Source organism: Pollachius pollachius (genome assembly GCF_949987615.1).
Source record: "Pollachius pollachius genome assembly, chromosome: 13".
Lineage (NCBI taxonomy): Eukaryota > Metazoa > Chordata > Actinopteri > Gadiformes > Gadidae > Pollachius > Pollachius pollachius.
The window spans coordinates 18,695,262-18,756,209 of NC_136946.1; the positions used below are offsets into that span (position 1 = coordinate 18,695,262).

At 42.9% G+C, this 60,948-nt stretch overlaps 1 protein-coding gene and 1 long non-coding RNA gene across 5 annotated transcripts; both read left to right on the top strand.

Annotated features, from left to right (window-relative positions):
* The first annotated feature begins 16,751 nt into the window (after positions 1-16,751).
* Positions 16,752-32,762, top strand: LOC307084925 (CMP-N-acetylneuraminate-beta-galactosamide-alpha-2,3-sialyltransferase 2-like). 4 transcript variants are annotated; one of them, XM_079749447.1, is made up of 8 exons: positions 16,752-16,770; positions 16,933-17,025; positions 17,182-17,476; positions 18,050-18,243; positions 31,082-31,261; positions 31,499-31,544; positions 31,764-31,883; positions 32,178-32,762. In XM_079749447.1, the coding sequence occupies exons 3-8, from the start codon at positions 17,192-17,194 to the stop codon at positions 32,343-32,345; spliced, it is 993 nt and encodes a 330-aa protein (XP_079605573.1). In that variant the 5' UTR covers positions 16,752-16,770; positions 16,933-17,025; positions 17,182-17,191; the 3' UTR covers positions 32,346-32,762. The 4 variants fall into 4 exon arrangements, with proteins under 4 accessions (XP_079605573.1, XP_079605572.1, XP_079605571.1 ...); XM_079749446.1 differs by lacking the exon at positions 16,752-16,770 and adding an exon at positions 16,777-16,795; XM_079749445.1 differs by lacking the exon at positions 16,752-16,770 and adding an exon at positions 16,796-16,835.
* An 11,036-nt stretch (positions 32,763-43,798) lies between these two features.
* Positions 43,799-47,600, top strand: LOC307084927. Its single transcript, XR_013812333.1, has 3 exons — positions 43,799-46,092; positions 46,714-46,911; positions 47,021-47,600. It is a non-coding gene; the product is annotated as an uncharacterized lncRNA (long non-coding RNA).
* The last annotated feature ends 13,348 nt before the right edge of the window (positions 47,601-60,948 follow it).

Sequence of the window (60,948 nt, forward strand, 5' to 3'; positions counted from 1 at the left end):
GCGCGTGTATGAGGAAGTTGAGTTGCTGAGGAAGTTGAGTTGCTTTGGAAGTACCAGAGACGTCGGAGAACCCGACGCAGTCTATTCATAATATGATCCGGAGGCGCACACACCTTTGGCTGTGATATTATATCTTATATTATATATTATATTATATTATATTATTTTATATTATATTATTTGGATATAGAGCTCCGGGAGTCGCAAACGGCAAAAATCACTTTCTCCTCAATGCTGCGGTTACCAGGTGAAACTTTCTCTAAAGAAGGGAAATGTGTGAAGTGTTAGATCAACCAACGATCAACCAGTTTACTGAAATATCTCAAAGGTGCATCTCATGAACCATGAACTGGCAAGTATATATATAGCTGGAGCACAACACAATGTTACGTTGTCTGACAATGGATGGAAGAGGAACTGGACAGGGTCAACAGCCAGAGAGAAGAGGAAGAGGAAGAGGAGTGAGGCTGCGTGAGAATGAGAATTTGTGGCCCAACAGACAGGAACGTCAGGAGACTGCACTGTAATTCCTACAGCAATGCATTTACAGTTTACCCTAAGGAGATTGTCCTATGTTCACATTTCTAGCAATGACATGATCTGTCAACAAATTATAGTACAGTCAAAGTGTAAATGTGAATCTTGTCCAGTCTCTTGCAATCAATCCCCCACATACACTAAGGTGTAAGTTACAATTTACAATAATTGCCATACTCTGATGTAAACTTTAGCCATAGTTTACATCAGAACATCCCTCCAGAGTACACTGTTATATTGACAACATCCATACACATTGACACAAGGACTTATTAAAGGTCCCATGGCATGAAAATCTCACTTTATGAGGTTTTCTAACATGAAATATGTTAGAAAACCTAATATGATGTTATATATCTAATATGATTTCCCCTAGCCTGCCTATGGACCCCCAATGGCTGAAACTTGCGTTAGGTGTAAAATGAGCACTAGGTATCCTGCTCGCCTTTGATTTGGAATGTGGCCCCATATGTCGTCATAAGGGGCCAAGTTACCTCCCCTTTCTTTGCCTTGCCCGCCCAGAGAATTTGGCCCACCAATGAGACAATGAGCTACGACCGTGAGAGCGCCACGTGTCTGAGATTGCACACACTGTAAAGCAAGTGTTGTACACTTCTTTGTTATTTGGATAACCGTTCTGCTGTTGGTGTTATGGCGCCTGACACGTCAAACCCTCTAATCTCTCTGGTATTTCCACAACGAGACTCGTAGTGGGGGGTTATCTCAGCCATGGTTGAGAAGGAATTGGGGGGAAAGGAACTTTCAGGGAGGCTTTGACTCCCTGAAGTACATGAACCACATGGAGGAGAAAGGGATTGTTGCCCGCGATTGTCTCCCGCTGGAGCCCCGCTGCCCACGGCGGTGGTGCTGCCGAGGTGCTGGTGCCTAAGCGCTGCCCGCTGCTGAGGCGGTAAACCCTCGGCAGCAGACAGCGAGGCTCAGGCGGGAGACAATCGCGGTCAACAATCCCTTTCTCCTCCATGTCGTGGTTCATGTACTTCAGGGAGTCAAAGCCTCCCTGAAAGTTCCTTTCCCCCCAATCCCTTATCAACCATGGCTGAGATACCCCCCACTACGAGTCTCGTGGTCGTGGCGTGGTCACACGGAAGACCTAATGAGACAAGAGCAGATAGACAGACATGTTTTCCATTTTGTGCCATTTTCTTTTTTTTTTATCTCTACAATGGCTTGTCTTACCTTCACCGCAAAAACATTGCATGTGCATGATCGACCCCTTTCAGCTATTACCACTGACACAGAACATTAAGTGCTGATTGGGAGGCCCCGGTGGATCACTGGGTAGAGCACGTACCATTAAGTCCTTACCACAGCGACCCGGGTTTGATTCCTGCCCGTGTCCTCCCCACTCTCTCCCATACCTTCCTGTATATCCCCCTCTATCATAAAGGCAAGAATGAATCTTAAAAATTAAAGTGCTGATTGCCATTAGTGGGCTGTTAGCACAGAATAATTTGCTTGTGGCCGATGTGAATCAGCAATTTACAGCGCTGAACACCAAAATGCTATCAATGAAGAGACTGGCTGCTTTGGAGGTGTGGAGGAGATGAGGTGACAAGGAGACAGGCCCACAATCCCAAAATGGCAGCAAGATAAGGTTTGCAGTGATTAAATGGGCCTACCAACTATGCTTATTGATTATGTTGATTATGCTTTGATGTATTTGTTCACAGAAGAGACTTTTCTGTCTTGGTGTATTTTTTAGGAAACTGTGTGTCGTCTCACAACTCTGAGGCAAATCACAGTTTACACGACAGAGAAGGAAGAGGCTAAGCTTTATTACAGTACCATAAATAAGAGATGTATTGTCTGCTTAGCTCAGGAGGTAGAGCAGTTGTCTGTAACCGAAAGGTTGCTAGTTTGATCCCTAGTTCCTCCTAGCTGAGTGTTGATGTGTCCCTGAGCAAGACACTTAACCCTAACTGTTCCTGACGAGCTGGCTGTCGCCTTGCATGGTTGACTCTGCCATCGGTGTGTCAATGTGTGTATTAACCGATGTAAGTCGCTTTGGATAAAAGTGTCTGCTAAACTGTATCAACATAACATTTACAACATGGGGCCCTATCTTGCATCCAGCGCAATTGACTTTCTCACTGGCGCATGTCGTTGCTAGTTTGCAACTGGCGCAGAGCGTTCTTTTCCCTCCTGCTCAACGCGTCTTTAAATTAAGGAATGATCTTGCGCCCCAAGGGGCGGTTCGGCGAAAGGAGGAGGCGTGTTCTTGGGCAAACGTTCCCTGGTGCTTTTTTGCAGTTTCAGAAACCACTTGCTCCACAAACCAGGAAATACCTGGTTTAAAGTCAGTGGCGCGTTGTTAAGATGCTATTTTAAGGGCGCATGCATAATGTTGCTTGTGCACCTCGCGCATACACTTTGCTTCTCTTATTTACCTAGCCACACATTCTTGGTAAATTATTTGGGAAAGAACAGCTGATACACATAACTTTTAGGATTGATGAGTATTTGATCGTGAGAAAACATTGTTTTACCGCGAGTGTGTGTTAAAAAGAATGAATGAATGCGGAAGCGTGTGTGTATGTGTAAAATAATTAATGAATGCGGGCGCGCGTGTGTGCGTCCATCAGTTTAAACACACGTAAACTAAACACGTAACGCATAATACAGTCCATGGCAATGTATATTAACGGGGGGACACATGCATATTAGGAACACTATAATGTATTGCGTATATCATTAAATAGAACCACAGTTACCGCATATCATATGTGTGTTAAGTTTTCTTTGCCGAAATTTATTTGAGGACTCAGTATTTCTGAAGTTGTGGAAGAAAACCTTATTCCATGTGTGAATTAGGCCATATTATTTGGCCATAAACTGAGCCATTTGAAGTTTGACATTCATGTGCATCTGTCTCATCGGAGACTGCAGACTCGCTGTCAAAATATCAACTCGTCAGATTCAAATGCGCTCATGGCTCTTAAAGGGGATGGGAGCTGGCACTCTAATTGGTTTATTGCACGTTACGTCCAAACCACACCTACACTGTAAAAAAAATATTTTCACAGTAAATAGTTCACAGTAATTAGTGATATTTTCACCGTAATTTACAGTAGATAAATCACAGCAAATTACAATAAAAATACAACTGCATACTGTATCTTTAAAGTTGTCATACCCATTAAAATACTGTGATTTAGCAATATATAGCTGTGTTATTACAGTACCTTGTGGTACATACATTACACTAAATGGCTGTATTTTCACATTTTTACTGTGAAAGTAATGCAACTAGGTAGCCAGTAATTTACTGTAACTTCAAAGTTGTCTTTCCCATGGAATTACTGTGATATAGGGATATCCTGCATGCAATATACTGTAACTTCACAAACATGCATCCAAAGTAAAAGGAAAACAAAGAAAACATGCAATTTGTTCAATTCAACATTTAATTAAACAATGAATCAACATTAATACATTTAACTTGCCTGCACTTTTAACCCATAAGAACCCAAACCCATTTCTACTTATAGGAAAAATTAGGGATATAACACAGACTAAGGCCCTGTTTACACAAAAAAACGGTATAATTTACATGACAACAGAAAACGCAGGCTTGAAACCGTAAACTTTTGAAACCACCTCCCAGGGAGGAATCTTTGGAAAACACAACTGTTTTGGTATCTTGTACTGGTGATCTTAGATGGTGAAAACAGTTTCTCTGGTAACGCTGACATCACGGCACATTTCACTCTACATTGAAATCCATTTGAAGTCCAATATCTTCCTCAAGAGTGTGCTCACTTGTGGGTTCACCAACCCGTGCTTTTTCTTGGCTTTGGAGCTCCTCTCTGGATTGATGCTCAAGAAGCACCTGTAAATAAACCAAGAAAACAACTTTCAGTTTTACATAGATTTAAATATTGCATAATTTTCTCCAAGACAGATGCAGTATACCTTACACCAAAGAAGTCACAAACAGTGATATTATCAACTAGAGGCTGCTGTTCATCACAGAGATGAAAGACCATTTTTAAAGTAAATTTACATTTTTTGGTTCAACTGTAGCCTTAAAGGTGAAGTAAGCGATTTATTTATGTTAATATACGTGTTAAATCGCTCTATATTCATACAGTGATCACTTATATAGTGTGCGTGTTTCATAACTCCGATCTCTCAGTCACCCGCTCTGCAATATAATCGGCAAATAAACTTTTCGGGGATCCCACAACTGATATCCAATCAGAAGACAGAACGCTACAAACCGGCACGTCTCACTGACGGTGCACGCGCAGAGCGACAGATGGGTGAATGTTTATGCGACTACAATGGCGGAGCAGGTAAAAAACCTCCCAATGTCTGTTTTGATGTTTTTTATCATGTTTTATCACACTTATGGATCTGAGATGATGCTAGATAACTCGCTGCTTGAAGACCGCAGTACATTAATGTGGTATTAATGTGGTTTTAACCTTTCGGTTAAAACCATTATGTTTTCTCTACAGCCTTTTGCTGAACATTTGCACAATAAACGGTCGAACTCTTGACATGAAAAATTATCATTTAAATCCACAAACAGCATATGTGTAATCCATCGCTTCTCGGCCTTTTGGCTAAGACAGTGATCACCTCCCTTGGCTGTCTATATACTGCCTATTGGTGGCAATTATATAGCAGGTTCGGAGGATATTGCACCATCTTCTTGGTAAGTTGGGGTCAAATATCAGTTGCTGATACCCTCTACCAAGAAGTCCATTGTCCAGGTAAGGTAAGTGGATTTTATTGTTGCCTGTATTTATTTGTTTATTTATTATTTCTGTATTTCTAGTTTATTCAGTGTTTTATTGCTTTTAACCTCTTCGTATTTTAAGAGCGTGGTGTCTCCATCATGTCGGTTAACCCTACCGGCATGAGGAGGCACCACAGCGTACGTTTTAAACTGAAGTCAGTAAATGGAACCGTAATTCAGATCTCCCGGCTCGATTTTTCAAGGAAGCACATCCAAGGAATCCTGAAGTTTTCTGCAAACGATTTGAATTGTATTCTTACTCTGCCCTTTAACAAAGGATTCGATGTAAGCTTCGCAGCGGCAACAACCCTCAAAGAATTTTGGACACGCTACGACACGGTAAAAGACCAGTTTTCAGCATTTGAAGTGGAGAGACTAAATGATGATTCCATTAAAACCGTAATCGTCAGGATGTTCAATGAAACGGTAAATGCTGATGATATTTGTATATGGCTGGCAAGATACTGCACTGTGAGGGCCCAGGCCACCAAGGTGAGAGATGAGGATGGCATCTGGAATTGTTCATGGAGGGTCCCCATACAACAATGGCGGGACCCACATGGCTTCCAGGGCCTGAAACATCTCCCATCCATGATGGTTCTTGGAGAGAACAGGGGCTACATTCACTACCAGGGACAGCCCAAGCTCTGCCGCAAGTGTGGTGAGTAAGGGCACCTGGCGGAAGCGTGTACCAAGGTTGTTTGCGGCAAATGTAGAGAAATTGGACACTCTTTTGAAGAATGTACCAATGGCAGGAAGTGCAACCTCTGTGGAGACTCAAACCATCTCTTCAGAGATTGCCCGAAATCTTTTGCTAACAAAGTAAAACAAAATGCAAGGAAATTGGCAGACGGGGGTGCACAAACAATTGAAGACACCAGGCTGGAAGTATTAACTCTGATTGGGGGAGAGGGGGAGGGGCCTGAGGTTGCCCCACCTAGTGGTGAGTTGAAAGAGGGTGGTGGGGCCCAGGCAGCCGGTGGAGCTGAGATGAACTCCACTTCAGACTCTGAGGAATCCGTGAGTCTAGAAACAGTCAGCCAGGGAGAGGAGTCTGAAGTGGAGTCCAGTGAAGCCTCCCTCCCAGGAGCCCAGCCTGGTAAGAGAGCAGTGTCAGAGTTGTCCTCTGAGACTCAAGGAGCCTCAGAGAAAAGGGAAAGACCTGGCTCCTCAGACAATCCATCTTTAGAGGATGCCAGAGTCTTCCCAAACAACCCTCCCAACACTCTCTCTTTTTTAAATATTGCACTGCAATCAACCCCAAAAGACTCAATTTTTGACCAAAGTAGAGTCTGGGAGGGAAATGAAGCAGACAACCTTTACTCATCTCCCATTGAGATAAAGGCAGAGCTTCATTCACAAAGCATTGGATGACTTTTTTAGATGGTTTTAACCCATAGTTGTTTTTTTGTCTTTTAATGATTGGTTGTCATTTTAACAGCATAATCATGGTGCTCACCATTTCGACACTAAATGTAAGAAGTGTGAAATCAAAAGTTAGAGCACAAACGATTTTATCCTTTCTTAACAATTGTAAGTCAGATGTCTTTTTACTTCAAGAATGTGCACTACCATTTTTAAACCATTACAGGGAATGGGAGGAAAAGTGGCCACATAAATCCTTGTGGAGTGGTTCAAACGAAAACAAAAATGACGGGGTGGCCATTTTAATCAAAAATCCCTCAATCTTGGTGAAGGGCAGCACGGTGGTGAGAGACGGAAGAGCGCTTTTAGCACACTTGACTTTTATGGGAAGGGATTTTAATCTCTTAAACATTTATGGTTTTAACAACAAAAATGACAGACATGACCTTTTACAAGAATTGCAGCCCCACATGCTAGGCAGAGCGCCTTTAGTTTTAGCGGGAGATTTTAATTGTATTTTAACTAGGAGCGATAGGAGAAGGGCGGGGGAAGATTTTAAAGTAGACAAGACGTTGGTTTCATTGCAGGCACGGTGCAGGGATTTTAAACTGAAAGACTGTTTTAAAACCGTGCATCCCAGAGAGGAGGGCTTCACCTGGTTCAGTAGTGACGGTGCCAGAGCCTCTCGAATAGACTATATTTTTACCAGAGACTGCCCGCCAACCGATGCTAGATTAACCCCCGTTTTCTTCTCCGATCACGCTATGCTCTCCTGCACCCTTTCACTCCCGTCAGGTGTGACAAAAGGTGGTGGTCTGTGGAAACTGAATTGCTCCCTGATAAAAGATAAAGATTTAGCCAGCCAGTACAGGGAGCAATTCAGTCAATGGCAGACCCTCCAATACTTACACAAAACACGCGCACACTGGTGGGAAATGGTGAAGGAAAGGACAAAGACTTTTTTTAGAAAGGCAGGGATGAAACAAAAAAAAATGGAAAACAAATGCATGATGGGGCTGCAGAAAAGACTGCAACGTTATTTTAAATTAAGACAACAAGGGTTTGATTACACTCAGGAAATAAAAGAGGTAAAAGAACAAATGTCGGCTCTAGCAGAAATCAAGAGCAAAGGAATTATTATTAGAAGTAAAGAAAGAGACATAGAAGGGGAAAAATGTACCCGATATTTCTTCAAGAAAATTATAAACAGCGGGGAGGGTATTTCTAAATTAAAAAAGACAAATGGAGAATACACCAAAACACAAGAAGAAACAATGGACGAAATAGAGTGTTTCTATGGAGAGCTGTATAGCAAAAAATGTATTGAAGAAGAACCAAAAGAGAAGATATTGAATGCCTTGCAAAAGAAGATCAGTGAGAGTGCATTTTTAACCCATGATTTTAACCTTTTAGAACTTTCCAATTGTTTGTCGAGTTTGAGAGGGGGAAAATCACCAGGGGAAGATGGGCTTTCACTCAAATTTTATCAGACCTTCTGGGACATTTTAGCAACCGACTTGTTGACTGTTTTTACAGAATTCCAAGGACTAGGCCGACTACCAGACAGTTTTAGATCAGGGATAGTGAAACTACTACACAAGAAAGACGACAAGACTGACCTGAAGAAATTTAGACCTATTACCCTTTTAAACGTGGATTGTAAACTTTTTAGCAAACTTTTAGCCAACAGAATGTCTGTTGTTTTAGGGGAGGTAATCCACCCGGATCAAACCTGTGGCATACCGGGGAGAAAGATCACCGACAGCCTCGTACTGATTAGAGACACCATCTGTTATGCGAGAGACAGAAACATTAGACTAGTAGTCCTAAATTTAGATTTTGAAAAAGCTTTCGATCGGGTCTCGCACCAGTACCTATTTCAGGTACTGCCCAAAATGGGTTTTCCACAAAGGTATGTAGAGTGGGTGGGATTGCTGTATCGGGACATCACCAGCAAATTTCTTGTTAACGGGCAACTTACAAAAGCAGTAGACTTGCACTGCGGGGTCCGTCAGGGTTGTCCTTTATCTGCTCTCCTCTACGTGGCTTGCATAGAACCACTGGCACAGGTATTGAGAAAGGACAAATGGATTAAAGGGGTGGGCATACCGGGAAGTGGGGGACTTTTTAGCAAATGTGTTTTATATATGGACGACGTCAACATTTTATGTACCGACATCTGTTCATTACAGAAGGCACTGGACCTGACAGACTCCTACGGACTGGCCTCTGGGTCCAAACTCAATAGAGAGAAGACCCAAGCCCTTTTTTATGGACCATGGACGGTGACCGAGACGACTGGGCTCCCCCTGACCGTGAAACAGACCGACTTCAAAATACTGGGGGTCAAATTTGACAGGGAGGGGGAGGGTACCAAAAATTGGCAGGCCATGGTAGGGAAAGTGAGGCGGAGACTGGGATACTGGGGACTTAGAGGACTTACAATGGAAGGAAAGGTTTCAATCATTAAGTCATTGATTTTACTTTTGCTTTTATTGGTATGCTCTGTTTTTATTCCACCCCGCAGAGTTCTTTTAGATCTAGAACGGGCCATTTTTTACTTCCTGTGGGGGTCTAAGTGGGAGAGACTCAAGAGAAACGAAATGAAGAAAACTAAAGAAAAAGGGGGAAAAGGAGTCCCAGACCTGAATTTATATTTAGGAAGTCGATATGCAGCTCTACACATAAAAAAGGCAATGTCGTTATCCAGCCAAAAAAAAAAGCACAGCAATAACCCGGCTAACCCGGTTCTGGATGGGTTCCTATCTGAAAAAGTTCAATTTTTATGTATCTGACCATAGGACGCCAGTATCTTTTAACCTGCCCCAGTCATATGTTTTTATCAAGAAGTTTTTGAAAAAATACAACCTAGAAAACGAGGACTTACAAGTCTTAGAAAGTCATCGTTTAATGACTGAGCTGGTGCAGGAGCGGGAACCAGTAAGTCCAGTGCGCGGGCTAGCACTCGGCGACCCTGCAACAGTTTGGCGAAATGTTAACCATCCTGTCCTTCCCAACAGACTCCGGGACCTGTCATGGATGGTAGCTCACGAGATCCTCCCATTCAGAGCCGTCATGCACTCCCGGGGCATGGCCGCATCCGCAACATGCCCCCGACCAGGTTGTGGCGCGCCTGAGTCGGTGAGGCATCTTCTCTGGGAGTGCAGCGCTGCTGGAGACCAGTGGGCAACGGCCGGCTCCCTACTATTCCCGTACTTGCCAGCAGGGGAGGTCGTGACAGCCCAACTGGTGCTGTATGGGGTGAGTCACAATACTGCAGTTAACTTCCCCAGGCAGTGGTTTACCCTAGCCGCCATAAAAGACGCCTTTTGGACCTCCAGAAACCTGCTGGTAAGCAAGCACAAGCTGATTCCCCCCTTGGCTGTGATCCGGATGGCCGCAGCAACGGTAAAAGTAGCCGTTGCTGCAGGCGGCAGGCCTAGGACACAGCCAAAATGAAGACATCGCCTCTGTGCCCATTCGGAGAAGGGAGCCGGAGCCACACACAAAAAGGTCGAGGCAGCGGCGGCCTGGCTCTCCGGGAGAGGCAAGTGGGAAGGAGCAGAGAGGGGAGGAGATCCTCTGAGCGGCAGGTCCCGAGAGACCGACGCTGTTGGGAGGACAGGACGGGGTACACTATGTTTTTAAATTTCTTTTAACTAAGTGTGTTCCCGCTCCTGCACAGCAGCATTTTTTAGTGGTGGTTTTTAAGCAGCACAATGTTTTTACGAAACCACAAAGTCATGTATATTATTTTATTTATTTAAAACATAAGTTTTATTCTTGGTTTTATAGTTGGTTATATTTTTCAATTCCTTGTTGTAAAACAAAAGAAACAAAACATTGTGTATGTTTTAAAAAATTGAACGAAACTGCATAGATATGTGATGTGACAGATAGGATATGGCAACTTGTGTCAATAAATTTTTCGAAAAAAAAAAAAAAAGTGTAATCCAGGGCATATAAAGAAGGGGACCAGAAAATAATTACTTTCTCTCCATTGAAACCCATTCATATTTTTCGATCTCAGCGGTCCCATGAGGGGTATACCGGAAGGGGGGGACTTACGAGCTCTATAGAGTGGCGAAGTCACGCCCTTTCCGGTAGAGCCCATTGGACCTTCGCCACCTTGGAACAGCAGCGGACGCGATGACGTCACCACCTCAGCTCGTCTGTTAAATGTGCTACGGCCTCATGTAGGCATATACTACTGAACAATATAAACAAATTATATAAAACAAAACACAAGCCTCTTTCGTTTTAATATAGTATGTTAATATTTTGAATGAATACAAATGAAAAGATATGCGTATTCACACGGTATGTCAAATCGCGGACCCCAAACAATGTCGTTGCCTAGCAACTTGCTCGAAAATATTTCTTTTTCCTGTGCGGGTAGAATTGTCCCAGTGCGGCGGTTCTAGGTATAAATGCCTGTTTTTTTCAGTCTTACAGACTATCTGCAAATCACATTTAACTGCATGAATGAAAGCATAACTTGTCTTTTGCTAAGTTTAAGGGAAATATTGACGATATACTTCTTATCAGACAACACTGCTGGACGTTATCAAGCTAGCTAACCAATGGGACACTCTCATCCAATAACTTCTGCCCTACCACAAAAAGTCGAGCTAAAATAACCCAGTCATTAACAGACGAAATCAACCATATCAGGTCAACAATATTTGTAGTAATACCATATTTTAGGCTTTAGAAACTGTTATGTATTACTTCATAATCATAACGTAATAAGGATGTCTAGACCAGGAGTTGTAGTCAACATAGTTTTTACTGGATCTACATAACTGGGAACATAGATCAATGCGCACACATAGAACAGGCAACGCATACAACAAAAAGTAGTTCCTTCATTATGTGGGTATACCACATACATAACAATTCCTCCCTTCCAGCTTTGACCTAACCTGTAAACATCAGAAGGTAAGTACTGTGTTAGGTAACTATAACTATAACAGAAATAAGACACTTAATCAATCATCAAACAAACATCACTTGATTACAACAACAACAAAGGGGTGGTAGTCAGTCATGACTACAAATCAAGTCTCTGAGGTGCTCTGCGATTTCTCTCAGGGTAACGCCTGGGTGGAGAACCAGTGGAACTTGGTTGGCGTTCAGCAGCCCCTGTGGATTCAATGTCATCATCAAAGTCCTCTGGTGCTGTTGAAGCAACCTCCTCCGAGTCTTCACGTGTTATTGAATCCTTAGCCATGGTACTGCAAGCCGTTGCCTCCAGTAGCTGGTCAACATGCCTGCGCCAGACCATGTCAGGCCCTACACGCACGGTGTACGTCAGTGGTCCGGTCTGTGACAGAATCTCCCCCAGCTGCCATTTCTGTTTTTTACCTCTATAGTCTCTGGCAAGCACTTGGTGTCCCACACTGAAGGTTCTCAGTTGTTTTCGTGTTTGTCCACTTGTACACTGTTTTTCCAGTACATGTTTGCGAATGTCTGGCTTTAGCAAATCCAAACGCGATCTCAGGTTCCTGCCCATGAACAGCATCGCTGGTGTCTGTCCCGTTGTAGCGTGTGCTGTGTTTCGATAAGCCAGCAGGAAGTTTGCCACTTTTTGTGGTAACAACGTTCCCTCCTTCCCACTTGCTTTCATTGACTGTTTGAAAGACTGTACAAAACGCTCCGCTAATCCATTTGTTGCAGGATGGTGAGGAGCTGAGATAATGTGCTTGACACCATTCTTCCTGATGAACTTTCTGGAACTCCTCCCCAGTGAATACGCTTGCATTGTCACTCACCAGTTGTTGAGGCAAACCCGTGCGTGAGAAGAGTGTTCGCAGCATGTCCACAGTTTGAGCAGATGTGGCCTGTTTCACTGTGAATACTTTGGGCCACTTTGAGTGGGCATCCACCACAATGAGGAACATCCGATCCATAAAGGGTCCTGCATAGTCAATGTGAATACGTTGCCATGGAGTAGTGGGCCACTCCCATGAGTGGAGGGGTGCTGGCTGGGGCTGGCGCTGTATCTGCTGGCACCCACTGCAGGTCTTAGCGAGGTTTTCAATTTGGCTGTCTATGCCAGGCCACCAGACGTAGCTTCTAGCAAGGCTTTTCATCTTTACTACACCGAGATGCCCTTCGTGCAGTGACTCCAGCACTCTTGAACGCAGCTTGGGTGGCACAATGACACGTGAGCCCCACATGACACAGCCTTGACACACTGATAGCTGGTCACGACGGGTGGAGTACTCAGGTAGCAGGGGGTAGCCATGAGTTGGCCATCCATTCAACGTCAACTCATATACCTTGGATACTGAGGGATCTCTGTTGGTTTCCTTTTGTATCTGAGCTCTTGTGACCGGAAGTGATTCCAGTTGGGTCAAGTGGAACGCGTCAGCTGGATCAGTCATGTTCCCCACCGGGTGTGGCTCGTGTGGGAGGCGTGAGAGTCCATCCGCGTTTCTGTGCTCTTTTGTTCCTTTAAATTCAATGGTGTAGGTGTGAGCACCTAGAAACAGAGCCCATCGTTGCAAGCGTGCCGCTGCCATTGCTGGAACACACTTTCGAGGGTTAAATATCGACACAAGGGGTTGATGGTCCGTGATCAATGTGAAATGCTTTCCGTATAGATATTGGTTAAACTTCTTCGACCCCCATACTAAACTCAAGCCTTCTCTGTCAATTTGGGCATAGTTGCATTCTGCAGCGTTTAGAGATCTTGACGCAAAAGCGATGGGCCGCTCCGTCCCATCAGGCATTCTGTGTGAGAGCACAGCGCCGATACCATACGGGGAAGCATCGCAGGCAAGGCGCAGAGGGAGACTGGGGTCAAAGTGTGTCAAGACCTCCTCCGATGTGATGAGCTGTTTAGCAGTCTTAAACGCTCGTTCACAGTCTTTGGACCACTTCCATTTCTTGCCCAATTGTAGCAAACCGTGTAGAGGGTGCAACACAGTGGAGAGGTTTGGCAGAAATTTGTGGTAGTAATTGATGAGGCCCAAGAATGAGCGCATCTGGCTCACATTCTCCGGCTTTGGTGCTCTCAGAACAGCATCGATTTTGTCCTGAGATTTGTGGAGTCCATGTCTGTCAATGATGTGACCACAATACTCAATTGAGTCTTTGAAGAACTCACATTTGTCCTTGTTGGCCCTCAATCCATACTCCTCCAATCTCAACAGAACTCTTTGTAGGTTTGTCAAGTGTGTTTCTTCATCAACTCCCGTGACAATGATGTCATCCAGATAGCATTGGGTTCCCGATATCCCTTGGAGTACTTGGTCCATGGCACGTTGCCATATCGCTGGGGCACTAGATATACCAAAGACCAATCTGTTGTATTGGTAAAGGCCTTTTGTGGTATTTATCGTCAGATACTTTCGTGAAGACTCCTCCATTTCCATCTGTAAGTATGCCTGAGCAAGGTCTATCTTTGAGAAACGCTCTCCACCTGCCAGGGACGCAAATATATCATCAATGCGTGGGAGGGGATACTGGTCTGCATGCAGGACAGGATTCACTGTGACCTTGAAGTCACCGCAGATTCGTACAGCACCAGTCTTCTTGACCACGGGCACAATTGGTGTTGCCCATTCACACCAGTCGACTTTGGAAAGAATACCTTGATCCTCCAAGTGCTGTAGTTCCGCCTCCACCTTTGGGCGAATGGCGTAGGGCACAGGACGAGCCTTGTGGAATTTTGGTGTTGCATTTTCTTCGAGAACAACCTGTGCTTTCAGGTGCTTCAGGGTGCCTATTCCATCTTGGAAAACCTGTGCAGACTGTGTCAGTATCCGTTTTAGTCTTTCATCTGTAGTGCTTCTGTTTTCCTTTGAGGTGATCTGTATTGCCTTTATTGACTGCCAGTTGAGATGAATGCTTCTCATCCATTCACGTCCAAATAAAGGGACACCCTCACTCTGCAGCACATACAACTCCAACTTTTGCTTGTCCTTCCCATGTTTCACTTTAACTTTCAATTTTCCCATAGGAGAGATTTTCTCCCCTGTGTATGTTTTCAGCATTACTGAGGTTGGTTTCAGTTTCACCTTTGGAAATGTACTCACATAATCTTTGTGGGAGATGATTGAGAGGGCAGATCCTGTATCCAACTCCATCTTTAATTTCACTCCCTCTACCTCAGGTGTCACCCATATGATGTTACGATCTGTCTCTTTAAGAGAATGAATTTTCAGACATGACAAATCTGCATTTGAATCGCTTGAATCAGTTTCACTGACCTGATGTACATTTCTGTCCCTCTTTCCTATTTTCCTTTGGTATGATTTGTTATCACTTTGCTTCGACCTGCACATTTTCTGTATGTGTCCAGGTTTGTTGCACTGTCTACAGTCTTTATCTTAGAACCAGCACTCAGTTGGGTCATGTGAATTTTTCCCACACCGAAAACATGACTGTGTTCTGTCCTTTGGTTTAGTGTGAAATTTATTCACAGAGCATTCTCCCATATTTTTCGTTTGCAATTGAATTGCGTCTTTTGCAACAGTTTCCATTGAAACGGCGATGTCATATGCCATATCCAGTGTTAGATCTCTCTTCGTCAAAAGTCTTTTCTGTGTATTGTCATTGTCCAATCCGCATACGAGCCTGTCTCTGAGTGCATCCAAAAGTCCCGCCCCAAAGTCACAATGTTCAGCCAATCTCCGCCATATATTCAGCTATAGACTCCATCTTTAACTGATCTCTCTTATGGAATCGGAAACGTTCGGCTATGACTAGTGGCTTCGGATTCAAGTGGCATTGTAGCAAATCCACATTCTGTTGGAACGTTTTATCAGACGGCTTATCCGGTATTGTGAGGTTACGTAGCAAATTGTATGTCTTAGCTCCCATCAGACTCAAAAGCACCGCAACCTTCTTCTCCTCCTCCACGTCATTTGCCACACAGTATTGTTCAAGTCTTTCCACACAAGCCGACCAATCTTCTACAGTACTGTCAAAACAATCCATCCGTCCAATATTCATTTTCACTTGTTTCGTTGCTCTTCACTCACTGTGAAACTTTTATCCGGTCACTTCTTCCGTAGGATACTCCGTAGCGTTTCCATTAACGCAGCCGCCATGCGGGTGGGTAAACAACGTGAGCCTGACGGCCATCAAAGACACATTCAACCTGTCTTATGGAGCATTGCACCGCGGGGATACAACACGATTCTCGTCGCCAATTGTTATGTATTACTTCATAATTATAACGTAATAAGGATGTCTAGACCAGGAGTTGTAGTCAACATAGTTTTTACTGGATCTACATAACTGGGAACATAGATCAATGCGCACACATAGAACAGGCAACGCATACAACAAAAAGTAGTTCCTTCATTATGTGGGTATACCACATACATAACAGAAACATTTCAATGATCATATAAAATGTAAAAAATGTACACATTATATTTTCAGACTAATTGCCAACACATTTAACCGCCTGAATTTAAGATTAACCACTTATTAACGCTAAAACTGAGAGGGACTTACCTTATCAGTGATGCTTCTTCCTCCTCTATCTTGACTTGGCGGCAAATGGCAGAATATCTGCTGCTGGTTGACAGTTAAAAGTTGCGGGACCTCCCACAATGCAGTGCGTCAATGTAATTTTATGTGTTTTCACAGGGAATGGTCTGAATGCAGTATTTTCCTGTCGAAAAAGTACAGCAACATGTTGTGAAATCCTTGTAATGCAAATATCACAGAAAATAACAGTGAAATCTGAAATCACAGTATTATGATTGGCCTGAGTGCGGACACCTGCTCGCAATCAGGTCCAATCCCCCCAGGCCGATCCCATGCGCTCCCAACCTGCCCATACTCTCCCTGCAGGCCAGACGTCGCACGTCCCCCTCCCCCCACAATAATTAGAGAAAATACTTAAAATGACGATGATTTATTAGTGTTATTATGAAGGAAGGGTTTGCCCAGTCGTGGGCGAGGACCATGTGAACAGGCTGTAAACGTCCGGTAGAGTAGGAAGGTGTTTGCCTGAGAGAATATCCGGTTTTTCGTGCAGCGCAAGGTTCACTGATGCGATGAATAACATCCCTTGGCGTTGTTCCCAGTCAAAGGGAGGCGGCCTGCAGACAGTCATAGAGTCATGGAATAAAGGCAATGTGAGTCAAGTGCAGTGTGTTACATGTAAGAAATTAACAGAGGAGTGATTGTCTGCCACATCGATGTATGCTGAATGGGGAGTTGAAATATTTTTCCAATGACCTCATAGTGTTTGTGTTCATGTTAATGTTTGATCAAATCACATCTTTGTCTATTTACAGTGCAGAGAAGACCCTGGAGCCGTCGACCTCGAGGGAATCATCGCAGGGCTGAGAGACCACCCCCCTCCCCTCCCAGACAGAAGCCAGTTCACTGTACGTCGGGGCAGTTTTGATGCACTGCTGATTTTTACTCACTTTGGACAGTGCTTTAAGGAGATTCTGACTTTTTATGGAATACTGTTTTCATCCCCATTTTATTTTATTTTTTTTATAATCTTTTAATTGTTGCGAAATATTGTTTATCTACAGAACCACGACCATGCTCAGAAGGAGGTGTCTCGGGATCACGATCATTGTGCTGAGCGTCCTAGCGTTCACCACGCTGCTGTTCATCTACCCCTTCCCAGACACCAAGGCGCTCTTTAAGCAGGCCACCCGCCTGCAGGCAGGGCCCTCGCCCTCGGATCTGTGCGCGTGTCCGGCCCAATGTGTGGCTGATACGCAGGGCCACCACTGGTTCTCTGAGCACTTCAACAGATCTGTTTACCCTCTCCTGACCAAGGAGAACTACATGCTGCCTAAGGATGCCTTCAACTGGTGGATGGTGAGACATGGCTCAAGTAGTAATACATTTCTTTCTATTTATAGTGTATATAGATCTATTTGGTCTATAACCATATGTTATTTCTTTTATTCACAACATCTACTTCTGTTTCTTATTGTTAATGAAAACACTGACAATGAGCTCATTATATTGACCTTAAACTCAGAATGTAAAAAAAAAGAAGAGTAACTAAAAAGACTGTATAGTTGCCTGTGTCACCACTGCTCTCGACGAAGCTGGTGGAGGGATCCCCCTTACTACATAGCAGCAGCACCTTAGCCAGATGGGGTTTGGGGCCTGATGCAACAGGGCAAGAAGCTAAATGGAAATGGCAGATGAAGGGACTTTCAAGTCTTTCATTAAAATGGCTCACAAAACACTCTTTCCACAGAATGACTCAGTTGTTTTTTTAAAGGGTGTGTGTTGGTTACTAAAAAGTACCTTAAGGTGCGGTTCATCGAATCGTTTTGTGAATCGAATTTCATCGATTCACAAAACATAGACTGTTTTTCCACTGATTGGTATAGACATACTTTATCCTCTCGGTTATCCCTCTCCCAATACCGTCCTAAGAGGCTGCAGTCGTCGCGCAACGGCGCCAACTTCAGCCATGTGATGAAGGAAGTGTTCTCCATGTTCCCGGGCGAGTCTCTGTACCGGGACGCAGGCCCCGACCGCTGCCGCAGCTGTGCCGTGGTGGGCAACTCGGGGAACCTCAAGGGCTCTTATTACGGAAGGATGATCGACTCCAACAACCTGGTCATAAGGTAATAGTATTAATATAGCATGAAAGATGTCAATGCCTGAAAATACAGTAGGCCTATACAATAAAACATGGGCCTTATTCAATTGGCTGCCATATTGGTGAGTTGGAAACCTTTAGGGAAATCACATTTTGAGTGAGTCAATCCTTTAATCTATCTGAAAATTGAACAAAAAAGATAAAGTAAACCCCTAGGCAAACTGCTTAGGGTAAATTATACCCCTATTTTCCTGACATACCTTTATCTACAAAGAATGTAAGAGTGACATCAAGCTACTGTTATTGCTTGACATCAGACCCTTAGATAATCCCATACCGAGTAAAAATATGATTTCTAAATCATGAATATCGCTACAAGTAATATGGGAATGTTTGACACGGAAAAACAAAGATGAACTGGAACAGAGGGAGGGAACCACACCTTAATACACTAGGAGGGGACTGAGAGAGGTGAAACAAAAGGTGAGGTAACACAAGGACGGACACACGGAGGTGGTAATATATATTATATATAAATATTAAATTATTTAGTTATAATATTATAAGTAGACATGTGGCTTTTATTCAATTATCATTATAAAAAGATCTGTAGCCATCTGCACTTCCACCAATGTGTAGGCCCAAGTGTGGTTCAGGTATACCAGACAATATTAAAATATTCATAATATTAAAACGATGTAAAAAATAAGGTAATGGGCCGAATTCGGTTAAAATTCACAACTAGATCGTTACACGCTTTAATTTAATTATATTTAAATCATTATGACCATGGAGCCTTTTTTTTCTTGCCGTTATCATTACATCCTTTCTCGTTATATCGATATAAATTCTCGAAACACAGTGGAAAAGAGAGAGGGAGCCATAGAGAGGGACACTGATCGCTATCGTGTACATTTCGTTCTGTGTAGCTCGGAAAAATCGAAGATACGCTCCCATTCAGAATGCAATGGTTTACATTGTTCTGTGGAGCACGGTTATTTTTATTTATTAATTTATTTTCAGTTTTTGAGGAGGTCTTCTTCAAAAATTCAAAAATGGAAATATTGACATAACTACAGGGTGCACTGTACTATCTGCGCACACCCCTTCTGAAGCCTCTCTCGCTCTCGCTCGTTTCATTTTGTGGAGCATGGCAATTGTCTGGGAAACGCGCGTTATCGTTTCGTTTCAGTTATTGAGGAAGTCTGCTTTTGTTGCGTTCTTCTTCAAGGAAAGTAGTCTAATCAGGATCGCTTTGAACTCACTTTATTTACTTAAGAATTTCGGTATGGTAACTACGAAGCAGAAGGAGGGGAATTGTATTACGCACGTGCGGAGCGACAAACAGCAATCCTCTCTACCTATCTCTCTCTATGGCTTGCCGGATGTTTCTAAAATTCCTCGGGCTTCAATTCTTGCTTTTATACTGAGTATGCGTGGCCTATAAAACGCACCGGTTTCGCTATTCTCACCTTTCTAAAGGTGCTGTCCTCTATGGCTGAAATAGTTATTGCAGCTTATGTGTCCTGCCCCTTGTGGCTATGTATAGTAATTACAGCTTATGTGTTCTACCCCCTGTGGCTATGTATAGTAATTACAGCTTATGTGTTTAAAATACGTAACACTTTAAAAAATCGGAAATATTGACATATATATATTTAGAGGGTGCACTGTACTATCTGCGCACACCCCTTCTGAAGCCTCTCTCTCTCTCTCGATCCCATTCAAAATACATTGGTTTTGTTGAGTTGTGGTGCAGTAACTGTTGCAGCTAATGTTGCACTCGGAAGAAAAGAACTGAGCGATAAACTTCACTTTTAGCCGTTCTTGGCATATTTATTCCAATACTACTGACACATCATTCTTACGGTGAGTTACATGGACAGAGACTGAATATGACGCAGAGCGCCGTTTTATAGTCTGCACCATGCGCCACCATGTGGCAGAAATATGTACCTACAATATTAAAATACAGCATAGCATTTCACTGCATTATATTACATACAACTGAGGACATACATTAATAAACATATCTTAACACCCCCACTTGTACTCATGTTGCTATACTTTAAGCAAAATAAACAAAAACAGAATGAACGTGAACCTCTGTCATAAACATATCACTCCCCAAATAGAGCACCTGCAAACCTCTTCAGTTTCAACTTGTTTACATGTTTGGTCATTACATCAGCAACCATGTTATCGGTAGAACAATACATCAAAGTTACCCTTTCCTCAACAACAGTAGACCTGATAAAATGGTACTTTATGTCAAAGTGTTTACACCTCTGTCTGTTTACAGGGTTTTTGGCAAGAGCGATTGTTCCCTGATTATCCTCATGTACTACAGTTGGTGTGTACTTGTAGTTATTTATACCCCCCAATAACTGCTCCAAGTATAGACACTCCTGTATGGTTGAAGCCAATGCCATGTATTCCGCCTCGCAGGTGGATAGCGCGACGGTAGGTTGTTTTCTAGTCTTCCATGAGACTGGAGAGCTGTTCTGACTAAGGCTTACACAGTATCCAGTAGTGCTGCGTCTATCGTTGGTATCAGCCGCCCAGTCAGCCTCACTGTAGGCTTGAATACCTAGCTTCTCACTGTCGTTTCTCCTAAAGCATAACCCTTTCTTGGCAGTGCCTTTGAGATACCTTAAAACGTGCTTCACAGTGACCCACTGCTCCTCTGTAGGTTCTGCAAAGTATTGCGATAACCTGCTCAGTACAAAGCTTAAATCTGGTCTGGTACAGGTAGTTAGGTATATAAGACTACCTACAGCCTCCCTGTACATTCTGACATCTTCCATTTTTACTGCATCCTCAGAATATTCTAGCTTCTGCTCACAGGGTGTTTCTCTGGTCCTACAGTCTTGCATATTAAAACACTGTAGTATCTTGTTAGTGTACCTTTCTTGTGACATCATTATACATCCATCTGATTGACTGAAATCGATGCCCAGAAAATGTTTAAGTTTACCTAAATCTTTCATCTTAAACTTTACTGCGAGCATCTCTTTTACCTCTATCAGTCTCTCTTCATTGCTTGCTGCGATGATTAGGTCATCGACCCATGTGATTATGATGACCTTCCCTTCTTCTGATTCTCTGGCATAAACACAGTGGTCGGCTGGGTTTTGTGGTAACCCATCCTCAGTTAGGCTATTGTGCAAGACCTTATTCCAATTTCGGTCTGACTGTTTGAGACCATACAGTGATTTCTGCAGCTTATACACTATACCCTCTTTCTCTTCATAGCCTTCCGGTGGATTGATGTAGATCTCATAGTCAGTGCCGGCCCAGAGTAATTTGGTGCCCTAGGCAAGATTTTAGCTGGCGCCCCCTTGCATCTCAGCAGTCAATTTCACAATCAACTTTCATACAATCACATAGAAACTAAATGTGTGTATTCAAGATTTTATTTCTTTGAGTAAAAAATATCACACCAAATAAAAACTAAAGAAAGAAACAATGGATAAAATTAAAAATAGAAAATAAATAAGGCAAACATATTAAGCCGAACACTGCACAAGAAAACAAGTGACATAAAATGAATTAAAAATACAAAATAAATAAGGCAAACATATTAAGCCGAACACTGCAAATGAAAACAAGTGACATAAAATGAATTAAAAATACAATATAAATATGGTATTGCACAAAATAATAAATAATGAAACCAGTGCAGACATAACAACACACACTATTGCACACAGTAAAAGAAAGAAAAATGAGAGACCTCTTGATTCACCGCTATTTACATGATTCCAGCAGAGGGGGCTATCTGCATGTTGATTGTATTAAAGGCCTCAACAACACCTCAAGAAACTCACTTTACAGCCTTACTCTTCTTGACTTTCTTGATGCAAAGTCATCTATAATGTCATCATATGACAGCTGTTTTCCCTCAATATGGTTGATGCTTATAATGGAAAGCCCACTGAGACGTTCTTGTGCCATCGTTGATCTCAGGTTAGGTTTTAATAAGCTTGAGCTTAGAGAAGCTTCTTTCCGCAGAAGCCACTGTAACAGGAAGAGTTGCGGAGATCCTCAGAGCAACCCACATATTGGGATACACCTCTGTTAGCTTTTTCTCGTGCAGGAAAGTCAGGAGTTCCATGGCTGTCATGTTCTTTGCTGGCAAAGGTGGAAAGTTTTGCATTTCCACACAAAGTTCCCTGTCATTAATGTCTTGCTGCCCATCATGGGTCAGAGCAGTGCTCAGGGTCTGACATTGTTGTAGCAGCTCTTCTTTTGCTGAGTTGGGGAAGTTGAGGAGCACTCCAAACTTGTCCTTTACCTCTCCAAGGTTCTGAAATCTCTCATCGAGTGAAGAGACAACTGTATCCACGACCACATTAAAAAATGTGGTTTCCATTTTCTTAAGTGCGTCATTGATAGGCTCATTTGGAGACTCATATGCAAAGTGCTTTTTTGTGGTTCTTAACCGCTGTTGTTTCAGTACAGTCTCCACGTTCATCTCTTCACACATCTCCTTTGCAGTTGTCTGGGAAACGCGCGTTGTGCATCAGAAAACCCAGTGGTTCTGTAGCAGGCCATGGAATCTCTGGTTTTCTTCAGCAAGTCTACAGCCACATCTAGCTTCATGGAGGGTGACTGCAACAGTTTACTCACATGCTGGATTTGGTTGAGGATGTCATACCATATGGCTGTACAAATGGAAAATCTGTAAGATCCTATCTCCTCAGCCAAAGACTGGGCTTCAACTCTCACCACAGGGTCTGAAGTAGTTTCCCTCACCTCCAGAAGAGCCCCTCTGACTTGCCTAGCCTGGTACCTTACTGCCTCAATGCTTTTTATCCTGCTTTCCCATCTTGTCTCTGACCATGACTTCAAAGTGGTTTTAACATGATTAAGCAGGGTATCCCATCTTTGGGTGGAGGCTGAGAAGAGCTTGAATAGCTTTGTTAAATGTCCAAAGTAGCTGATGGCTTCTGTTGTGCTCTTTGCAGCATCAGCTATCACCAGATTTAAAGTGTGGGCACCGCATGCAACAAAAAAAAGCTCTTGGGTTCTGCTGAAGCAACCTTCATGTTGGCACCGTTGTCATAGGATTGTCCTCTGCAGTTCTCAAAGGGGATGTTCAGCTCCTCCAGCCTGTATAGGATGAGAGATGACAAACTTTCCCCTGTTGTCTCCTCTGCCACAAGAAAGCCCAGGAAATGTTCTTTAACTTGTGGTAAGTCTTCTAGTGATACTGTCCTGACAATGACAGAGAGCTGCTCCTTATGACTCAGATCAGGGGTGCAATCCAGAATAATAGAGAAATATTTCATTGTTTTGATCTCATCCACAATGCTTTCCAGTATTTCGGAGCTGATGGAGTCTATCAGTTCATTTTGGATTGTTTTACCCAGATAATGTGTGTGACTGCTAGCTCCACTTTCCACCCTCCCAACATGCTGCTTCATTACTGGATCAAATTTGGCCATGAGTTCCACCTCTTTCAGAAAGTTGCCATTGTCTGGTTTATTTAATGTATCTGTGGACCCCCTTAAAGCTATGTTTCTTTCAGCTAAGGACTGAATTATTGCCACCAATTGAGAGAGAACATCACGCCACCCTTTTCTCTCAGCCTCAGCGAGTGCCATCTCTTGCCTATCTATTGTTAACCCCTTTGCAAAACGGACATCCAACTCCTTCCATGTTGCCATGTGGGTATTATGCTCCCAGCTATCCTCATGAGCTTTCAGCAACTGGCTTGCATTTTTCCAGTCCTTCAATCCCTCTTTATTAAGTTTGTAATCTTTTGTAGAGAACATTTTGCAGCAGAAGCAATGCAAGCTATCATTCTTTTTGGAGTACATCAGCCAGCTCCTTTTGATTTTTTTCCCATTAACTAAGACTCTTTTAAAAAAAAGTTATGTTGACACCTTCTCCCATCGTTGTTTTGGGGAAATGTGTAACTGTTTTTTGTTTGAAATGGTCCTCTGTGAACTAACTCTCTTCTTACTTTGTCTGTAAGAAGTTAACACACGTCGACTCAGCTATTTATTGATTATTAAACAATGTTGCTATCGTCCGAAGTAAGCTAGCAAGCTAACACTCTGCTCCAACAACAGTAACTATGATGCATTAAACTATTAATTTCATGCACTTTATCACATTGACATTACTGTACCTCTATCTTTTTCACGTTTTTCCTCCTCTTCTTTCCTTCTTTTCCTTCCTTGGGCGCCGGATGGCTTCAGTCTTTTGGACATAATTCCGATACAGTGTCATTAATCTTTTTCTTCGTCTCGGGGTCACGGTCCGGTCAGATTCAGGCAGCTGGCCTCTTGACCCCGCCCCCCTCACAGAGGGCAGGTACAGATCAACGAGCCAGGCAGGCACCCAGAAAAAAGGCTTCTCCATTATTTAATAGTCTTTGCTATGACTTTATGTTGCTGTGGGCCTATATAATATTTCGAAATAATAGTAGTAATGGCACTGGTAAAAAAAAAAAGTAGTATATATATATATATATATATATATATATATATATATATATATATATATATATATATATATATATATATATTTTCTCTCCCCCCGTTTTCGGCGCCCCCCGCGGATGACGGCGCCCCTAGCATTTGCCTATACTGCCTATGCCCAGGGCCGGCTCTGCTCATAGTCTATGGGGGCGTGTAAGTACGCCATTTTTACGTCCATTTGGTGCAGGAGTAAATTCTCCTGTACAGCTTTCTGCAGAACTACCCTTACACTCGTCATGTCTGCCGTGGGTGAAAACGTCTCCCCATAGCCTATTCCCAACCTCTGGCTGTAACCCTTGGCCACAAACCTTGCTTTGTATTTGTCTCTTCCATCTACATCAGTCTTGATGGCGTAAACCCATCTACCCCCCACTGTTTCTTTGCCTACTGGCAGTGTTGTTGGGGTAAAAGTCTTGTTCTCATTTAAGGACTGGATTTCCTCATCCATGGCTTTAACCCATTCATTTGAGTTAGCTGACCCCATTGCCTCCCCAAATGTCTGTGGAATGCCACACACTGCTCTACAGCAGTAGTCTACTGCGATATGAACTGCATCATTAACAGGGTTTTCAGTTACGAAGTCCTCTTCCTTCTTTCTCTTTCCGGATACCTTCTACTCTCAACTTCACCACTTGTCACCCTCTGTTGTGTTTCATCATTGTCACTAGACTTTGCTTCTGTACCTGGACTATCACTGTGTGGACTTCTACTCTGTACACTTGCCTCTGGAGCCTTTTCTGTACCCCCACTGGCTCCCTGCGTGGTCCCACTAGTCCTGGTTTTCACATTTTCCTAGTCATCACTTGGCTCTGGCTCAACTGTCTGTGTCTGTTTTTCCACAGCTGTCTTGCTCACAAACTTCACTAGTCTGTGTTTTTGTACTTTGTTTGTATCTGGGTGATACAGCCAATGCGCCGGGCTGTTTTTATCGTAGCCCAAAAAATGCCCCTGATCACATCTGGAATCGAGTTTCCCTTGGTTCTGTTTGTATGTGTAACATACGGAACCAAACTTTTGCATTTTGGATACGTTGGGCTTTTTGTCTGTCAGCAGCTCATATGGAGTCTGCCCAGTACGCCTGCTAAAGCATCTGTTCCGTACCATTGCTGCTGTTTGTACTGCGTAGGGCTATATCTGTTTTGGTAGCTTACTTTCTACTATCATGCACCTACCCATCTCAAAAAGAGTACGCCAACCCCTCTCTGCTGTTCCGTTTTGTTGTGGAGAATACAGAGCTGACGTTTCATGTTTGATCTGGCTTTTCCTCAACAGAGCTTGGAAATCACTGCACGTAAACTCTGCTCCGTTGTCCGCTGACCTTCCCGGAAGGGGATACATCTGCTAGGAACTTTTCCGTAGCCTGTACTGTGTCACTTTTCTTCTTTAGAAAATAAACAAACACTGCGCTTGTGTAATCGTCAGTAAATAATTGTACATATTTGTAACCTTCTTTTGACTCAGGTGTTACAGGACCTGCAAGATCTGTGTGAACCATATGTAAGGGAGCCTTTGCTCTGGTATCAGGATCCCTATTTCTGGTTTGGGCAAACTTTCCCTGAATACACACCTCACACTCTTGTTCGGGCCTACCCATTTTGCCCTTGATCTTCATACCCACAACAGCATTCTGCAACTTAAGAACATTGTCATAGTTACAATGGCCCAATATCTCATGCCATGTCTGTATGTCATGACATGCATTACACTTATCAGATTCAGTTTCAGTATGCAAATAATACAATTTTTCATAAACATGAATATTAAACCTGGTACCGTCTCTGGCTATCAGGGCATCTTCACCTTCTTTAAAGACAACCGTAGCTCCACTCGCAGTAGCCGCCTTCACTGAGAAGATGCTCTGGGGATACGATGGTACGTACAAAGCGTCTCTTAACGTCGCCTTGCGTCGCTGTCCTCTGCTGTCGATGAGGGAAACCTCAGCGTTTCCCCTCCGCTGAGCAACCCCGCTGCACCAGGTGCCGTCTGCCAGCTCCACACTGTGCGTTTCTGGCCTGAACGCGCCGTTGAAACTCCTGAACAAGGTTATGTCAGTGATGACATGAGAGGTAGCCCCCGTGTCCACCATCAGACCCCTCTCCTGGATGTTGCGCGCCGGCTGCCGCTGGGTACCGGTCCCTCTGTCTCTCACAGTGAATGCGTAGTCCTCGTCGGCGTCTTCTGAGACTTTGCACACACCGTCCTGTCTGTCCACTTCTGCAGAGACTACACCATGTCTTCTGTCAACACGCTTTTGCTCGATGGCCTTTGGCGCCGCACTTGAAACACACCATTTCTGTGTCGTCTTTGTTCCATGCATGCGCGATCATTTTGGTGGGCCGCCTTCCCATTTTCCCTTGAGTTTTCATCACACTGTCGCTCGACTCAGCTGCATTTATCTTCTCTGTTTCTTTAAAACTGCGTAATTTAGTCTTGAATTTGGCAAACGTTATGTTATCGTCTGTATGTGCCACATGTATTGCAAATGGCTTAAAACTCTCAGGCAGTCCTTTTAAGACCATAGCCACTAGCAGTCCATCTCCTAGAGCAGGGGTATTCAGTTAAAATTGAAAGAGGTCCAGTTACTAAAATTTCCTCCCAGCAAAGGTCAGAATCTTATATATTGTCACTCGAAATAGTGTACCCTGATGTAAATAAAATCAACAACGTACGTACATTTCTATATAGTTTATTGTCAAACTTCAAGTGTTTTCAAAGTAATATACTTTTATCAATAACAGACAACAGAGACTGAATTTCTCCTGAATAAAATATAGTTCAAGTAAGCCTAAAAACATTCAGAATTTTTGAAAGTGCAAATACAGCTTTTGGCAGCCTGAACTTAGGGCCTTTATTTCAAGTAACGCAAAACATTCAGAATCTTTTGAAAGTGCAAACACAGCTTTGGGCAGCCTGAACTTAGGGCCAATATTTCAAGTAACGCAAAAAAATCAGAATCTTTTGAATAAAATAAAAGTGCATCTTTAAGAAAAAATATTAACAAAAGACCTTTGAGCTGCCCACCCCCTTTTTCTTTACATGTATTAACAACATTTCAAATAAAATAACACAGGACCTTAGGCTAAAGCCTACATTTGTGGTAAAATAAAACAGGGCAGAGTGAATAATAGAAAAGTGCAGAGCTTTGAGCAGCTCCCTTTCTCCTCTCTCCTTTCCTTCTCACCTTCCTTCCTTTCCTAGTGAGAGAAATGGGCATGTAACTGTCCTGCCAGCAGTTTGAATCTTGGCTTAAATGGGGTTAGTGCCATTCTCATGCTCATGTGGAGATGCTCATTGGTGAGCCTGGAACGGTACTTTGTTTTAATAATGTTCATCATAGAGAAAGCTGTCTCACAGCTGTAGGTTGATCCAAACATGGTGTGAAGTGCTATTTTGGTTAGACCAGGGAGCATCGTTTCAGGCACAATCTGCAACCAGAAAGTAGCAGAGTCAGTTGCTTCAAAATGCTCTCTCAGAGCAATATCTGCTTGCAGATCAGTGAGCTCTAACTGTAAAGATCCAGGATGTGCCCACTTGAAGGTCTGTTGAACCTCCTTTGAAAATCCTCTGATTTCTCTGATAAGGAATGGAATCTCGATTAGCAGGAGGAGCTGGTGTCCAAGTTTGAAGCTGTCAAATCGTTGACAAAAGTTTCCAATCAGCTTGTCTATGAAGCCGACGTAAGGAGAAATGTCTCCCTCACCCTGAATTTGTTCCCGCATTTTTTGTGGGAAGTGCTCACACACATCTCATACCATTGGGCTCATTAAGGTGTCCGGTGATGTCTACCAAAAAAGCCACCACATCCATCTTGTGCTTATCTTGCAAAAAGTTTGCAAACTGTGTTGCTTTTTGACTCTTGAGCTGCTGTAAGAAAGCAGCTATTTCCTTTCGGATGGACCAGAAGCGTCCCAGTGCATTCCCTTTGCTCAGCCATCTAACGTTGTTGTGGAGTAGTAGGTCATTTGCATCTGCCTCCGTTTCTTTCAGAAATTCTCTTAGCAGTCGATGCTGAACGGATGAGGATGCCCTGAGGAAGTTGATGAGTTTCATCATGGTATTCATTATTTCAGCAAACCCTTCAGACAGAATAGAACAGAGAACAGTATGATGGATGATACAGTGGTAGGCTATGAGATCAGGGTTGTCTTGTTTCATCCGTGCAACATCCCCCTTCTCTCTCCCAACCAAGGCAGGTGCACCATCTGTGGTGACTGAGACTACTTGCTTCAGATTAATCTTTCTTTTTGTGAGCATCTCCTTTATCACCTCGTATATATCCTCTCCTCTTGTGTATGTCTCAAGTGGCATTAAACCCAACAGGTCCTCACACATCTCTTTCTTCTCTTTGTGAAGAAATCTCACATACACTAAAAGCTGGGCATTATCCGTTACATCTGTGGACTCATCAATGGCTAAGGATATGCATACTGCGTTCTGAACAGCTGCATCAAGCTGTCCCAGTACATCCTCTGCTAATAGTTCAGATTTTCTGGTTGTTGTTGTAGCTGACAATGGTATTTGCTAGATTTTTCCACACATGTCGTCTTTTTGTTGACCGTCAAGTTAAGTCTCTGCTGCCGCATTTATGCAGTCCTTCACAACTGTCCCATCGCTGAATGCTTTCTTGTGTTGAGCCAAAATCCACGCAATCTTTAATGAACACTCATTTGCACGTTTCTGGCCTGTAAATGTATGCGTGAGGACACGGGTAGACCTGTCATACTGTGCTTTCAGTTCGATCATTTTACTTGCCCTCACTGCGGACTTCTGTGGGTACCTTTCCTCAAACGACCCATGTTTGGTCTCATAGTGATGCTTAACGTTGCCACTTTTTATTAACGCCATAGTTTCACAGCATATGAGACACAGCGGTTTAGAACTGGCTGCAGGCAGAACGAACATGTATTTGTCTGTCCATTCATCTTTAAAAGTTTGGTTTTCACCATCTACTTTTCTTACTTTTGAGCAAGCCATCTCTCATCTCCTCACTCTCACTCGAGTCTAGTGCGTGCGGGAACGCAAACAATCAATTTGATTGGTTTAGCTATTGACGCTCCTGTCGTATTAACTAGATTAGCTGCGCATGCACATTTTTTTATTTAATATTAGAATTGTAACGGGTCCGGGCAGAACCTTCACTGGGTCCGGACCCGGACCCCGGTCCGCCATTTGGTGATGCCTGTCCTAGAGTTTCTCCTGCGTTCCGCAGCGCTGTGATGGCGGTTTCTGCTCTGATAATATAGTCATTACATTTTCATGGTTTGCCTTCTGAAGCGATGTCAACATGGTGTACAAGGTAATTATACGGGGCTTTCCCCTCCCTGCACAATATTCTCTTAATATTTTCAGAGCTTTTCTTCCATCGTTGGGCGCATCCCTCATGTCTAACGAGAGGCTTTAATCATCCAACAGCAAAATTAGCTCTGCATATGCTAATGTTAGCTAAGTGCTAATATGCGTCAGCATTTAGCACTGCATCTGCTGCTATCTCACCTTCTGTCGTCGGTTCTTTCGACACCGTGTCCTTTAGCAATTTCAAATGGAAATATCCCAATATTTTGGTTTCCCATATCTCATACTTCTTTTCATCTCCGTCGAACGTCGGTTGAGGGTATTTGCTGCTCCGCCTTGGTTCCATCATGCTAGCTTCTTCTTCTTTGCTAGCAGTTAGCACGTGGTCCGTTGCGACTTTCTAACTTCAAATCTTCCGAACGACTCCTGGGCACATAACCTGTTGAGTTGTGGTGAAGTAACTGTTGCAGCTAATGTTGCACTCGGAAGAGAACTGAGAGATGAACTTCACTTTTAGCCGTTCTTGGCATATTTATTCCAATACTACTGACACATCATTCTCACGGTCAGAGTTACATGGACAGAGACTGAACATGACGCAGAGCGCCCTTTTATAGTCTGCACCATGCGCCACCATGTGGCACAAACATGTACCTACAATATTAAAGTACAGCATAGCATTTCACTGCATTATATTGCATATAACTGAGGACATACATTAATAAACATATCTTAACAGGTTTACATTTCGTTCTGTGCAGCACGAAAAAAGTCGGACAATCGTTCTCTGGGACACGATTCAATAGATTAACGTTTGTGCGCATGAGCACGAAATCGCGTGATACCGGGTTGAACAAGTTGGCCCATGTTGGGTAATAGTTGTCCAATAAAAGAACTAAAAATAAAAATTGAATTAGATTTTTAGGACTTCTAGTGTGATCTACAAAAATTGGACATTGGAGGGGTTGTTTGGTTTGTTTTTACATTGAATTTGTTTGCGCCATGATTTGTCCTGTGTAATCTTTATTCTAACTGTAAAGTGTATCGGAACCACACTGATGGAAATTGATGGACTTACAGAATGAACCAGGGTCCTACCCAGGGGTTTGAAGACGACGTCGGGGCCCGTACCACCCACCACCTTATGTATCCCGAGAGCGCCAAGAACTTAGACCCCAACACCAGTCTCGTGCTGATCCCATACAAGATCCTTGACCTGCAGTGGCTCATGAGTGCCTTCACCACTGGCCATATCAAACAGTGAGTTTATGCGCAGGGTCCTGAATCGATAGGATAAATGGATGGAACACTGAGTGGGGGGACGTGTGCGTCCCGTGGTCCACTGTTCCAATTACCAAATGTACTTGATGGTTGCACGTGTGTATTAAGCTAAATATACAAAACTGGGTGGAATATTGCTGTAACAATTTGTTTCAGACAGTTAAGATAATTCAAGGTCACAATTAAAGAGTATTTTTTCTCTGTGCATTATTGCAGAACATATCGACGTGTCCTGCCGACGATACAGGCAAATAGAGCGAAGGTACGTGGTGATGGTGTGGGGCTTTGTGTTCAGTATGAGTCTAGCAGGGCAGTTGGTATTGTATAGAGTTCCCTCCCCCCCAGGGTCCCCAACTAGTGAGCGATACCGCCACCCCATAGGACCTAGGTATCCTTAGTGATCCTCCCGTCTCTTCCCGTTTGCGGCGGATTAGGCTAGAATACTGATGTGACTAATGGGATAAACGTTGCTGTTTTGCAGGTGCAGATTTACAGTCCGGAGTTCATGAAGTACGCCTATGACAACTGGTTGGACAAACACGGACGCTATCCCTCCACCGGCTTCTTCAGCTTGATGTTTGCACTGCACATATGTGATGAGGTGAGATAAAATGTGTTATGTATACAAATGGTCTCATCCATGGGCTTAAGTTGCTCCTATTTGCTCGCTGTCCATTGAAGGGAACGATTAAACTTCTGCATGCAGTAAAGAATGCTGAGAATAGTATGCGCTTTATTATTTGACCCTTAGTAGGGTTGCACAATAAAAAAAAAGTATATGATATGAATATCGCATTATGAATGACAACACTGTTGTTATCTGCATACGTGCACCCTATTCCCATTATTGCCCTCTGAAGGTCAGCTGCCATTTTGTTTTCCCTGCTTGTTGCAGGTGAGCGTGTTCGGATACGGGGCGGACGCACGCGGGAACTGGGACCACTATTGGGAGAACAACGCCGGGGCCGGCCAGTACAGGTCCGTGCACGGCGGTGACTACGAGTACAACATCACGCGGCTTCTGGCCACCACAAACAAAATCAAAATGTATGTTGGCACCTGATGACATGTCAGGATAGGATAGCCCCCCCCCCCCCAAAAAAAAAGGGCTAAATAGGCCATATATTTATGACACGCTCCTGACCCTAGCCCCCCTGAGGACAAGAAAAAACTCCCTTAGCGAGCAAGCAAGAAAACTTGAGAAAGAACGAGAATGGGGGATCCCCACTTCCAGGGATGGTTAGGAGGGCAATGGGTGCCATAATTTGAGAAAAGTCTAGGAATCTAGGAGTTCAGTTGGGTTAGTTGGGGGCAGGCATGAAAACGGGTCAGGGGTGAAAAAGGTGAGAAGGATATTATCCCTCTAGTGGGGTCCGGGGTATCCTCCCCCAGAAGAAGATTTTGAATATTCCATATTTTTTATGGGCAAAAACGCACAATACACAACACAAACATTAAACACTTTTCAATACTCTCAGAACCAGATCTCATTTTTTCTTCTTTGACTGGACCACCAGCGTCTCCATGGCCCGCTTTTTTTGGCCCGCTGTTTTGCCACATATCTCAGTCTCGCCCTTTTCTCTTCTTCAGCAGTCTGTTTCTTGGCCTGCTGAGAACTGCCAGGTGCTTGGGAGCCATACTTGCTCTGTTGCTGCTTTTCTTCCTGATTCATCTTCTGCTGGCGTTGGTATATGGCTGCTGCAGAGTTGATGTTCTTGCATAGTGTTCTGTCCACCTCCCCGAACTTCACATCCTCCATTCTGTAGAGCTGCATGGCTGGCTTCCCCCTGGACTGCAGGGTGTACTTGACCGTCTGGATTGCATTAAATGTTGATACGTTCATGTTGCCACTCCTTTGGTCAATAACATCATTCATCCAACTAAAACAAGACTTAAGCCTTGGTCCGTGAAAGATGGAGAGGCAACATTTAACCATCGCACTCAGGGAGGGGTACTTATCTGGCTTGTCAAAGACATGACCCCACCACTCAACAATGCTCTCTCCCTCCTTGAAACTGGGGATGGTCAGGTCAACATTGAACCGCACAAGTTCTCTCTGGATGTCCTGGTCTGCTGGCAAGAGGTGCCGCAGCATACCACTCAGTCTGCCAAGAAATGGATGACAATTTGAAATCAGTTTAAGGACATGAGGAAACAAAAATCCCAAAGTACCTGGTAATATGGCAAAAGAAACTTTAAATGTTATTCTTACCTCTTCAACTGGATGGTTGCCTGTGAGTGGCCTCTCAGAAGAGGGTCCAGAGCAGACAGGGCTGTAAGACTCGGACTGGCCAAGGGGAGCTTCTTCTGGAGGAACACTGCAGTGGTGATGTAGGCTTTCCTGACATCTGCTAGGAATGGCACCAACAGCTGACACAAAACACCAAATACTGACCATTATTTTAAGTCTCAAAAACAATTGAGAAAAAACGTCATGCAGGTGATGCAGGGTACTTACAGCATGATTGGGATTCTGGCTCCTGAACATGTCAGCCTCCTGTCCCACATAGACCTCCTTGGAGGGCAGCAGCATATGATCCTCCAGGACCATCTCCCTCAGAGCCCTAGGAGACGTAAGGTACGTAAGGGAAGTAATTAATGGGAGTAATACCTTAAGTGCCTTTTAAAAGACCCCCGGTTGCTTAACAAAAAAGGAAACACTCAACTGATAGCACAGACAACAGTAAAAATAGGGATAAAATCAATAATATATACTAAAGTAGGCAGAGTGGGTGTGAGTAATGTGTTCGGCCTTCACGAAGCAAGCCATGAAGGCCAGGAACAGCTCAAGCTGCCGATCATGAAGTTTGTGAACCAATGTCTGGCTACTCTGCGTATGTAAAACTAATTCTTATGAAATTGAATAATTGCCAACATTGGATGTGCATGCATGTGCAGTCAAGTTGCAGTAACTCCAAGCACAACTAACACCCACCTGGAAAACCATGACATACTCCTTGAGAATAGCCAGCAAACCCATGTAGATGCTGAGCCGTAAGACTGTTGTCGTCTCCTCATGCCACAGCTTCTGACATACCCTCTTTTTCCTCTCACGGCCTTGTGGAGTCATGCCTGTGAAACACAATACATATTCGTCTTCATTAGTAACTTCAAAACAAGTATAAGTGCTAATTATTATAAGGGATTGGAACATCAAGTCTCATCCCCTTTCCTGTTGAGTGCCTCCTGAACCACCTTGATACGGGCTCTTGCCGACTGGTTGACGTGGTACTTGGTGTACATCAGTTCCAAAGGCTCCCTATACAGCTCCTTATCTGCAGTGGAGAGGTAGCCATAATAGAGGACTCTGTACGCAGGCATCATGGCATGGGATGCCATGCTGGCATCGTATGCAGACAGCCAGCGATGAGGAACAAAGCCCCTCTGTGGGCTGGACGCGGGGAGATTTAGGATCATAGCTATCTCCTTGAGGTACATCACCTGACAAAAGACAGAAAAAGATTTTGAAAGAGACACATACATAGACATTCTACACATTCCATAGTTTTACCACAGTACAGTACAGTAGGGCCAGCCGCCGTGGTCTAGACAAGAGCTGCATTTTGTTTACCTGGTCTGGACTCCACTGATGGTCAACCTGGAGATCACTGAACAGCTTCTCCAAGTAGCCGTCAAAGGGCTCTGAGAACTTCTTTGCCGCATTGTGTATATGATGACAGGAGTCCCCATCAACATCGAGCAGGTCGGGACAGTATTGGTGCATCCTGATCTCGAGGCCGGTCTTGCTGCCCCTCATCACAGCACACGAGTCCATCAGCATACTCACAAGGTTATTCCACGGGATGTGGTTTTTCTCAAAGAACTCACAGAGCACCTTCTCTAAAGAAGCAGCATTGACCTTCACGATCTCAAAGGACCCCAAATGCTCCACTATCACCTTCCTCAAGTCTGCATGGTAGTAGCAAACGAGCATAGAGAGGATCTTCAACATAAAAAGGTTTATTAGCCATGCAACATTTTACAGGGCATACACTGAAGCAAAAACAGAAGGACTTTGATGGCAATCGCTTAATGAGACCAACGTTTTTGTTGTTGTTGGAGGTACTCTCGTCTAAATTTAACGGAAAAGGGAAATATCTTCAGGTTGGAAAATGTCCTCTCAGAGTAGTTCCGCCCTACATTGTGAGATTTTGTCACATCACATGCATAATGTAATTGGTACAATATAAATCATACAACAGGTTATTCTGGCAACATAGCAGTATATATAGCAACATGGTAGTTTAAGGAGCATGTTTTATGTGTGCAGTTCAATAAAATGTAAATTAAAACACTGAAAAGGTAGGTAAGAAAGAAAATGTAAATACCTAGACCATGGATCATCTTATATGAAGCTGTCGTCCGCGACAGCTTCATTCCCTGCAAAGCTGGTTTATCCAAGGAAAGGGTCTGGGCAAGCTCAACAATTACAGGAGCCTTAGAAAACGAGATGGAATACTCCGCCAAGGTTCCAAGGACCATTGCCTAGAACACAAATTATGTAAATAATGTAAAGCTAGTGTATTCCATGTTTAGGTGATGATGCTGCCAGTGACGGGAGCTGATTGTGATACAATAAAAATAACAATCTCAAAGTGCTAGTGTACTCTGTATATGCTGCCTGTGCTGACTAACAGGTCTACACCACCTACCTCTGCATTTGCTATGCGGTTTATGACTGGTACGGGATCTTTCCCTGGCACTGCTGCCTGATTGTTTCTGACCCCTGGTTGGCTTGACTCTGGCTTGCTGGATTCACCCTAGCTGATGCTGGAAGGAAGCTGCTGGCAACACTATCAGTGGAAGCTATCATTTCCCCCTTCTTCTTGTGAACGTTCGTCTGGCAGTGAGCCTGCAGAGCATGGCTGCCTTTGTTAGCATAATTGATCTCTTTGTGGCAGAGAATGCATCTGGCGAATCCCTGCCTGTTGATTTTGATGAAAACATCTCCTAGATGGAAGGACACCTCTTGCTCTTTTACTGAGACCTTGCCTTGCAGTTTAAGCCACGACCAGTTCCAGCTGCATTTCAATCCAGCATCCAGCTGTTTAATAATGGCGGAATCCTTCTCTCTTAGCACACTCATTCTGCAAAAAATAATGTTTGTATTAGTGTTAGCACTAACTTCTAGTTTAGCCTTATTGATAGAAAGGTGGACCACTTGACCCTTCAACCTTGTCAGTCCCCTCACCTAAAATCATCCATACGCATTCAACAAAAATGAATGCGATCAAACCCAAGAACGAGTCCACAATCCTTTCTTTTTCTTCCTTTTAGTCTCTGTGCAGAGGACCGCCAGCATAATGCCTATAGTGCTAGGTACTCGGGATCCATTGTTGACTCTTTGTTGCTAGGCTACGTTGTTGCTGCGTGTACTTTGTATCGTTCATGCCACCTACTGTGAGGAGTTGCTGCATTGAACAGATATAAAAACTACTGGAACCTTTATGACAAAAATGTCATGTATGTCAGTTCTAAACCTTAGATTTTCTAAATATCTTAAACGTAAATCTTGTAGTGTAGCCAGTCTTCCGACAGTGCGACATGTTAAATCGTGGTGGAATATCTGAGAATCGTGTAGTCTGAAAGGTACGCACCGTTGGGTGACGAGTGGAAGACAGACTACGGAGACCCCTCGAACATTCAAAGTTCTCCGTCGGGATGTCGGATACGCAATGTAATTCGCCGCCCGACCGATCTTATATGTTGACAACAAATCATGTAAATAGTTTGGTAAATAAACTTCCAAAGCTTTACAAATCCTATTTGGTGTTTTATTGGTCCTTAATGTGCAAAGTAAACAACGTACAAAGTAAATAAGGTCCAAAGTCAAACCGAGTAGCATTTCCGGAAATGATTTTGTTAAGAGGACCAATCACAGCCCTTACCGTCTCTGTTGCGTCGACTGATAGTTTAAAAATATTGGATGCGCACGTAAGCTACGGAGAGGTTCTCGGACAGGCTCTCGTGTCTAAGTACAGCACTTTACGGAGGACTATAAACTGGCCGGCCTCTGAACCTACCCCCCCTCATAATATTTTTTCATCAAATCTACACGATTCACGTAGGTCACCTATTTTGCTTTCAAAACGGCGAATTTCGCCGAAAGGTGAGTGATTTTCATGCCTGGTTGGGTGTAACGCGTTACAAAGTAACGCTATTACTTTTTTGGGTAACGTAGTGAAGTAAAGTAATGCATTACATTTAAAATATCGGTAACTGCACTACTTTACTAGACTATAGGGTAACACCTTATAATAACTATCCGTTATAACTAGTTAATAGATCATAAGTAAACAGTTAATTAATGAGTTATTAATGACTTGTTAAGTGTTTAACAGTGTTTGTTAAGGATTTATAATGATGCCGTGTAGATAGTTAATATATCATTAATAAACTGTTAGTTAATGAGTTATAAATGACTTGTTAACTGTATGTTAATGATTTATAACTACCTTATAAATTAGTAATAGATCATGAACAAGCTATTAGTAAATTACTTACTAATGACTTGTTAAGTATCAGTTAAAAGTTTATACATGTTATTGGGACGTTATTCTAAAGTTGCAACTATTCCTCATCTTTAACTGTTAGTAAATGAGGAATAGTTGCAACTTTAGAATAACATCCCAATAACATACATAAGCTAATAACTAATATATTAACTCACACTTTACAGATCAGTTGTTAATAGTTTGTTAACCATCTACTAATACCAGTGAAGCTTTGTAGAACAGCAAATGGGTGGAACAAGTTCAAGGTACAGAAATTTGATGTGATATTTAGAATATCTAATTTTTGTACCTCAACCTTGTTCCACCCATAGGCTTTTCTGTGTACTGTATTTTACCAAAGAAACACCACAGATGAAATGTTGAACATTGTGTTTAATGTATAGAAACACACATACTGAGCCATCACATGGCAGAACAGCAGTATACAACAGTATACAAACCCATGAGGTTTCTGCACTTTTTGTGCAGGACATGAAAACAAAATAAATCAAAATCAAGCCATTGGCATTATTTATATGAACGTCTTAAGACAACTTGGACCCTCTATACTTAGTGAACCAGACCCGAGCTACAACCAAACTGCTCTAGGGCACCATCCCACAGTGACACAACACCTAAGCTTTCTTAGACAGAGGAATCAGTTTCCCCTTTTTCTTTTGATGTTCAACATCCCTCAAAAGGTTTGGATTTGATCAATCAACACTTCCAGACATTTTTTTGCAAAGTCCTGCAGTCGTTGCTGTGGTGTATGAGCAACCAGCAACTCCTTGTATTTCTTCGGGGCCACAACAGCCAGCTCATAGATCGGGGCATTGGGGACGACAGTGTTTCGGTCGACACCGACCTTTCGATATGCCACACTCAGCTTTCTTCCTTTCTTGTACGCCTTAAGGACTTTCCTGTATCTCTTGATGACGTGCTGAAACAGATAGAAATGTAGTTAAGTATAACAAACATACAAGTAGTGAATCGACACAGGGAAACACACACATAGATGCAAAGTAGGGCTGCACGATTATTGCCAAAATGATTATCACGATTATTTGGATCAATATTGATATCACGATTATTTACCACGATTATTCATTGATTTTAGTGATAAATTTTTTTATTGAACATTCACGGAAACTTGAATACATAACATAACACAATATATAACATAAACTTGAATACATAACATTAACATAACACCAACTTAGAACAACAGGGCAATGATTCTACAATGTTTAAATTGTAAACGATTTATGTTGAACTTGTAAAATAGGTTATTATTCACGTGACCTCCTAGAAGCGGAAAAAAAAAATCAAAACAATTAAATGCAGGACTATGCAGAAAGGGCACTGCCTTAGAGTTTACAGGTTTTTGGCAAGAAACACCAGCCTGTCAACATTTTCTGGCTTGAGGGATGAGCGAAGGCAGGTCACCACATTTCCCCCAGTGCTAAAAACCCTCTCTGAAGGGGAACTTGTAGCCGGGATGCACAAGTACTTTTTTGCCAGCTTTGCGAGTCGTGGGTAGAGTCACTGGTGTTCCCTCCACCAGCTCAGCGGGTCCTCCTCAGTGTCTAGGTTACCTGACTGTAGGTTAGACTGTAGCTCAGAGGCTATAGCCTGTTGTTGCTGCTCGGGAGAGGGTCTCGGTGTGGTTCCCTCAGTGGTCTTGAAGAAGCTCCCCAAGGTCTGTTTCTTTTTTGGATGTGTGACATCCTCAGCAGTCTCACCATGGGGATCAGTTTGGCCCAACTCCTTGAAAAGTGAAAAATATGAGTATCAATGATCTAGAACAAAACAAATTTAACATTGCTTGATTATATTCATAAATTTAATCCACTTAATGTAATTAATTTGTATTAAATGTTGTATTTATTCATTATAAATACCTACTGTCATGGCTGCATGTGCAGTCCTCCCCATCTCCAAAATCAGCCGGGTTTGGATTGGTCCAACATCGTCCTCACTGGGGTAGCTTAGCTTGAACCAGGGATCCAGCGAAGAGGCCACATTTAGCAGTTACTGTGTGAGAGGGTCGTTGTACTTGTCGTCCAAGTAGGTCATGATTTTATTCTTGATGGTGCAGGTGAGATCTGACTCATCATCCTGCACTTTAAGGATGGAGGACCTGAACAGGTGGAGGACAGGCTTCACAAAGGAAACACTGACGTACTTTTCGCTGGAAAGTGCATCAGTGAACTCAGTGAGAGGTTGAAGGGCTTTACTGATGGACTCCAGGATGTCTGTGTCCTGCCAGCTCGGGATGAGGTGTCTGGCCTTTCGGTCATCGGACAAGACTTGAGCAATGGCCTTGTGCTGCTCCAGGACTCTAGAAATCATAGCCTGCCTTGATCCCCACCTTGTGGGACACTCGGTCTTGAGCGTATGCTCTGGCAGCTTCAACTCCCTCTGTGCCTCTGCTAGCTGCCTTTTACGCCGCCAGCTGTAAGAGAAGCTGCTTACCAGCTTCTTGCAGAGACCCACTGCTCTGTCAATTCGAGGGTCTTTCATTGCGTTCTCTAAAAAGAAACATGAAATATACATATGTTAAATTAAAGCAAGTTAAACCTTCTCTTCTTGTGCTTTTTAAACAATTGATAAACAACAACCCCAATCATATTATTCAAGATTAAATTAGTATTGTTGTAGGCCTATCTAATATACGAATACATTTCTGTTACTAAGTACATTTATTTGGTTAGTTTAGCAGGGATAAGAACAGTCGCTGTATAATATAATTGTTACTTAAAAAGTATTCAAACACATTAACACAATCAGCATTTTCTTTTTAAATCTTTTTATAAATATATTATTCAACTCACCTATTGCTAGATGGAGCCTGTGGCCAAAGCACTGCAGCCTAGTCCAGTTATTGAGAGAAGCTGCCTTGACAACATTGGACCCATTGTCTGTTGTAATGCAGACAAGTCTCTCCTCCTGTAAGCCCCAAGAGGCCATCGCTTCCCTCAGTCCCTGGGCAAATAACTCTCCAGTGTGGTCTTGCGGGAAAAATGCCGTTTGCAGGCATCTACTCTGCATCGCAAAATCATCATCGGTGAAATGAACTGTCAAGCTCATGTACGGTTCCATCGTTCTACTTGACCATAGATCAGTGGTAGTGGCAAAGTACTCGACAGCTGTGAGATCCCTCTCTATTTCTCCTCGGCGTTTTGCATACAGTGCAGGTAATGCAACTGTGGAAAAATAATTTCGCGAGGGGATTACATACTTTTTGTCCAGTGTGTTAACCATTTTTTTAAACCCTTCATTGCTGACGGTATTTATTGGACACATATCTTTTGCCAAATGGGAAGTTATTGCATCGGTGATTTCTGTGTGTCTTTGTGACTTGGAGGCATATAATGTTGCGCTGTACATGCTAGCCTTGATTGAAGTCTGAGCTGCAGCTGACGAGGGACCGGGACAGCTGACGTTAGCAGCCGATGCAACACTTCTGGCCTTCATGCAAACCTCATATTGGATTCTGTGGTGTGCTTTCAGGTGGCTGAATAAATTTGTTGTGTTGCCATGCGAAGCAGCCACAACTCTCCGGCACCCTTTGCACATTGTTTTTTGCTGGTTTGTATCACTTGGCCTAAATCCGAAATATTCCCATATAACGGAAGAAGATCCGCGACGAGGGACGAGCTCGTTGACCTCAACTGCTTCAGACATTGTAGGCCTAATTGTGTTTGTCTTTCAAAGTAATCGGTCTTTTCCAGGCTTCGCGCCGCCGCCGATGTACTTACGCAGTCGCAGACCGCAGGTGTACAGCGAGCGCTTGGTTTGCAGCGGAGGTAGAGCGTATACTGCATGGGCGGGGCTCGTTTCTTTTTTCGTTTTCCTTTTTTTGTGGAAGCATTATTTAAAAAAATATCGCGAAAATATCGCGAGAACACAACATGTCACCGTGGGAAGCCAATATCGTCATCGCGATAAAAATTCGATATATTGTGCAGCCCTAATGCAAAGTGGTTGCAAAAAGTAATGAAGATTACATGGGCACAGAGCAATTGGAGGGTTCAAGATAATATACCCACCAGGAAGTTCATTTTGGAAAATAAACTTGAGAGAGAGAGAGCGTGAGGGAGAGAGACATTGCGAGAGAGAGAGCGAGAGGTCTACATGCCTGACACACATGAGGGGAGCTGCCTTATTGCCTTCCTCTCTTTACACTTACCTCTGTGCTTGCCATGTTGCCTTTTTTTTTTCCTCTTGTGACTCTGGTGGTGGTGCTTCTTTTGCTTCTTGGGTCTTTTCTTCGATTTCTTGTCTGAATCTGAAGAATCAGTTGAGGATGAGGAGCTGGATGAAGAGGATGAAGGAGTTGGATGGACTGGAGGATGAAGAGAAAGAAGATGCACCAGGAGACGAGTTTGCCGAGGAAGATGTGTCAATTGTCCCATCGTCATCTGTATCTACAAAATAATACAAAATACAATACCAAATGCATTACTAACTATGATGATACAAGTTAACTCCCATACATTCTTATCAACATTTACATTTATCAAGACTTTTAGTTTCACTGATTCATCAAATCGTGATCTCATTAGTTGGACAGATGTGTCTGCTGTCAATCAATGCTACAGATATTATCTTCCAGGTATTAACTGTACATGTGTATTGTTTGGGTAATAACACGCTCATGCTCTGATGGTCTTGTCACTGTGAAATGTTGGCCTTTCTTCCACTCAATTGTATATATATTTTACAAAGCACCCAAGTATCATTTTCAGGTGTGCAAACATGTTTTCCCAAGAAAGTGTTAGGCCTACTTACTTTGACCAACTTGTTGGCGGAGGGAGTCTCTCTCCTTAGTCAGGTCACTGATTTTTTCTGTGACTGTGTGCTGCTTCTTCTTGGCCTCACGGAGCTTAAGCTGCATCTTCCTAATATGTAAAAATGCTGTTGGAGCTACAGTTGCCTCAGTATCTGGAATGATAGTATAGAGAATAAAAAAGCTCTAATCATAAAAGCCAGGTGAAGGTAAAATAAAATAATGAGCATCTGAGCCATGAGCATTATATATATTATAACATATAATATTATATAGAGCTCCGGGATTCGCAAACGGCAACAATGACTTTCTCCTCCAAGCTGCAGTTCACTCGGAGTGCAGGGAATGGTTGGCCCACCCGCTTGAACGGTGATTGGCTGTTTTACGTTACTTCACCCACGTTACCCACAGGGAGTGAACGCTGATTGGCTGTCTCACGCGAATGGCGCAGAGAAGTTCAACTATTTCAACTTCTGCACGTGTCGCCCTGCGACACGTTTCAATGTGCGGTGTGAACATAGAGTAATCCTTGAATTAAAGTTTTGATGCATACAATCACATCAGTTTTTTCATATAGGCTAAATCTTCTATTTTCGGCAAGCGACTAAACGCGCGCGCACACACACACACGTGCATACACACACACACACACAATTAATCATCGGACACTTAACCAATCTGGTTGATTTATGTAGTACAAATCTATCAGTCCGTGTTATCCTGATCAAACATCTTTAATGAAAAGATAACACGCAGTCTTGCTTACCGTCACCGTTGTTGTCCATGTGCACAGCATGGTCCACAGGTGTAGTTTTCTTTTTACTGGAAGTACCCGCTGTTGACTTCTTTCTCTTTCTCCCGACAGTACCTGGATTTATCTCGGTATTTTGCGCATCGCCGCTGGGAACACTGGTATCGGACATTTTACCAGACCGTGTATTCATTCTTTGAAATCAATGCCAATGCAGGCTGCCCATCCAATAATGAACTTGCTGAATGAGCGAAGGATGGACGTGTCTGTCTAGGTTGTCACCGATTGTCACTCATCAAAGTACAGTGGTGATGCGAGGTGATTGACAAGTTGACAACCAGCCAATATGATGGAGGAGGCCGGATGGCTCCTCCTCCAGCCTGTGAATGCAATTATGATTGGCTTGTTTCACCCTCGTCACCCCCGACCTATTATACAATTCAAACGTAATCTGGCGGGAGCTAGTCACTAGAGTTGGATTTAGTGATTCGCTTCCGCGATTCAGTTCGCGTCATTCAGTTCACCAAAAGGAGTCGTTCGCGAATCGTTTGTTCGTTCGTTCAGTCGAGTTTCCGGTAGCGGTGAATCAAATCATGCACGGTTCTCTGAGTCAGTCAGACTCAGCCCCTCCCTCGTTTGTTCGTTCAGTCGAGTTTCCGGTAGCGGTGAATCGAATCATGGAATGAATGGCTCAGACTCAGCGCCTCCCTCGTTCTCATTCTCATACGTCAACATTACAACTTTAACCAAACGCAGCGGGATGGGGGGTGTAGTTGATTATTGGATGTTAAACATATCAGCAAAATAATAGACTTGATTTAGCAATGATGGTGGGGGTCCCGGGTGTTTTAGGCTCTCATAAACAGAACCCTGTGCAGCCCAAGACTAAATCTAGCTGCCAAAATGAACACTGCCTTCAAAACGAGAGCTGGTTAATTGTGAAAAATGCATTAAACTGTCATCAGACAACGCGGTTATATGCTATTGTAATGACCTTGCCGGTGACATAACGATGTCCAGTCATGATTACTTGAAGGAACTTTAATGTAACAAACCAGGTCACTGAAAACCCGTAACCAACCTCAAAAAGCCACACTAGCAACAACCGGTTACCCGGGCAACCCCCCAACCCGGTCCCTTCAACGTGCAAGCCCCCACCCTCCTGTTCTCCCAAGGCCCTCCCCCAGCTGACCTGATGATTCGCCCCCCACACTGATTGACAAGAAGAACATTCCAATGCATGCACATAGAACAACTGAAATAACCGACAACGAAATACAATGCAACACACAACACACAAACTCTTTAAATGTCCCAGGGTCGCTACACTATAGACCCTAGAGTTTCTGGTATAAAGGCTGGGACGAATTTCAAATAATAAATATGTACACTTTATGTTGAAAGTATACTGTCGCGATTCCCATTGAAACGAATTGCGCGGTGACTAGTCTTCACAACGAGAGCTGGTCGGTTGTGAAAAATGTGGTATAAAGTCTGGGACGAATTTCGAATTATAAATATGTACAATGTATCCTTTAAATACGTCCATGCAACAGATGGCCAATATGAATAATAGATAGCTGGCTCACTAAGCCCATTTGTTTTTTCCCCATTAAACCGGTTGATTTCTGTCTCTCATTGACTAAAATTCAACGAGAGCGTCCTAGACTCAGACCCAGCATACGATTGGCTGGCTCGCGTGAGTCGTGACGTCTCTCAGTCGGTCCCTCCTCACCACTCACACAGTGAGTGAACAAACTGTTAGCGAGTCATCGACTAGTGGGTCTGGGAGGAGTCGAGTCTGAGAACAAACGAGACGAACGATGCGAACGAGACAAACGAGGCGAACGAGAGAGAGGAACCAGTTCGGTTCGTTCGTCTTAAAGATTTGTTAATTCGAACTGATTCGTTCGCGACCGAGCCAACTCTACTAGTCACAGAGACTCGGGAAGCATGTGTGATGTGTGTGGAAAGAAGAGAGGATAAGAACAAAGGTAGGTCCTAATCAAGTCATATTGTAATATCATAGCCAAATAATGTCTGGTTTAGCCACTGAGCTAAGAGAGCTTGTTGAAGGCAGAACTAAATCTAAAAGAAGACAGAGAAATAATCAAATGGATGCAGAAGAAAAGGTTTCTAAGAAGATGGATGAGGTACCAAAAATGCAATCACAAGATGAAATTCAAGGAATCAGTTTGTGTGGACAACTATGCATGGTAAGTTTATTTTTAACATACAAAAATAAACATACATGGGTATTTTGGTCCAGAATTCTAGTGAAAATGAAATTATTTAATTGTGAGCTGATAAGAGTACACAATATATCTTCTTAATTCATGTTAACATTAATTTCTAGAAATACACTACTATACACTACACTACTTAATACTAATCTACAAGATCACAACACGTCAAAACGTTGTGAGCTTATAGATCTGCTATTTTCAGACAGAAATACTGAAAAAATGGGGTTAAACATTTTTTAAACATATTTACACACATTTTATGGGTGGTTCCTGGCACAAAATATTTCCAGATGGAGTCCATGGCCAAATACACATTAATTTGGGGGTCCTTGACATGCAAATGTTTGAGAATCACTGCTCTAGTCACTACCCTGGCCTGTGTCATTCTTATCTTCATTTGTATATATCTTCAGGGTTTGCAAACACCATAACCACAGAGGGAGGAAACTGAAGAGGTAAATTAGACACAAATCTATATTCAGCAATTCAAAGGTCTCCCTCTTCAACTGGATGCGCTTTGTGTACAGGTAAGCTATTGCATAGGTATATGATTTTAGTCTGTCTATGATGAAAAGTGTTTCAATAGAAATACTTCATAACAATGCTGTCATAAACAATAACTGGAGACTATGTAGTAAAGCTTGTGATTATTATGTCATGGAGCATCTCTAGACTCATAACAGGTGCTTGGAGTTATTTCACTTTTGTGATTTATTTTGCTAAAAAGTGTAATTCACAGCTTGAATTCATAACAGTTTAACAATTATGGAAATATGTTTAATTGCTGTTACTTAGGGGATGCTGTGTTGGTCAGCATTAGGCCTGGTGGAGCAACGTGACTGTCTGACCCTGCATCTTGAGGCTCAATGGCAATTGGCTCTCTCAATCTATAGGCTCTGGCAATTAATATTAGGAATAGGATTTTACAAATATCCTACAGTATTATTAGTCCCAAATATATTGACAGAGCTCTGTAGAAAATACCACAAAACATATTTTCCATTTTTATTGCTGTTTTTGTCTACAGAGTAGTGGACAATTTTCATATTCTGGGGTGCAGTAGATGCAAACTTTGTGTATCAAACCAAAAAGATCAAAATAACTGTGGTATAATAATTATTTGCCTTGTTTTATCCGATTTGCACAAGGCCAGCGTCTACATCAAGTGGACATGATCAATGATGACATTTCTGGAAGCTCAGCAACCCTGTCAAAGATGGCTCAAAAGCTGCGAGATGTGTGCACTACTGCGATGGACAGATATCAGCAAGCAAGAGGCCAGTACATTGGGGGGGCGGCAGCAGTTTGTCACCATTGATGAGAGCCACTTCAGACACAAAAGAAAGGCAAGCAGCAAGCACTATTATCAAGATAGTAATGCAAATTACCATTGAATGACAGATTATTCATTTTGTTTAAAGAAGAATAATTCCAAATATTTCACGTTTTCATCAGTACGGACGGGGACGAATGGCTGGTGGCTGGAAGAGGAAGAAGTGGGTGTTTGGGATGCTAGGTGTGAACAGGAGAGGGAGAAGACATGCAAAGCCTGTTCTTCGCTTAGTTGAGAGAAGAAGGAGAGATCTGGCGCCACTTTTAGCTCACCATGTTAAAGTTGGATCTACAATAATAAATGATGAGTGGTGGGCTTATCGCAATGCTTTACCTCAGCTAGGTTATACCCATTTCACTGTCAATCACAGTGTATGTCGATGCCAAAACAGGTGCACATACTCAGCACATAGAGAGGGCCTGGAGAACGGTTAAGGAAAATGTGTGGAGACTCAGGGGGAATCGTACAGAGGAGTTACTGGTAGACCATCTCAGAGTTATTGAATGGCATGAGTGGCTTGCCTGTAAGCATTGCAAAGGGCCGTTAGGACGGATAATCCATGACATTGCTGGGATGTATGGACATTAAATGTCCCTCTGAACTTCTGTTTATCTGTGTTTAGCACAAAAAGTGCAGAAACCTCATGGGTTTGTATACTGCTGTTCTGCCATGTGATGGCTCAGTATGTGTGTTTCTATACATTAAACACAACGTTCAACATTTCATCTGTGGTGTTTCTTTGGTAAAATACAGTACACAGAAAAGCCTATGGGTGGAACAAGGTTGAGGTACAAAAATTTGATATTTTAAATATCACATCAAATTCCTGTACCTTGAACTTGTTCCACCCATTTGCTATTCTAGAAAGTTTCACTGGTATTAGTAGATGGTTAACAAACTATTCACAACTGATCTGTAAAGTGTGAGTTAATATATTAGTTAAGTATTAGTTATTAGCTCATGTATGTTACTGGGACGTTATTCTTAAGTTGCAACTATTCCTCATTTACTAACAGTTAATAAATGAGGAATAGTTGCAACTTTAGAATAACGTCCCAGTAACATGTATAAACTATTAACTGATACTTAACAAGTCATAAGTAATTTACTAATAGCTTGTTCATGATTTCTATTTCTAATTTATAAAGTATAGTTATAAATCATTAACATACAGTTAACAAGTCATTTATAACTCATTAACTAACCGTTTATTAATGATCTATTAACTATCTACACTGCATCATTATACATCCTTAACAAACAGTTAAACACTTAACAAGTCATTAATTACTCATCAATTAACAGTTTACTTATGATCTATTAACTAGTTATAACGGATAGTTATTATAAAGTGTTACCGACTATAGTAACGCGCTTTCTTGCATTACCCAAGCCGTGTTTGCCTGCGTGTAAAGTTCTGATCGGCTGTGGTGCGTGCATGCGTGCTGCCTCTGTGTCTGCAGCGCCTGCTTGCCTCGGCACGTTGCCATAGCGATTGATTTGAGTGACGTAGCTGCTTGTGCGAAGGAGTGTTCAAGTGTTGGAGCACAGAAGCAGGTGACACAGAAAGACAGGCTGGTTGCAGGGTTCATTGTAGAAGACACGCTTCCCCTGTTAACTACTGAATCACCCAGATTTAGAAAAATACTAGATAAAATACCCGCGACTCACAAGCCAACATCCGACAGATTTTCCCATTACAGGAACAAGTGTTATACCGACATGGAATCTAAGCTCAAAATAATTTTAAAGTCCTCCCTGGATCATGTGTCCACCACCGCGGACATTTGGTCTGCCAACAACAAAAGTTACTAAGGAATAGGAATTGTGCACTGGATAGACAGCATTACTTTAAAACTTGAGAAGGCTGCTCTTACCTGCAAGAGGGTGAGTGGAAGACACACTTACGATTTCATAGCTTGCGTAATAGATCCAGGTTCATTCAGCCTTTGGACCACATAAAGTAACAGCATGTGTCACCGCCGCTTAAGTGCATTTCTGTTTTAATTGTATGGGATAAAGTGACCTTTTTATATTTTTCATTGACCACTTAATTTTTGTGCTCGTGTTTCCCAAAGCCTGTGTTTTGAAACTTGTGTCTTGCTTCTGATTGACCTTACCATAGCCTACTTTATCCTGTTTGTGGATTTTACAGTGAGGCATTTCTTTGTGCAGACAGGGATATTGTTCTTTCATCTTTTCTATTAATTCATTTTAAATTAATTTCATTGTATGACAATTTTTATATGTGAAGCACTTTGTGTCATGGTCTGTCTGTTTTCTTGTCTTGTTTTGGTGTGTTTCCTGTTTTACTCTTGTATCTGTCTTGTTTCTCCCCATGTCCTGTCAAGTTTCCCTCCTGTGTGATTACTGCTCCCTCCCCTAATGGGTTTCAGCTGCTCCTCGTTGCGTGCCGTGTTTGGTATTTAAGCCCGTCTTTCCTTTGTTCCTCGTCGGATCATTGTGGTTTGTGGTAAGTTGTGTCCTGTGTGTTACCGGTGTTACCTGCGTCACCCATGTTCTCGGTGTTCCTTGCCTTTTTGTGTTAATAAATTACCCTTTACTTGAACTGTCTGCTTTTGGGTCCTGCCTGCCTGCCACCCGCTAACAGTGACACTTTGAGTCTGCCTTATGTATGAAAAGTAAAGTTGCCTTGCCTTTCATATGGTTTTATATGCTATTTTGTATAGATTTATACAATAAACACTAAGTGATGATAGGGCTATGTTTGTCCATGTATCTACAGTAAATTAAGAAACGGGAAAGTAAAGTAATAAGTAGTGAAGTTACTTTTCAAATGCAGTAACTAGTAAAGTAATCTCATTACAATTTACAGAAGTAATAACTAATTACTTTTTTTGAGTAACTACCCCAACACTGGTCACTGCAATATGCCAGGCATCCACAACACACTAAAACAGTCAGAATAATGAATTAGAAGGGGAAAGTGCATCCAAAAAATGTAGACCACTGCTAATTTAATGACTACACAAACAAACATCGACACAATCAGAAACAGAAACATTCATATGATCAGACAGACACTGACAGACTTCATCTATGCATTGGGCTTCAGTGCCGGCATCAGTATCGTTTGACACCCCTACGTTCCAAACGAAAGACACAGGGGCGCATAGCCACGTGGGGGCCAGAGGGGGCCACTGCCACCATTGGTCAGAGGATGGCCACCCGGCTGGCCCGAGTGCGAAAAAAAAGAAATCCTGAAAAGATACTGTCTAAAGAATGCTGAAATATATGCATTATTATTTTGATCTAATTTTGACTTATTATTTTTATTTAAAGTCTTATATTTTCATATTATAAATAAATATTGCACTTAAAATGCTATGGTTTAATTGAATAAATTATTGCCTAAAACGACAATTACATGTCTTTCTGTCAATTGCACTAAAAACATTCTCATGTTATGTTAAGGTCCCGAACCCCCTCAGATAATCATGACAGATCACACAACATCTAAGCACTCATTCCAATAACATGGGGTCATCAATAAGACATCATTATTCTACTTTGTTTAAGAATGGTTGATTCAGATTGGCTGGGAGGAGGGCATTAACCCGGCAGGTTGCACGCTGACTTGTCGGTTGTACTTGCTACTGACTGAGCACAGTGTCATCAAATAGCAGATCAATACGCTGCTTGTATTTTTTGGAATATTCGATTCTGATTGGCTGCAGGATGTACATTCATCCCTGATATATGGCCACCTGCTAAGTAGTTCCAGTCAAATTGTCTGTTCAGCCTTCAAAACACGAGCTGGTAAATTGTGAAAAATGCATTAAACTGTAATCAGAAAACATGGTTATATGCTATAGACCCTATAGTATCTGTGGTATAAAGGCTGGGACTAATTTCAAATTATAAATATGTACACTTTATGTTGAAAGTATCGATCGTCTCGATTCCCATTGAAACAAATGGCGTGGTGATTAGTCTTCAAAACAAGAGCTGGTAAATTGTGAAAAATGAATTCAACCGTAATCAGACAACGCGGTTATATGCTATAGACCAGGCATCTCCAAACGGCGGACCGCGGTCCGGCACCGGACAAACTGACGGTCCTATCCGGACCCATGACCAATTTCAAATAATGTGTTTTTTTTATTTTACTATACAAAGCATGATTATGTTAATAAAGACATTTCTCACTGAAATACAAATTGAAAGGCAGAATAGTCCGTAGTACAGCATAAAAACAGCAAAAAGTAATGATCTTCACAGAGGGAAGATCGTGCACTCACCGAACTCCCCCCCTCCCCCGTCTGTCACGGCATGTGCATAATAGTGTCACTCAAAATATAGCCAATCAAATCGTTTGTTTACCGTAAGAGCAATTTGGAATGAGAAAATGGCTTGCTCGAAAATAAGGAAAGTTGACCACGAAAACAGACATTTTAAAGATGAATGGACTGACCAATACATTTTCATTCTCCCACAAGGCAGTACTAATTCTTTGTTGTGTCTTTTATGTGTTGAAACCGTGGCGCTGATAAAAAGCGGGAATATTAAGCGGCATTACGAATCCAAACACAGATCCTTCAAGAAAAGTATCCCCAGAAGTCAGATAGAAGAGCATGGAAAATATCCGAGCTGAGAGCTCAGTAGGAGAGGTCTACACGAGTCTTCACACACTCATTTACAGGCCAGCAACGTGCAAATGAATGCTCACTTAAGAGTGCATGGATTTTGGGGCAACATAAAAAAAAACTTTCAGTGACGCGACTGTTATGAAAGAGTGCTTGAACGCAGCTGCCGAGACGTGACTTGAAGGTAAACAAAGGGATGAATTGTGTGAAAAAGTAAAGCAAATCCCAATGTCAGCTGCAACGACAACCAGAAAATCCGAAATGTTATCAGATGACGCACTGTCACAGCTTGATGCGGCTGTTCAGAGTGCCCCATCCTTAGCCATTGATGAGCCTTCAGATGTAACGGATAATGCCCAGCTTTTGGTTTATGTGCGATTTTTTCATCAAGACAAAAAGAGATCTGTGAGGACCTGTTGGGTCTAACACCACTTGAGACATACACAAGACGAGAAGATATTTCTGAGGTTATTAAGGAGATGCTGTCAAAGAGGGGGATTGATCAAACAAAGGTTGTCTCAGTCACTACAGATGGGGTACCTGTTTTGCTTACTTGAAATGTAGGCCTAGTGTACCTATTTTACTAACTTGAAATGTAGGCCTAGTGTACCTGTTTCGCTTAGTTGAAATGAAGGCCTAATGCTCTTTTTGTGTTTATTTGAAATGTAGGCCTGGTGTAGCTGTTTTGCTTACTTGAAATGTAGGCCTAATGCACTTTGTGTTTGTTTGAAGTGTAGGCCTAGTGTTCCTGTTCTGCTTACTTGATATGTAGGCCTTATTCACTTTTATGTTTACTTGAAATGCAGGCCTAATGTACCTGTTTTGTTAACTTGAAATGTTAATATGCGTTACTTTGTCTTACTTGTTTATCATGGTTAAAAGTAAGCTGTTTGGAAATTGAAAATAAATACATCTGAAATTATAAGGAAATATGCCGTGTTGATTGTATTTGACAAAAGTAGGCTATTAGGTCGTGGTAGGTTAACTGGACCTTGTTCAATTTTAATTGAAGACCCCTACTATAGACCCTAGAGCATCTGTGGTATAAAGGCTGGGACAAATTTCAAATTATTAATATGTACAATCCATAATGTTAGAGCCATGGAGAAGATAAGGCTTATGTTGGCATTTTTTGCCTTATTTGTTAATATATTTTGCTATCATTTATAATAATTAATTCTAACTGATATATTGTTTTATCTTAATGTGATTGATGTCTATTCAGTAGATTAGGGGTTATTATGCTCTTATTTTCTCCTGTTTCAAATTTATACTGCCGTAAAGCACAGCTAATCGTAGCAAACAGTCGTAAACTAGCCATGTGGACACCTGTCGGCGTCTCTGCATTGTTATTAAAGCTAGGGTGGGTAATTTTTTTACTGTTATATTTGGCAAAACTGTCATAATAGCCAGTCAGCTATATGTAGGTGAAGTGCTCAGAGAATATCTGCTCATCACTTTGCTCTCCCCTGCCTCTGTGTGCCGCCCCCAAAAATTTCCTCTGCTCACGTACACTTTGACCAATCAAAGCGAGGCTCTGATTCTCCGTTCTTATTGGCTGTGGGACTGTCCGTTCACCTTGGCAACTACGTTGGTGCGTCCCTGCGTGAGCGTTCACAAGCCTAGCAGTCTGACAGTTTTGCACTACTACGGCAGACAACAAATGAATAGCAATGTCTTTATCAACGGCCCCTAAATTTCCCATTCCAATACCAACAACTAACACCGCTAAGACAGCGAAAAAAAGAGGAAAGACACTTGTTGAAAGGACAGCTACTAAAAGGGAGGCGGAGAGAGCTCGAAATAAAACCAGAGTAAACATTGGTGTGGCTTATGAGCGATGGAGTTACGTGACCTGAAACACCTAAAAACGGACGCTGAGATGGCTACATTTCTTATAGACAGGTAAGGAATAGTGTTATCTCTCCATGGAATATTGTGAAGAACATGTAAAGTGTCGGCTGGTAGGGTTTTTTACTAGGCAAAGCAATGATAACCGTTACATTACGGTTCTGTAATGTAACCGTTTCAATACGGTTCCGTAGGATGTCTTGCATCAGCCCATGGTTCTTTTCCGGTCCATTTTGTTAGTAATGGTCACAATAACCTGTCGGAATAACACAGATTGTGAGATTGTGCCCACACGTAGCATAGGCCTCAACTCAACTGTGGATAATGTCCAAGTCACGTTTGTGTAAAAGCTACTTTGACACAACTGCCGAGATAAGCACAGCGAGGTAAGTGTAGCACATGATATTCCATGTTGCTGCTGACGACACTCAGCTATTTCTCTCCTTTCCCTCATCTGACAAAGCCCTGATTGCAACACGCATATCTGAATGTCTGGCAGAAGTCAGCACCTGGACAACTGCTCATCACCTGAGGCTTAACCTCAACAAGACTGAGCTCCTCCTAATACCAGGGAACGATTGCCCACACATGGACTTACTGGTCACTGTTGAGAACATCACTGTATCTCCTTCTCCAACTGCCAAAAACCTTGGTGTAGTGTTGGACAATCAGTTATGCTGCACCGCAAACATCACTGCGGTGGCCCGATCCTGCAGATTTGCACATTACAACATCCGCAGGATCCGGCCCTTCCTCACAAGGGAAGCAGCTCAGCTTCTAGTCCAATCACTGGTCATCTCCCGCCTCGACTACTGCAACTCGCTCCTGGCTGGACTCCCTGGCTCTGCGATTAAACCCTTGCAGCGCATCCAGAATGCGGCAATCGTGTTCAACCTACCAAAGTTCTCACATGTAACCCCCCTCTTCCGAGACCTCCACTGGCTCCCTGTAATAGCTCGCATCAGATTCAAGATGATGGTACTGGCATACAGGGCAGTCGATGGAACTGCCCCTGCCTACCTCCAAGCATTAGTAAAGCCACACACCCCAGCTCGATCCCGCCGCTCAACTCCCTCAGCTGGACGTCTGGTACCGCCATCGCTAAGACCAAGCAAAGGTCGATCAGCGAAGTCACAACTTTTCTCTGTTTTGGGACCTCAGTGGTGGAACGAGCTCCCTACCGATGTCAGGACCGCAGAGTCGCTCACCAGCTTCCGCAAAAGACTCAAAACTCACCTGTTCAGAGTTCATCTCGACTCTGCATAGAAACCAATGCACAGCCACCATTGAATGTTGTACGTCCTGGCACTTGTACAAGGTACTTAATTGTGTAGCATCTACAGTAGCTGCTATCGCTGCTTTACACGGGGAATGGGTTAGCCTAGCGATTGTAATACTTGCACTTGGTTCTATGAACGTCTTTACTGTACCGACAGCGATATATTGTTTCACTTCTTATGACAAATGTACTTATTGTAACAAATGCACTTATTGTAAGTCACTTTGGATAAAAGCGTCTGCTAAATGCCCTAAATGTAAATGTAAATGTTCCATATGAACTGTACAATTACTTATTACACATTTATACTGACAATTGGCTCCCCTGATTTTTTTTGTTAAAGTATGACATGAAATAAACATACCTGCATTATTGCACGTAAAATTTATGATTTGTTGAATCACACGGCCCGTGTTTCCACACGGGCCATGTCCTCTTGCCCTCCCCTGTCAAGACCTCCCCGACCGCGACCTCGTCCCCTTCCTCTGCCCCTGTCTCTGCCCCTAGGCTGCCTGCCTCTAGCAGCAGGCCGTCCGCTGACCCTATATATCCCACGTCCTGTGCTGCTAGGACCTGGGACATAATCGTCCCCAGAGCCATCTGGGCTCTCTTCTTGTACATTCTTATAATGCAAAAAATAAGCGTTATTGTAGTATAATTCATCACTTCAAAACGTCAGTATATAATATTGATGACCAGGTTACTAGCGCTGGCAGCTTATGCGAACAAATTACAGTTGCAATTAGTTTGCTATCTTGCTTGGCTGATACAGCTACTTTTCTTAGGCCTACCAGCGCAATTACAATGATTTTAAGATAACATACATGGTATGTCTGTGAGTAAGATGTTGATGCTCAATATGTATTTATCAGCACTAATGTTTAATTACCTCAGAATCTGACATGGTGTTTTGTCTTCCTATCAATGTAACTGAATTCACATGAACTTGCATAACTGCCGTTCGGAGGGAGGAGCTACGGCAGGTAGAGCGTGGCAGGGAGGGACCAGAGAGAACACAACGGAGTCTCAACGGCTGTTTTCTCCCAAATTACCCACCCTAATAACCCCGTCCTGCTCCCAAGTGTTGGGAGCAGGACAGGAGCAACCACTTTTCTGACCATAGCTTACCGTAGCTAAATTGTAGTTTAGGCATAAGAAACTTTCCTTTTCCTGTCAATTAGTTTGAGGTGACAGAACGGATACCCAGGATTTTGCTTTTTGTTCAATGTGGATTATGTTTTGGCAATAATTCGCCACATTTTTTCCTTTTACATCGGCCTCGTTTCCTTCTTGGATTTACTTGGAGTTCATTGCCTTGCGAAAAGCATGAGTACGGAAACTTTACGTCCTGCAAGAGTAGCAAATAAGTTGCCATTACATAAGTCAGAAAATTGCTCCGCAAGACAAGGGATTATCAAGTTAACCGCGACGCACAAGGAGGATTTGGTGCGCGCGGCTGGGATACAATACGAGATTCAACACAGCGTAACAGACTCCCCAAGGACTTTCGGACGGCCAAACATATGGAACGTAGGCATCACTTTTATTTAATGGAGCGCATGTGCTTACTATAAGAAGGAAAATAGTCTTAACATGTCAACTAAGTGATTGAAGAGCTATTGGAGCAACTTAAATCATAAGGATTAATTGCATTGTTGCACAAGAGTTTGTGGCAAAGCAATTAATATGGAGCCGATTGAAACTAAGAGGGTATCAAAACCAACTGTAAAAGTGTTTGAAGAGAAGCTCAAACAGCTCAAAGGAACAAGGAAAGCTAAGTTGACCAATCTTACTAAAAAGATGCAGGAACTTGATGCTCTAATAGACGATGATGGCAATTTTAAAAAAGTGAGTGACAGTAGCAGCTGATTTCACAGACCTGCATATGGAGTTCTGAGACGCATGATCAGACAGTGATATGAGCCAAAAGCCATAAAAAAAAAAAGAACCAAAAAGAATTTTGTGGAGAAAGTGGAAAGTTGGCTGGAAAGAGTGAAACATCAAAACAATGAGCCTAAGAGAGTTAATGCTGAAATTGATCCTGAAGACAGTGTCTCAGTAACATCAAGCAGGAAAAAGCAAGCAAGTCGATCTGTTTCAGTTGTGTCTTCTACAGCATCTTCTACCAGACTTAAAGTAGAACCTGAACGGGCAGCTCTGTTAGCACGTGCGGGGTCACTAAAGCAGTTGCAGCAATTTGAGAGAGAAGAGGCTCTGCTTAAAGCAAGAAAACAGGAATTTGAGTTGAGGACAGCCATCGCTGCTGCAAATGCAAAACTGGGGGTGCTAACTGTAAACGGGCCACCTCATAACACTTCTGCCGAACCTGAAGACGGTATGGCTGCCTACTTTAATGCTGCAGGGAATGGTAGTGAGGGCGGCTTCAGAGCCGTGCAGTCAGACTGTGGAGATTCTCATGTAATGAGTGCATCAGATGTGGCACAGAGAACAAGGCTTCCTATTGACGCACAAAAAAGGTAGCAGACTCCATCAGCCAAATGCTAACGTCAGCTACCAGCACAGCACAGGACAGGGCAGGTAAACCAATATTCAAGATTTGCTTAGCTTTATGCAGCAACAAAATAAAATTACAGAGCTTTTGGTGAAGCAACAAAAAGTGTCCACTCTCCCACGGATGTATATCCCAATTTTTGATGGAGATCTTTTGGAGTCTGGCTTTTTCATGAGCGTTTGAGCATGGGATAGAGGATAGGACAGACAGCAACAGGGATAGGCTGCATTTCCTTCAGCAGTTCACCCGCAGCAGACCAAAGATACTAGTGCGCAGCTGTTCACATATGCATCCTGACAGAGGCTATCTAGAAGCCAAGAAGCTTCTGAACAAACACTTTGGAAATGAATATACTATCGCCTCTGCCTACATCGAAAAAGCACTGAAATGGCCTGTAATTAGGTCAGATGATGGAGAAGCACTCAGTTTGCTGTGTTCCTCACCGGTTGCTTCAATACAGTTAATAGCATGGATTACATTGAAGAAATGGATAGCCCTACTAATATGAGGATTGTCATTTCTAAGCTTCCCTTCAAGTTAAGAGAAAGGTGGAGGGGAGTTGCTTGTGACAAGCAGTAAAGGACAAGATTGAGAGCCAGGTTCACTGACTTAGTCAGCTTGGTTGACAAGCAGGCAAGAATTGCTTCTCACCCTTTATTTGGCAATTTACAAGAGCCCATGTCATCAAGCAACGGAAACAAGCTAAAATCAGGAGAAAGGGGTCCTTCAAGATTCGAGAAAAGGGTCCTTCAAGATTCAAGGAAAGGAAAAATACTTTTGCAACAGATGTAACCACTGTTCCAAGGCACACAGAGCAAGGAAATAAGGATAAGGAAAATACCGCTTACAAAACTGGGAAACAATGTCTTTTTTGTCACAAAGCTGGACATAACTTGGATTTTTGCAAGCTCATCAAACAGAAGCCTCACATGGAAAAGATGGATTTCCTTAAATCCAAAAGGTGTGTGCTTCGGATGCCTTTCACAGGGTCACTTAAGCAAAGGCTGTCAACAAAGACTCACCTGTCTAACATGTTCTCAGAAACACCCCACCATCCTGCACTTTAACAAAGGTGAGTCAGCAGCTCCTTCTGTTAGCGAAAGCAGGAAGGTTCCTCCCCAACAACAGATAGTGAAACTTGTGGTTGCACTGGGGCCGGGAAATCGGCCTGTTCACTGTCAATTGTTCCAGTGATAGTCAGATGTTTGAGGAGCAACAAAACAGTTGAATCATACGCATTCTTAGACCCAGGCAATACTGGAACTTTCTGCTCAGTGGAGTTAATGAGGGACCTAAAGCTATCAGGAAAAAAGGCCAACATTTTGCTCCGCACCATGGGAAAAGAGGAGACAATCAGTACACATACTGTCATGGGGCTTGAGGTCAGTGGTTTCGATGAGAACAACGTTTCGAAGCTTACACAAGGTCTTCTCACAAGAACAGATTCCTGTAAAAAAAAGAGACCATTCCAAAACAGAGCGATGTGGACAAGTGGCCTCATTTGAGGGAGGTTCAGCTCAAGCAGATTGACAAAGCTATTGGTTTGTTAATAGGAACAAACGTACCAAAAGCGCTTGAGTCTTGGAAGGTTATTAACAGTGAGGGTGGCGGCCCTTATGCCGTAAAAACCGTTTTAGACTGGACAATCAATGGGCCTTTGTTGAGAGGAAACAGCAGCAAAGATGAAACTGAGTGGCCATGGGGAATAGTAAACAGGATCTCAGTGGCAAAGCTGGAAGAGCTCACTCAGCAGCAAATACAGTTTGACTTCCCTGAGCATCAGCTGACTGAGAAATTGGAAATGTCTAGTGAGGAAAGACATTACATCATCAGTCTTCCTTTAAAGAAAAAAGACATGACATTCCCAGACAACCGTGCTGTCGCAGTGCAGAGGGTGGAAAGCCTAAAACGGAAATTATCAAGAAATCAGGAGTTTCATCATGATTACACAAAGTTCATGGAAGAAACATTTGAGAAAGGCTACGCTGAGGAAGTTCCACGGGAGAAATCTGCAAAGGTGGCAACAGGATATGGTACATACCGCATCATGGGGTCTACCACCCAACAAAGCACAAGTTAAGGGTGGTGTTCGACTGTGCTGCTGTGTATTAAGGTACATCCTTAAACTCTCAGCTGTTGCAAGGGCAAGACCTTACTAGTTCTCTCATTGGTGTGCTGACAAGATTCAGGCAAGAGTCAGTCGCCTTCATGTCTGATATTGAAGGCATGTTTTGTCAGGTCAGGATTCCGGATGAAGACACTGATATGCTGAGGTTTTTGTAGTGGCCTCAAGGAGACCTCAGTCAGGAGCTGAAAGAATACCGGATGGTCGTTCACTTATTCGGCGCAACCTCATCACCCAGCTGTGCAAGTTGCACTACGAAAGTGTGCTGAGGACAACCAGGCAGCATTCAGCTCAGAGGCAACAAATGCTGTATTAAGGAACTTTTACATGAACGACTGCCTTAAGTCGGTAGGCTGCGAGAAACAGGCAGTTGCTCTCATTCAGGAGCTCCGGCATCTATGTGGTGCTGGAGGTTTTCGTCTCACAAAGTGGATTTCCAACAGCAGAACAGTGCTTGCTTCTGTACATGAGGACGACAGGGCCAAAGAGGTCAAAGAGTTTGACTTGGAAAAGGATTGCCTCCCTATCGGAAGAGCTCTGGGGGTTCAGTGGTGCGTAGAGTCGGACATGCTAAAGTTCAGAATCACAATTCAGAACAAACCACTGACAAGGAGAGGAGTGCTTTCAATGATGAGCACTATTTATGATCCACTTGGGATTTTGCCTCCACTCATCCTTCCAGTGAAGCAGATTCTGCAGGAGCTATGCAGAATCAAACATGCATGGGACAACAGCATGCCAGAAGCTCTGGCTCTACAGTGGCATCAGGGGGTGACAAGCTTAAATCATCTGGCCAGTTTCGAGGTGAATAGATGTGTTAAGCCGACTCAACTTTGGTGAGACTGCTTCAGCTCCATCACTTTGCTGACGCGAGCAAGAAAGGGTATGGCACAGTCACCTACATGGTCTCCAAAAATCACCAGAACCAGACACACAGCGACTTCATCATTGGCAAAGCCAGGGTTACGCCGTTGAAACCGCTAACTAAACCGTGACTTGAGATTACTGCTGCGTCTATGGCGGCTAAGATGGATATAATGATGAGAGCAGAATTGGATCAGAGTGTCTTTTGGACAGACAGCACGCTGGTCATTTAGTATCTCAAAAGTGAGACAGCAAGATACCGCACGTTCGTAACCAATCGCGTTGCGGCGATCAGAGAAAGGTCAAAGGTCTCCCAGTGGAGATACGTGAATACTTCAGACAACCCCGCGGACTATGCTTCCAGAGGGCTTACTGTGGATGCCTTTCTAAAGGCAAAAACTTGGATCATGGGTCCAGACTTCATAACAAAACCGGAGTCTGAGTGGCCTGAAATGCAACACAGCTTATGTCAGCCTCACAACAATGACCCAGAGGTCAAAGAAGCTTCGGTATGTGCACTTAGTGCCGAGCAAAGTGTAACCGGTACCTGGTGTACTTTAATTAACACTACAACAGTATACAATCAATCAATGTATGGGCCAGATCATCAGCAGATTCTAATGTTCGTAAGGAGAGATATGGTACTGTCTGCACAAGAATGACACATTCATGATTAAAATAATTATATATAAAATAATTACAAAATGAAACTGGGGAAAAATAAATAAAATGATGTCAAATACCTCTCTTATTTGTACCCTTTTTCCTGCGTCAGTATATTACCTCTCCTGGTTCCATTTACTTTAACTAAA

Bases quoted from the DNA above. Each gene is read 5' to 3' on its own strand.
- LOC307084925 (XM_079749447.1), top strand. From the start codon at position 17,192: ATGCTCAGAAGGAGGTGTCTCGGGATCACGATCATTGTGCTGAGCGTC. The intron at 31,545-31,763 runs GTACGTGGTGAT...GCTGTTTTGCAG, and splicing joins TACAGGCAAATAGAGCGAAG to GTGCAGATTTACAGTCCGGA. The intron at 31,884-32,177 runs GTGAGATAAAAT...TGCTTGTTGCAG, and splicing joins CACTGCACATATGTGATGAG to GTGAGCGTGTTCGGATACGG.